Consider the following 72,089-nt stretch of genomic DNA (forward strand, 5'->3'; position numbering starts at 1 on the left):
ATTTTTTAAACAATATTTGTTCAATAAATCGTGGATTTTTTTAAAGAATATTTTTTCAAAAATCGTGGATTTTTTAATGAATATTTTTTTCAAAAATCGTGGATTTTTTAAAGAATATTTTTTCAATAAATCATGGATTTTTTAAAGAATATTTTTTCAAAAATCGTGGATTTTTTAATGAATATTTTTTTCAAAAATCGTGGATTTTTTAAAGAATATTTTTTCAATAAATCATGGATTTTTTAAAGAATATTTTTTCAATAAATCATGGATTTTTTAAAGAATATTTTTTCAAACATCGTGGATTTTTTAAAGCAGATTTTTTTTAAAAATCGTGGATTTTTTAAAGAATTTTTTTTTTCAAAAATCGTGGATTTTTTAAAGAATATTTTTTCAATAAATCGTGGATTTTTTAAAGAATATTTTTTCAATAAATCGTGGATTTTTTAAAGAATATTTTTTCAATAAATCGTGGATTTTTTAAAGAATATTTTTTCAATAAATCGTGGATTTTTTAAAGAATATTTTTCAATAAATCGTGGATTTTTTAAAGAATATTTTTTCATTAAATCGTGGATTTTTTAAAGAATATTTTTTCATTAAATCGTGGATTTTTTAAAGAATATTTTTTCAATAAATCGTGGATTTTTTAAAGAATATTTTTTCAATAAATCGTGGATTTTTTAAAGAATATTTTTTCAATAAATCGGGGATTTTTTAAAGAATATTTTTTCAATAAATCGGGGATTTTTCAAAGAATATTTTTTCAATAAATCGTGGATTTTTTAAAGAATATTCTTTCAATAAATCGTGGATTTTTTAAAGAATATTCTTTCAATAAATCGTGGATTTTTTAAAGAATATTTTTTCAATAAATCGTGGATTTTTTAAAGAATATTTTTTTAATAAGTCGTGGATTTTTTAAAGAATATTTTTTTAATAAATCGTGGATTTTTTAAAGAATATTTTTTCAATAAATCGTGGATTTTTTAAAGAATATTTTTTCAATAAATCGTGGATTTTTTAAAGAATATTTTTTCAATAAATCGTGGATTTTTTAAAGAATATTTTTTCAATAAATCGTGGATTTTTTAAAGAATATTTTTTCAATAAATCGTGGATTTTTTAAAGAATATTTTTTCAATAAATCGTGGATTTTTTAAAGAATATTTTTTCAATAAATCGTGGATTTTTTAAAGAATATTTTTTCAATAAATCGTGGATTTTTTAAAGAATATTTTTTCAATAAATCGTGGATTTTTTAAAGAATATTTTTTCAATAAATCGTGGATTTTTTAAAGAATATTTTTTCAATAAATCGTGGATTTTTTAAAGAATATTTTTTCAATAAATCGTGGATTTTTTAAAGAATATTTTTTCAATAAATCGTGGATTTTTTAAAGAATATTTTTTCAATAAATCGTGGATTTTTTAAAGAATATTTTTTCAATAAATCGTGGATTTTTTAAAGAATATTTTTTCAATAAATCGTGGATTTTTTAAAGAATATTTTTTCAATAAATCGTGGATTTTTTAAAGAATATTTTTTCAATAAATCGTGGATTTTTTAAAGAATATTTTTTCAATAAATCGTGGATTTTTTAAAGAATATTTTTTCAATAAATCGTGGATTTTTTAAAGAATATTTTTTCAATAAATCGTGGATTTTTTAAAGAATATTTTTTCAATAAATCATGGATTTTTTAAACAATATTTTTTCAATAAATCGTGGATTTTTTAAAGAATATTTTTTCAATAAATCGTGGATTTTTTAAACAATATTTTTTCAATAAATCGTGGATTTTTTAAAGAATATTTTTCAATAAATCGTGGATTTTTTAAACAATATTTTTTCAATAAATCGTGGATTTTTTAAACAATATTTTTTCAATAAATCGTGGATTTTTTAAAGAATATTTTTTCAATAAATCGTGGATTTTTTAAACAATATTTTTTCAATAAATCGTGGATTTTTTAAAGAATATTTTTTCAATAAATCGTGGATTTTTTAAAGAATATTTTTTCAATAAATCGTGGATTTTTTAAAGAATATTTTTTCAATAAATCGTGGATTTTTTAAAGAATATTTTTTCAATAAATCGTGGATTTTTTAAAGAATATTTTTTCAATAAATCGTGGATTTTTTAAAGAATATTTTTTCAATAAATCGTGGATTTTTTAAAGAATATTTTTTCAATAAATCGTGGATTTTTTAAAGAATATTTTTTCAATAAATCGTGGATTTTTTAAAGAATATTTTTTCAATAAATCGTGGATTTTTTAAAGAATATTTTTTCAATAAATCGTGGATTTTTTAAAGAATATTTTTTCAATAAATCGTGGATTTTTTAAAGAATATTTTTTCAATAAATCGTGGATTTTTTAAAGAATATTTTTTCAATAAATCGTGGATTTTTTAAAGAATATTTTTTCAATAAATCGTGGATTTTTTAAAGAATATTTTTTCAATAAATCGTGGATTTTTTAAAGAATATTTTTTCAATAAATCGTGGATTTTTTAAAGAATATTTTTTCAATAAATCGTGGATTTTTTAAAGAATATTTTTTCAATAAATCGTGGATTTTTTAAAGAATATTTTTTCAATAAATCGTGGATTTTTTAAAGAATATTTTTTCAATAAATCGTGGATTTTTTAAAGAATATTTTTTCAATAAATCGTGGATTTTTTAAAGAATATTTTTTTCAAAAATCGTGGATTTTTTAAAGAATATTTTTCAAAGATCGTGGATTTTTTAAAGAATATTTTTCAAAAATCGCGGATTTTTTAAAGAATATTTTTTCAAACATCGGGCATTTTTTAAAGCAGATTTTTTAAAAATCGTGGATTTTTTAAAGAATATTTTTTCAATAAATCATGGATTTTTTAAAGAATATTTTTTCAATAAATCGTGGATTTTTTAAAGAATATTTTTTCAATAAATCGTGGATTTTTTTAAGAATATTTTTTCAATAAATCGTGGATTTTTTAAAGAATATTTTTTCAATAAATCGTGGATTTTTTAAAGAATATTTTTTCAATAAATCGTGGATTTTTTAAAGAATATTTTTTCAATAAATCGTGGATTTTTTAAAGAATATTTTTTCAATAAATCGTGGATTTTTTAACGAATATTTTTTCAATAAATCGTGGATTTTTTAACGAATATTTTTTCAATAAATCGTGGATTTTTTAACGAATATTTTTTCAATAAATCGTGGATTTTTTAAATAATATTTTTTCAATAAATCGTGGATTTTTTAAAGAATATTTTTTCAATAAATCGTGGATTTTTTAACGAATATTTTTTTAATAAATCGTGGATTTTTTAAAGAATATTTTTTCAATAAATCGTGGATTTTTTAAAGAATATTTTTTCAATAAATCGTGGATTTTTTAAAGAATATTTTTTCAATAAATCGTGGATTTTTTAAAGAATATTTTTTCAATAAATCGTGGATTTTTTAAAGAATATTTTTTCAATAAATCGTGGATTTTTTAAAGAATATTTTTTCAATAAATCGTGGATTTTTTAAAGAATATTTTTTCAATAAATCGTGGATTTTTTAAAGAATATTTTTTCAATAAATCGTGGATTTTTTAAAGAATATTTTTTCAATAAATCGTGGATTTTTTAACGAATATTTTTTCAATAAATCGTGGATTTTTTAACGAATATTTTTTCAATAAATCGTGGATTTTTTAAATAATATTTTTTCAATAAATCGTGGATTTTTTAAATAATATTTTTTCAATAAATCGTGGATTTTTTAAAGAATATTTTTTCAATAAATCGTGGATTTTTTAAATAATATTTTTTCAATAAATCGTGGATTTTTTAAATAATATTTTTTCAATAAATCGTGGATTTTTTAAAGAATATTTTTTCAATAAATCGTGGATTTTTTAAAGAATATTTTTTCAATAAATCGTGGATTTTTTAAAGAATATTTTTTCAATAAATCGTGGATTTTTTAAAGAATATTTTTTCAATAAATCGTGGATTTTTTAAAGAATATTTTTTCAATAAATCGTGGATTTTTTAAAGAATATTTTTTCAATAAATCGTGGATTTTTTAAAGAATATTTTTTCAATAAATCGTGGATTTTTTAAAGAATATTTTTTCAATAAATCGTGGATTTTTTAAAGAATATTTTTTCAATAAATCGTGGATTTTTTAAAGAATATTTTTTCAATAAATCGTGGATTTTTTAAAGAATATTTTTTCAATAAATCGTGGATTTTTTAAAGAATATTTTTTCAATAAATCGTGGATTTTTTAAAGAATATTTTTTCAATAAATCGTGGATTTTTTAAAGAATATTTTTTCAATAAATCGTGGATTTTTTAAAGAATATTTTTTCAATAAATCGTGGATTTTTTAAAGAATATTTTTTCAATAAATCGTGGATTTTTTAAAGAATATTTTTTCAATAAATCGTGGATTTTTTAAAGAATATTTTTTCAATAAATCGTGGATTTTTTAAAGAATATTTTTTCAATAAATCGTGGATTTTTTAAAGAATATTTTTTCAATAAATCGTGGATTTTTTAAAGAATATTTTTTCAATAAATCGTGGATTTTTTAAAGAATATTTTTTCAATAAATCGTGGATTTTTTAAAGAATATTTTTTCAATAAATCGTGGATTTTTTAAAGAATATTTTTTCAATAAATCGTGGATTTTTTAAAGAATATTTTTTCAATAAATCGTGGATTTTTTAAAGAATATTTTTTCAATAAATCGTGGATTTTTTAAAGAATATTTTTTCAATAAATCGTGGATTTTTTAAAGAATATTTTTTCAATAAATCGTGGATTTTTTAAAGAATATTTTTTCAATAAATCGTGGATTTTTTAAAGAATATTTTTTCAATAAATCGTGGATTTTTTAAAGAATATTTTTTCAATAAATCGTGGATTTTTTAAAGAATATTTTTTCAATAAATCGTGGATTTTTTAAAGAATATTTTTTCAATAAATCGTGGATTTTTTAAAGAATATTTTTTCAATAAATCGTGGATTTTTTAAAGAATATTTTTTCAATAAATCGTGGATTTTTTAAAGAATATTTTTTCAATAAATCGTGGATTTTTTAAAGAATATTTTTTCAATAAATCGTGGATTTTTTAAAGAATATTTTTTCAATAAATCGTGGATTTTTTAAAGAATATTTTTTCAATAAATCGTGGATTTTTTAAAGAATATTTTTTCAATAAATCGTGGATTTTTTAAAGAATATTTTTTCAATAAATCGTGGATTTTTTAAAGAATATTTTTTCAATAAATCGTGGATTTTTTAAAGAATATTTTTTCAATAAATCGTGGATTTTTTAAAGAATATTTTTTCAATAAATCGTGGATTTTTTAAAGAATATTTTTTCAATAAATCGTGGATTTTTTAAAGAATATTTTTTCAATAAATCGTGGATTTTTTAAAGAATATTTTTTCAATAAATCGTGGATTTTTTAAAGAATATTTTTTCAATAAATCGTGGATTTTTTAAAGAATATTTTTTCAATAAATCGTGGATTTTTTAAAGAATATTTTTTCAATAAATCGTGGATTTTTTAAAGAATATTTTTTCAATAAATCGTGGATTTTTTAAAGAATATTTTTTCAATAAATCGTGGATTTTTTAAAGAATATTTTTTCAATAAATCGTGGATTTTTTAAAGAATATTTTTTCAATAAATCGTGGATTTTTTAAAGAATATTTTTTCAATAAATCGTGGATTTTTTAAAGAATATTTTTTCAATAAATCGTGGATTTTTTAAAGAATATTTTTTCATTAAATCGTGGATTTTTTAAATAATATTTTTTCAATAAATCGTGGATTTTTTAAATAATATTTTTTCAATAAATCGTGGATTTTTTAAAGAATATTTTTTTCAATAAATCGTGGATTTTTTAAAGAATATTTTTTTCAATAAATCGTGGATTTTTTAAAGAATATTTTTTTCAATAAATCGTGGATTTTTTAAAGAATATTTTTTTCAATAAATCGTGGATTTTTTAAAAAATCTTGGATTTTTTAAAGAATATTTTTTCAAAACTTTTGGATTTTTTAAAGAAAGTTTTTTCAAAAATCTTGGATTTTTTAAAGAATATTTTTTAAAAAATCTTGGATTTTTTAAAGAATATTTATTCAAAACTTTTGGATTTTTTAAAGAAAGTTTTTTCAAAAATCTTGGATTTTTTAAAGAATATTTTTTAAAAAATCTTGGATTTTTTAAAGAATATTTTTTCAAAACTTTTGGATTTTTTAAAGAAAGTTTTTTCAAAAATCTTGGATTTTTTAAAGAATATTTTTTCAAGCGTCCACCAAATTTAATTATCATCACCAACACTGTGGACAGGAATGAGTACTTCGTCTCGTTTGTAATAAATGAAAAGATTACCCTACTTTTGGAAGGACATCTCATTAGCCACATAGATACAATGATAAAGATGGTACCCAGTTGGCGCCCAATGTTTGTCATTTGAAATTCATTAGCATTGCCAAGAAGAAGTGGGAGGAGCATTAGGGAATTGGCCAACATTATTAAACTTAAACAAAAAGAATCCCACTTATGTGTGTATGTATATGTGCTTAGCAAAAAGGATATGTAAACATTAAAACAAACAAAAACAAAAAATTAAACGAAGGATAACAAAAACTATTTTAAAAGAAAATTAGCTCAGTCTTAAAGGTTTTGCCTTTGTTGTCCTTCTGTGACAAAAAGAAAAAGGATTCATTATTTTTATCAAAGGAATTCGTTTTTGTTTCTTTGTTAAAGGATATTTGCTTGACGATGATGTAATTTATCATCCTGTCATGGGACCAACACAGAAAAACAATGAGAGGATTAAACAATTGATGAAGTAGAAGAGATTTGAAGAAAACAAAAAAAAAACAATTTTAAGGACACGTATAGGTTCAAGGATAAAAATTGAGAAGTCTTGAAAATATATTTTAAAAAATCCACGCTTTGGTGGGATACTTGAAAAATATATTTTAAAAAATCCACGCTTTGGTGGGATACTTGAAAAATATATTTTAAAAAATCCACGCTTTGGTGGGATACTTGAAAAATATATTTTAAAAAATCCACGCTTTGGTGGGATACTTGAAAAATATATTTTAAAAAATCCACGCTTTGGTGGGATACTTGAAAAATATATTTTAAAAAATCCACGCTTTGGTGGGATACTTGAAAAATATATTTTAAAAAATCCACGCTTTGGTGGGATATTTGAAAAATATATTTTAAAAAATCCACGCTTTGGTGGGATACTTGAAAAATATATTTTAAAAAATCCACGCTTTGGTGGGATACTTGAAAAATATATTTTAAAAAATCCACGCTTTGGTGGGATATTTGAAAAATATATTTTAAAAAATCCACGCTTTGGTGGGATATTTGAAAAATATATTTTAAAAAATCCACGCTTTGGTGGGATATTTGAAAAATATATTTTAAAAAATCCACGCTTTGGTGGGATATTTGAAAAATATATTTTAAAAAATCCACGCTTTGGTGGGATATTTGAAAAATATATTTTAAAAAATCCACGCTTTGGTGGGATATTTGAAAAATATATTTTAAAAAATCCACGCTTTGGTGGGATATTTGAAAAATATATTTTAAAAAATCCACGCTTTGGTGGGATATTTGAAAAATATATTTTAAAAAATCCACGCTTTGGTGGGATATTTGAAAAATATATTTTAAAAAATCCACGCTTTGGTGGGATATTTGAAAAATATATTTTAAAAAATCCACGCTTTGGTGGGATATTTGAAAAATATATTTTAAAAAATCCACGCTTTGGTGGGATATTTGAAAAATATATTTTAAAAAATCCACGCTTTGGTGGGATATTTGAAAAATATATTTTAAAAAATCCACGCTTTGGTGGGATATTTGAAAAATATATTTTAAAAAATCCACGCTTTGGTGGGATATTTGAAAAATATATTTTAAAAAATCCACGCTTTGGTGGGATATTTGAAAAATATATTTTAAAAAATCCACGCTTTGGTGGGATATTTGAAAAATATATTTTAAAAAATCCACGCTTTGGTGGGATATTTGAAAAATATATTTTAAAAAATCCACGCTTTGGTGGGATATTTGAAAATATATTTTAAAAAATCCACGCTTTGGTGGGATATTTGAAAAATATATTTTAAAAAATCCACGCTTTGGTGGGATATTTGAAAAATATATTTTATAAAATCCACGCTTTGGTGGGATATTTGAAAAATATATTTTAAAAAATCCACGCTTTGGTGGGATATTTGAAAAATATATTTTAAAAAATCCACGCTTTGGTGGGATATTTGAAAAATATATTTTAAAAAATCCACGCTTTGGTGGGATATTTGAAAAATATATTTTAAAAAATCCACGCTTTGGTGGGATATTTGAAAAATATATTTTAAAAAATCCACGCTTTGGTGGGATATTTGAAAAATATATTTTAAAAAATCCACGCTTTGGTGGGATATTTGAAAAATATATTTTAAAAAATCCACGCTTTGGTGGGATATTTGAAAAATATATTTTAAAAAATCCACGCTTTGGTGGGATATTTGAAAAAATATATTTTAAAAAATCCACGCTTTGGTGGGATGCTTGAAAAAATATATTTTAAAAAATCCACGCTTCTGTGGGATGCTTGAAAAAATATATTTTAAAAAATCCACGCTTCTGTGGGATGCTTGAAAAAATATATTTTAAAAAATCCACGCTTCTGTGGGATGCTTGAAAAAATATATTTTAAAAAATCCACGCTTCTGTGGGATACTTGAAAAAATATATTTTAAAAAATCCACGCTTCTGTGGGATGCTTGAAAAAATATATTTTAAAAAATCCACGCTTCTGTGGGATGCTTGAAAAAATATATTTTAAAAAATCCACGCTTTGGTGGGATGCTTGAAAAAATATATTTTAAAAAATCCACGCTTTGGTGGGATGCTTGAAAAAATATATTTTAAAAAATCCACGCTTCTGTGGGATGCTTGAAAAAATATATTTTAAAAAATCCACGCTTCTGTGGGATGCTTGAAAAAATATATTTTAAAAAATCCACGCTTCTGTGGGATGCTTGAAAAAATATATTTTAAAAAATCCACGCTTCTGTGGGATGCTTGAAAAAATATATTTTAAAAAATCCACGCTTCTGTGGGATGCTTGAAAAAATATATTTTAAAAAATCCACGCTTCTGTGGGATGCTTGAAAAAATATATTTTAAAAAATCCACGCTTCTGTGGGATGCTTGAAAAAATATATTTTAAAAAATCCACGCTTCTGTGGGATGCTTGAAAAAATATATTTTAAAAAATCCACGCTTCTGTGGGATGCTTGAAAAAATATATTTTAAAAAATCCACGCCTTTGTGGGATGCTTGAAAAAATATATTTTAAAAAATCCACGCCTTTGTGGGATGCTTGAAAAAATATATTTTAAAAAATCCACGCCTTTGTGGGATGCTTGAAAAAATATATTTTAAAAAATCCACGCCTTTGTGGGATGCTTGAAAAAATATATTTTAAAAAATCCACGCCTTTGTGGGATGCTTGAAAAAATATATTTTAAAAAATCCACGCCTTTGTGGGATGCTTGAAAAAATATATTTTAAAAAATCCACGCCTTTGTGGGATGCTTGAAAAAATATATTTTAAAAAATCCACGCCTTTGTGGGATGCTTGAAAAAATATATTTTAAAAAATCCACGCCTTTGTGGGATGCTTGAAAAAATATATTTTAAAAAATCCACGCCTTTGTGGGATGCTTGAAAAAATATATTTTAAAAAATCCACGCTTGTGTGGGATGCTTGAAAAAATATATATTAAAAAATCCACGCTTGTGTGGGATGCTTGAAAAAATATATATTAAAAAATCCACGCTTGTGTGGGATGCTTGAAAAAATATATTTTAAAAAATCCACGCTTCTGTGGGATGCTTGAAAAAATATATTTTAAAAAATCCACGCTTCTGTGGCATGCTTGAAAAAATATATTTTAAAAAATCCACGCTTCTGTGGCATGCTTGAAAAAATATATTCTAAAAAATCCACGCTTCTGTGGCATGCTTGAAAAAATATATTTTAAAAAAATCCACGCTTCTGTGGCATGCTTGAAAAAATATATTTTAAAAAATCCACGCTTCTGTGGGACGCTTGAAAATCCACGTTTTGTGGCCACAATTTTTATTTTTGTGCCTACTTTTTAACAACAGTTTCATGGCCTTCTGTTTCTTCTTCAATATTTTGGCAACGAATTGGATGTCATTTCACAGTCATTTATTATCCCCAATTTATTTCACAGCTCATTTCAATACTTAATAAAGTAATCAAAAAAGTTTTCAAAGTGTAAAAAATGTGATTTAAAATTTTATTATATAACAAAAATATGTATTCAAGCTAAACCATAATTAATCAAAAATCCAATGAATTACAAAGTGTAAAACATAAACTAAGCTTTCAACTCCCGGTTTCTCCCTCCCTCTCTCTTTTTGAAGGCAACCATAAATCTTGTATCCCCAGATTTTTTGTTAGTCGGTAAAAAAAAACAAATAAAAATAAAAACACTAACAACAACAAAGTGTGGCAACAAAAACATTTGTTTGTTGTTACCATAAATGTATCTAAAATTTGTGTCTCTGTGTTTGTTTTTGAGCGCATTATAAATAAAACATATCTCCTCCGTATATAGTATATATGTGCGTGCGTATGTGTCTGTGTTTGTTTATGTAAAAAAGTGTGTGTGTGTTGCTTTGTTGATTATGAATAAAAGCATTGAAAGTCTTATACAACACGATAGCGGCAATATGTCCTCTGAACGTCAATCATCAGAGGATGTACAGGAGTCGACTACCGCCGAGGATGCAGCCTTGGATGGTGATGGCGATTATACCGATGATAATAATTTCGAATCAAATTTACGTCGACGCAAGGGCAAAATTATTTCATGTGCCAAGGAGACAATTGAAAATGGTAAGTAAACAAACACACAGAGAATTATGATTAAGAGTTGAAGAGGAAAAAGGAGGAGGGAAAGTATGTATTAATGTTTAATTAAGAGGTTTATGAAATGAGTTTTGAGGAGATAATTTAAGCGGCTTTGTTATTATTTAATATTTTGGCAAATTTTAGCAACATTACAAGGAGATATCCTGGGACATTTCTAGAAACGTTTGTGGTAGTTTTGCAACAAAATGTTGCAAAGCAATGGTTAATTGTTTCTGTGCAACATTCTGGGTGGTAACGGTTGGTCTTTCTTTGGCAACATTTTGGCTGGCTATGGTGGGACATTTGAAAAGAAGTCGTCAATTTTATGTCCGTAGACTTTTTAGCAAAATTTTATGTTTCTTTAGAGACACTATAAGAAATCATCGTCAACAATATTTTCCAATATATTGACATACATTTTATGCCATTCTATAGCAACATTATAAGAAGATATTCTGGCTTAAGTAAAGAAACAATTGTGGTGTTTCTGCAACAAAATGTTGCGAATGGTTTGTATTGCAACATTTTGAGTAGCACCTGTTGGTCTTTCTTAGGAACATTTTAGCATGTTATGGCGGGTCTTTTGAGATGAAATCAAAATAATTAATATTATTAGAAGTTATCCTAAAAGCATGAGAGGCTGTTGCAAAGCAATCGTTCGATTAGAATTACAACATTTTGAATTTTTGTAGCAACATTTTGAGAAGCTATGGATTTTGACAAACAATACCGGACCATTGGTACAGACCAATATAATGAGAAACAATTGTACATTGACCATTGGTACAGACCAATATAATGAGAAACAATTGTACATTGCACATTGTAAAGGTCTATAAAACACGATGAGTACCATCCATGGATCTTACTTTGGTAACATTTTGAAAATAAATAAATAGCCTATATTTAACCATATTTTAGAAAAAAAAGTAACTACCGACTTCTATAACAACATTTTATAAGCCAATTGTGTTTTTTTTTCAACATTTTAGGAATCAACTTTTTTTGGCATTTATTGGTCTCTTCATAGCTATTTCTAAATCACCAGCAGCTTCGATCATTTTCAGCAGCGATCTTGGATCTTTCTAATGTAATATTGTAACAAAAATGGGAAGAGACCTTTAAGTAGTAATTTTGTATCTTTCCATAGAAACATTTTCAGAAACAATCGTAGGCTTTGTATACCAATATCTTAAAGATCAATTGTGGGTGTAGCAACATGTTGCAAACAATCGTTAGGGTCTAATGCAACAGTTGTCGTAGCAATGGGTTTTCATGTTAAAGATATTCGCGATGGAAATATTTTAGAAGCAATCATGGATTATTTAATAGACCAATTCGAAAAACATATTGAGGAGAAATTCAAATTATTTCTTAGAAAAAATCTAAGGATGACTTACAAAATATCAACAAGGAACTGGATTCATTCACTGCTGTGCATCAGGGAGAGTTGAGCTCAATTAAGAAAGCTATTGAAAACATGGGTACGCAAATGACGTCCTACCTTAATGAAATAAAGAATGATATTGCATGGTGCAATGAGAAAGTTGCTGCTGTTGAAACGTCGGTTAAAGCACTGGAAGATGAGATTAAACTCCTAAAAGCGGAAAATAATGCTTTGCACCGTAGATTGAATCGTGCAGATTTTCTTATTAGTGGACTTCCTGACGGTTTAAATGATTTGGTTGAAATTGTGATTTCTATAGCAGCTTTTTTTAATGTGAATTTGGAACGTCGTGATGTCGGTTTAGCTTGTTAAATTAATACAAAAAGCATATTTTAGTGAAACTTAATTTTGCAGAACTCCGAGATGAAATCATGCGGCAATATTTTAGGAGTCGATCCTTAAAGGTCTCTGATATTCTGCCAGCTGATGGCGGAGATGTTGCGAGATGAGATGGACCACTTTTCCCCTGAGGCTCGTAACTTGAATGCTGTTTGTAATAAGCTTCGTCGGCAGAATATGATCTCGAAGTATAGAATAATTAATGGAGATAAAGCTAAAGCAAAAATTATTCTGCCTGATGGTAAACAAATTGAACGTGATGTTTCCGGTTGTTCCTTACTATTGACGAGTCATAGTTGATTTATCTATTTTTTTATGATTTTTTCCCACAATGTAAAACCTGGATACAACTGTAACTGCTTTTGAATTTCCATTTTGCCTCTATGAGGTTTCTTTTTTTCGTTGGATCCTGGTTCTATTGCTTTATTTGCAGTCGTATAGATAGTTAATATTTTATTGTATGATCTCATTTTTTAGTGTTTGCGATGAGTTGTAGAATCAGAGTGAAATACGTTTATAAAGATCCGTAGTATTTGCATAAATCTCTCGCATTTATGTTTCTTTGTTTTGCTCCCTGGCGGCTATGCCTTTGATGTCTTTTAACGAAAACCTCGGTCCAATAGTGAGTGGTAACTCATATCTAACAAATGTCTTGCATCCATATAGTAACAATTTGTAAATTGCTCATCTAAATTGCAGGAGCGTTAAACCTACTACTAAATTTGATGAAATTAATGGGCCGATTCCGTACAGCGAGGCGAGTCATGTCGCGTCGTCTATCGTCTCTGTGACAAAATTTAAAAAATGCACTACGTACAGCGATAGAAAATAATCGTCGATAACAAGTTATTTTTATTTTTTTTTATTCGTTAGTAAAAATGTATGGCGACAGCTAATTTGTTCATTTTCCGGCGACAAAATTTGACGACGTCAGGCGATATTGCCATACGGAATCGAAAAATTGCATTTGACAACGCGACACGACTCGCCTCGCTGTACGGAATCGGCCCATAAATGTATTTTGAAAGATAATACATTTGATATTTTTGCTATTTCTGAGACATGGCTCTCGTCTGATATATTGGATTCTGTTGTTTCTATTCATGACTTCAACATGTGTCGTAATGACCGTCAGATAATTGGTCCATATGACCAAAACAGGTTAAAGTTGACTTCATTGCTTTCATTGGCAGCCTGTTTTGGTCATATGGACCAATTAAGGTATTTCATAGGGTAAATACCGCCTTGGACCCTAAACACACAATTTCAACAGTAAAGCACAGAGGAGACTCTGTTGTGGTATGGCGTTGTATGAGTGCTTCCGGTGTAGGAAATCGTGTCTTTATCGAAGGAATTAAGGATGATATGTATTATTTAAACATTCTGAAAGGATAATTTGAAATTTAGGCGCTGAAAAAATGGGATTTGGGACAACATTCCAATTTTATCAATATATGAGCCTGAGCACAAATCACATATTTTTCCAAAATGGATGCTATGTAACTGTCCAAAAGTGATTCAAACACCTCCCCGATCCCCGGATTTGAATCCTATAGATAATTTATGGAGTATTTTGGAGACAAATATAAAAAATCGTAACATCTAAAGTATAGGAACCCTGAAATATGCCTTGCAAGAATAATGGGAAAAAATTCCGATATATTGCCCCGAAAACTTAGTTAAATCTTTGCCAAAAAGGCTAAAAGCTGTAAAGGATAACAAAGGATGTCATACCAAGTGCCAAACTCCTAAGAAATCCTTTTTGTTTCTTGAAACTTTTAGAGTGCATACTTTTCACTGTGAGGTAGAAATCGATGTTGTTTAACCATTTTTATTTTTTTTTTTATCTAAATTTACCTGAATGTCGTTAATTTTATTTTATTATATTTAAGTTAAGACACTAATAGAAAAATATAAAAAGGAATGAAATCGCTATCATTAACCAATTCTTAGCAATCGCAGTTTTAATGAAAGAAACTGAAGAGGATACTTTTGACTGTGATTCACGATATATGTTTTTGAGAGCCGTCATAGTGACATTTTTGCTGAATATGTTAATATAATAGCTGTTGGAAATTTCAATTGCAATTTATGTAACCCTTTGTTTCGGACACTTCGTACTGAATTGAATCTAAATATTGCTCACAACTCAATCCCTACACACTTTGACTTAGGTAGTCGGGTTCAGTGTCCTGCGATTCCTGAACATGCTCTTATTTTTGCATCACTCTCTATTAATTATAATCCATTACTAGATTTTGTTGAATTCCGCGATTATAGGAACACTGATTGGGATGGTTTATTTTCATTCCTTGCCTCCTTTGATAACAATTTGACTATAGAGTTTACGGACGTGGATGTTAAATGTTCGTATTTATGTATTCTCTTCGATGAACTTTTTTTCCTTTAGTCCTATTGCTAGGAAAGAAATTCGATACTCGGGTGATCCTTGGATGCAGTCAAGAGGAGTCAGGTTTTCGACTTCGATAAGGGATTTGGCTTTCCTTTCTTTCCAAAGGGATCCATCTCGGCAAAACTGGCGAATCTTTAGCAAGTACAGGAACAAGGCAAAATCTGTTATACGCAAAGAGAGGAGAATTCATTATGCGAGACTTTATGGGAGAATGGATTCCACTAGGCTTTGGAAGGTTCTAAGAAGTCATGGTTGTGTTGGAAACAACAATGAGGCGATAAATATTGATGTAAATACTATCAATGAGTTCTTTGCTAATGCTTCTGATGGATCTAACGATTTATTTTTTTAATGTTGATGATTTGCTAGATGCTGATTCGTCTTTTTCTTTTCACTGTATTAATAAAGAAAAGCTTTGTGAAGCAATAAATAAGGTTACCTCTAAATCTGTCGGTATTGACGGGATACCTATATCCTTCATTAAACTTGTATTTCCATCTGTATCAGGTTTTATACTGAATCTTTTTAACTCTATTTTGACTACATCAGTTTTCCATCTGCGTGGAAGATTCCAAAATCACGGTCTGTTAGGGAATCTGATGACTTGAGGCCAATTTCTATTTTGCCAGCTGTATCTAAGATTATGGAGCATGTCATTAAAAATCAAATGCTTCAGATTTAATGAGTGTCAATTTGCTTTTCTCAAGGGACATAATACTACTCATTTTTTGCTTTAACTAACGGACTCTATTCGTAAAGCCATCAATGATGATATGGTTAGCGTTCTTATACCTATAGATTTGTCCAAAGCCTTCAATTCTATTGATTATACCTCACTTATATTAAAATTGAGAGATGAGTTTGACTTCTCTAAATCTGCCTGTAAACTAATTTTTTCCTACTTGTAAGATAGGAGCCAGTTTGTTGTTCTAAATGGTTGTCAGTCTAGTTGCCTACCCTTGTTCTCTGGTGTTCCACAAAGATCTGTATGACCTGAATGACCTTCCTCGTTACACGAATTCTGCTTTTTTGCTCTACTTTTAATAGTAGACGTGATACTATCAATATTCTTGAAAGTAATATAAATTCAAATCTAAATTATTTTCTTCGTTGGGGGACAAGGAATTCATTAAAAGTCAATCCTTCTAAGATCAAGGCGTTATTTTTTGTAACAATAACCATTTTTTGCCTAATATTGACATCTTCTTTGATCGCACTAAAATCGACTTTGTACAGAAACATAGTGTTTGGGTGTAACTATTGATTGCGATCTTTCATTTGGAAGCCATATTGATGATTTGTCTGGGAGAGTCTGGGGTATATTGCGTAGAGTTTATGGATCAAATTTATATCTTCCTTACAGAATTAAGTTAATGCTGGCGAATTCTCTTTTGTTATCTCAAGTTTTGTATGGGCTTGAGGTATATTCTGCCGACAATATTGACAAAGTGAACCGTATTGTGAATACTATTACACGTTTTTTATTTAATTTTCGACGAAGTAGTCATGTGTCTGGCCATGTCATTCGTTTTCTAGGGTACTCATTCGTTTTGTTTGTCAAATATTGTGGTGTTGATTTTTTACAATCTTATTAAAAATGATATGCCTTTTGCCCTTAGAAGGATATTTACTTTTTTAAACTCTACTAGAAATCCTTAGATTTTTATTCCTAGGATTTGGAAAGATGTGTATTCTAGGCCTTTCTTAGTCAGAGTCGCTCGGTTTTGGAATTTTTTACCAAGGGAACTACGTATTTTTTCTCCCACCAGTAACTCTTTTCATTTGAAAATCCTTAGATACATGCAAAGGCCACTTGTACAATAATCCATTTATATTTATACAAGTCATATATAATACGCCCGTCTTTGAAAAATCAGCACATGTTGAGTTACTACTCTTTGGACTTTCTATTTTTTTTTTGATTGTTTTTCTTCTTTAACTGGTTTTATGGCTGGGGAGCCGAAGAAATATTTATGCATTTAAATAATAATTAATTGTTATATATTAATGTATTTAAGTAAATTGAATTGAATTTATTATTTTATAACTTAGGTTTTTTTGTCTTTAGATACGTTTATTTGGCCATTGAGGCTTTGTATCATGTATGCATTTAGATAGTCAACATTCTTTGACAATATCATGAGAAAAATAATCATTAGGCCTTTGTATAGCAACATTATGAGACGGTATCCTGGGATATGGTTGGTTGGTTTACGTGGTGGCTATAACCTCCATCACTTCAATTAGTATGTAGAGATTAGTATGTTAAATCGGGTAGAGATTGTTATTCCGTTATAGTATGTTGGTAAATTATATCCAGCCTGATTACTTGAGAAACCTCAGAAGGTCTCCCAGACCTAGTTCGGTTGTCTCAGCAAGATCGTGTCGGAATGGTCGTCCTAGAATTTTCAATCTTCTTTGCAATTGTGCAGGGCAGGAACGGTGGAGGTGTTCAACCATTTCCCCCTCTTCTTCGTTTCCACAGCTGCGACAGTAGTCATTGTGTGGAATATACAGGGGCTTTGCATGGTTACCAATGGCCCAGAGACCGATTAGCACCGCAATTAGTCTTGTCAGGTTCCGTCGATTTTGGCTAATCTGGAACTTTGCATGTTTGATGTTGTAATGTGGCCATGTAGATTTTGTTATTTTACAATTTGCAGTCTTGTCCCATCTTATCTCTGCTTGTGAAAAATAGTATTTGAAGATATCCCCTTTAACTACTCACATTGATGTTGCCGACTGACGCCCTTGTAAGGTTCGTTGGAGACAGATCCCGCTCTAGTTAGTTCGTCTGCTTTTTCGTTACCAACAAGACCCTTATGAACTGGGATCCAAATAAGAACTACTTTGGTCAGACGCCCTAGCTTAGCAAGTTCTTCTTTACATTCTTGCACCAGCTTTGATGTGACAATGTTTGAATTCAATGCTTGGAGCGCCGCTTGACTGTCGACAAAAATTCCTATTGAGTTTGGTGAATGGTACTGTAGAAGTCTATTACAAGCTTCCTTTACAGCCAGTATCTCCGCCTGGAAAACACAGCAGTCTTCCGGTAGCTTTATGGATGTGGATATGTTTGCTTCTTCCGAGGAGACACTAGAGCCGACTCCACAATTCATCTTAGAGACGTCCGTGTATACATTGATGTCGTACCCCGTCAGTGGAGTTCTATTTTTCCTTTCTTTCCTGCTTTAACTTTAAAAGGCTGATCAAAAGTTATTTCAGGTATACAGTAATCAGCATTAGTTGCTATTTTTTCCGGTAGTTTGAGAAGCACGCAGGTGTGTCCGTAAGCTCTATCTCTCCACATTTCTAGAGCCCATTGCCTTGTAGCATTGCAGGCCGCAGTTGCTTTGATGTGTATATCTACTGGCAGCTGTGACGGCGAAAATCCCTACGCCAATTTGTGCCTACAGCTCTTGTAAATAGTGTTGTTATTGTGGTAACAAATATCTGGTAAACAAGTTACCGTTACTCCTTCATAGAATCCCAATGCATTATCACAACAGCATCACTGCCATTGGTAGAGACGGTCACTTGGTATGTTGTTGTGATAACCAATACAAGTAAACAAGTTCCCGTTACTCCACCATGAAACACGTGGTGGAGACAGGTATAAAAGGGCGAACAAAACTGGAATTGGGACAGTCAGTACGAGACCACGAACGTGAGCACATCTTTCTGCGGTAAGTAATTTATTCAGCAGAGTAGCCTTGGACATCCTTAGAGTACTTAACCAGGTCTCTAAGTCGGGAATCCTTGCATATCCTTGTGTATCCTTGCATATCCTTCGATCCTTACATATCCTTTGATCCTTGCATATCCTTACGTAACCCTGTACTGCTTGAGTACTTATTAAGGTCTCTTGCAACCGTAGCTTTGAATATCCTTGTAGTGCTTGAGTACTTATTAAGGTCTCTTGCAGACGTAGTCTTGAATATCCTTGTAGTGCTTGAGTACTTATTAAGGCCTCTTGCAGCCGTAGCCTCGAATATCCTTGTAGTGCTTGAGTACTTATTAAGGTCTCTTGCAGCCGTAGCCTCGAATATCCTTGTAGTGCTTGAGTACTTATTAAGGTCTCTTGCAGCCGTAGCTTTGAATATCCTTGTAGTGCTTGAGTACTTATTAAGGTCTCTTGCAGCCGTAGTCTTGAATATCCTTGTAGTGCTTGAGTACTTATTAAAGTCTCTTGCTGCCGTAGCTTTGCATTTCCCTGCAGTGCTTAAGTACTTATTAAGGTCTCTTGCAACCGTAGCTTTGAATATCCTTGTAGTGCTTGAGTACTTATTAAGGTCTCTTGCAGCCGTGGTCTTGAATATCCTAGTAGTGCTTGAGTACTTATTAAGGTCTCTTGAAGCCGTAGCTTTGAATATCCTTGTAGTGCTTGAATACTTATTAAGGTCTCTTGCAGCCGTAGCCTCGAATATTTTTGTAATGCTTGAGTACTTATTAAGGTCTCTTTCAGCCGTAGCTTTGAATATCCTTGTAGTGCTTGAGTACTTATTAAGGTCTCTTGCAGCCGTAGCTTTGATTATCCTTGTAGTGCTTGAGTATTTATTAAGGTCTCTTGCAGCCGTAGCTTTGATTATCCTTGTAGTGCTTGAGTACTTATTAAGGTCTCTTGCAGCCGTAGCTTTGAATATCCTTGTAGTGCTTGAGTACTTATTAAGGTCTCTTGCAGCCGTAGTCTTGAATATCCTTGTAGTGCTTGAGTACTTATGAAGGTATCTTGCAGCCGTAGCTTTGAATATCCTTGTAGTGCTTGAGTACTTATTAAGGTCTCTTGCAGCCGTAGCTTTGAATATCCTTGTAGTGCTTGAGTACTTATTAAGGTCTCCTGCAGCCGTAGCTTCGAATATCCTTGTAGTGCTTGAGTACTTTTTAAGGTCTCTTGCAGCCGTAGTCTTGAATATCCTTGTAGTGCTTGAGTACTTATTAAGGTCTCCTGCAGCCGTAGCTGCGAATATCCTTGTAGTGCTTGAGTACTTATCAAGGTATCTTGCAGCCGTAGCTTTGAATATCCTTGTAGTGCTTGAGTACTTATTAAGGTCTCTTGCAGCCGTAGCTTTGAATATCCTTGTAGTGCTTGAGTACTTATTAAGGTCTCCTGCAGCCGTAGCTTCGAATATCCTTGTAGTGCTTGAGTACTTTTTAAGGTCTCTTGCAGCCGTAGTCTTGAATATCCTTGTAGTGCTTGAGTACTTATTAAGGTCTCCTGCAGCCGTAGCTGCGAATATCCTTGTAGTGCTTGAGTACTTATCAAGGTCTCTTGCAGCCGTAGCCTTGAATATCCTTGTAGTGCTTGAGTACTTATTAAGGTCTCTTGCAACCGTAGCTTTGAATATCCTTGTAGTGCTTGAGTACTTATTAAGGTCTCTTGCAGCCGTAGCCTCGAATATCCTTGTAGTGCTTGAGTACTTATTAAAGTCTCTTGCAGCCGTAGCTTTGAATATCCTTGTAGTGCTTGAGTACTTATTAAGGTCTCTTGCTTTAAATATCCTTGTAGTGTTTTAGTACTTATTGAGGTCTCTTGCAGCCGTAGCCTTGAATATCCTTGTAGTGCTTGAGTACTCATTAAGGTCTCTTGCAGCCGTAGCTTTGCATTTCCCTGTAGGTCCTGCTTGAGTACATATCCAGGTCTCTCGCATATCAACCGATCTTGTAGCCTGAGAAGATCCATCCCATATCCTGAGGATTCAGAGTACTTATCCAGGTCTCTGGTCTACCAATCACCGACTTTCCTGACTTATCGAGTACTTATCCAGGTCTCGAAGTGAAGAACCCTTTTGGCTTAAAATTCTAGTGCGGACCGAAGACTGAAATACCTGTTTCCTTAGGCTAAGTAGATTAAGTGAACTGTAAAGAGTAATTTACCATTTACAAAAAGAAAAATAAAAAGTGCGTAGATCTATATATAACCGCTGTCTTCTCCTTTCTGCCTCCAATCAATAAAATTTCTGTAACGACTAGCTACTCCAGCAACAGGGGAAAAACCCGTCGTTACACAGCATATGCATAATTGTATTGAGGGCTTTACTAGGACAAGTTCTCATTGCCCCTGTCACCCCGATGCATCCGGATCTTTGTATGCTGTATAGTTTTATCTGAATTGTTTTCTTTCCCACTGTTGGCCACCAAACTAGTTCTGCAAATGTGAGTATTGGTCTTGGTGGCCCCAGCGGCTCCCAAACATTTTGCGACATGTGTAGTATGAACGGTTGCTTTATGAGCACGATGTTCCACGTTACGTTTCCACGACATTTTTGAATCTAGGATAACGCCTAGGTATTTGGCGTGATCTGATAGGGGTATTTCTTGACCTCGTCAAAGATTGGTGATTGCATATTTGGTTTTTGTAGTAAATAGCACAATCTCAGTTTTCCCGGGATTCACCCCCAGACCACTTCTTGTGGCCCAAGTATCCCGTGACGGACGGAAATAAACCACAGACGAGTATTACCACATCGTCCGCATAAGCAACCACCTTAATCCCCATATGGTAAAGTTTGCTTAGCATTTCGTTAATCACAAGTAGCCAAAGCAGTGGCGAGATCACCCCACCCTGTGGAGTTCCTCGATTTACGTGCTTTGACAGCATGCTATTTCCCAGTGTGGCATATATGACTCTACTCTGCACGCCGAAGTTATATAGAGCTTGTTCTTTGCCAAGATGCTAACGTTGTTGAAAGTGCATTTGTCGAGGTTTGGAGCCTATATGACATTACTTCCGATGACTGTCAAAAACCTCGACAATTTGTATTTATTGGCGCCATATAAAATGTCATCAACGTCAAATCAAGGAGAATGAATCATCTGTTAACCTTTGAAGCAGAAGCAGCAACTTTGCCGCAAAAGAATAATTTATAAAATAAATAAAACCAAAGTTCAGACCGCCTGCGTCTACTAAACTAAGTGTTTCATTTAACCTACACCACCAGTTTCCTAATAGCAACACGTAAGTATCGCCTGAATACTTGTTGTGTTGTCTATATTCATTGAAGTGCTGTTGTTGTTCGTCTTTGGACAACAATTAATTTCGGCTCTAAAACTACTCTGTAGATTTAGAACCCCTACAAGTCCATACGCCTGTATCGGAACTTGTACATGGTCCTTCGAAGCCTTTAAAAACGAATCGGCTGATTTGCCAAGAACACAAAATTTTTTTAAATTTGTATGAAAAAAATCTAAAATTTTCTGTCCATATTCAGTGTTTGAATGTGGCGGCCCTTTGCATTATTGTTGTACACAATACACTATCAAGAAATACCGAGTGGAAATTAGAATAGAAAGAGAGAATTAGAGATTTTGCGTGTATTTATCAAATAAAACACATACACTAACATCATTTTTTCTAATAAAACAATTATCATTTTCACTCATCACTTTTTCATATCATTTTGTTTCATTTGTTTTTTGTTTGCTTTCATTTGTCATTTACAACATATAAACGAATATTGCCATCTGTTTATTGTTGTGCTTGATCGATTTGTCAATAGTCAACTGTTGCCATATCGACTATTGATCATTTAGTGTGGACACAAACCTTGGTGAATTAGTGTAACGTAACGTAAGGTTGCAGACCGTAACGTATAAAACGTAGCATAAATTATTGAATTCGAAATAATAATAAAAACGATAATAATTTCAATAAAAAATAATAATAATTTAATAAAATACAATAAATAAATTAATAAATAACATAAAATTGACAAATAATTAAAAAATATAATATAATTTTTTCATAAAAATTTATAATTTAAATTTTTATTGAGAACACGAAAATTATACTGCAAACACAAAACAATTTTCGAAATAATTACATTTTATTTATTTACAAGTAAATAAAGTGGTAGTTATAGTTTGATAGTATAATATAAATAAAAAAAATTATAAAATAATAAGAAATAAATTTTAAAAAGATAAATAATAACGATAAATAATTTACATAAAAATAATAACATAAAAAACTCATAAATTTATAATATCAATATGGATTCAATAACTTGTGCTAAATTTGAATACGAAACCGACAGCCTTATGCAAACGTGCAGAAAACTAGGAAATACTACAGAGAAAGATCTTTCGGATTCTTTAATAGAAACTAAAATAGAATCGATTGATGAAGATTGGCACAATGTACGTAGTGCATTTGAATGTGTCTTTTTTACTGCAAATGAAGATGAGAATGAGAAAAAATATAAATTGAAAGCCAAACAAATGTTTGAATCCGTCAGAGACATTTATCAAACGACAAAGGCCAATTTATTAGAAATTTTAAAGAATAGAAAAGATAAAAATCAAAGTAATACCGCTAGAGGCGATGTTACAAATCCGTCACTATTTCACAGCTCAGCTGCTTTTGATATGTCGGAAATGTGTATAAAAGTGCCACCTTGTGACACTCAAGACTTCTACGGAAGTTATGAAGAATGGCCAACATTTAGAGATATGTTTACGGCCATATATGGTAATCATCCCAGACTCACTTCTGCCCAAAAACTATATTATTTGAAAAATAAAACCAAGGGCGAAGCTGGAAGAATTGTAGATCGTTACCCTTTATGTGATCAAAATTTTTCGTTAGCGTGGGAAGCATTATCATTGCGGTACGAAAATCTAAGAGTATTAGTGGATAACCAATTGAAAATTTTATTCAATCTTTCGCCAGCAAAGGTTGAATCCAGCGAAAATATCAAGAGAATACAATCAACAGTTAGCGACTGTCTAGCTATTTTGAAAGCACACAATGTAAAAGTGGATCAATGGGATCCGATATTAATATATTTGTGTTCAACCAAACTTCCAGTTGAAACATTGACCCTTTGGGAACAGTCTCTTGAATCACATTCAGAGCTACCCAAATGGTCTCAAATGGAAGAGTTTCTAAGAAACAGACATCGAGTTCTAGAGCGAATCGATAGTCTTAGAAGTGAAGAAGCATCAAGCAATTTTGAATCGGGCTTTACCGCGCATCGAAATGCGCAATCGACACCATCTAATGGATGTGTCATGTGTGGTAAAAACCACATACTAAAGAACTGTGGGAGATTTAATAATATGTCAGTGAATGAAAGAGTTGATTTTTCACGTGAGAATTGTTTGTGTAATAATTGTCTTAAAAGTGGACATGTCACACAAGAATGTTTCAGTATGCATAGATGCTTATATTGCAAGAAGAAGCATCATACAAAGTTGCATATTGGGAATGTGCCACAATTTCCAACGAGTACGAACTCACCAACATGTGGTTCTCAAAGTCCTCGATCGGAGGCAAGTAGGCAAACAATATCACATGTTACGACAAATGACATGCCTTGTACTTCCAATAATGCCGCCCAAAGCTCTAATGTAGAAACGCATTTATCAATGAGTGAAGATGACGTTTTGTTACCAACGGCAATTGTACAAATCAAACATGCCGGAAAAACGTTCTCTGCAAGGGCATTAATAGATACAGGATCCAAACGATCATTTATAACAAATAGAATGGTGAAGAAAATAGATATTAAAACAAAAGGAACCGAAGATGTTACTATAAGTGGACTTAGTGGGTCAGTGGTTGCACATAGTAATGAAATGTGTAACATAACTTTGAGTGGAGGCAATTCCGATATAAAAGCAAATGTCATGGTTATTCAAAATCTGACTAGTTCAATCCCAACTAAGTCGCATCATATTTCAGATTTTAAAGAAATTAATGACCTTAATCTTGCCGATCCTGGATTCTTACAGACGGACCAGGTTGATATGTTAATCGGCAGTGACTTACTACCATCCATTATATTAAATGGTACTAGAAGAAATATACTTGGGAGCATGATAGCTCAAAATTCCATCTTCGGATGGTATATTTATGGTCCATTAATTAACAATGACAACAAAATTAAAAACAATGTAAAAGCAAACAAGAGAAAATGTAACAGTATGTTATTACGGAAAAGATAGACACGATGTGAAATTAATATGAAATCATTTTCAAAGTACAAGGCTTAGACTGTATTGATACTTGTACTTGGAAAAGTGATGTTGAAAATGATGTAGTGTATTGAAGACCAAATATTGTATGTTCATTAACGATTGTATCAGTATGTGTACAAATGATGAAGAATAAAGAAAAAGTTGTAGTTTGTATATGAAAGATTTTATGAAGAATATAAAATATATTTTATTTTGTCCCTTGTGGCAACAATGATTCCAAACGGGTCTAGTGTCGTTGACACATTAACTGGTGGTTAGGTATTGGCGAATCACCCGTGTAATGAGAAGAGATTTGAAGAGTGAATGTTACTTGAGGTGAAAATTGATACTCTTATATCAATGTTATACTGGTTCTACAATAAAGATGCAAGTACTAGAGGTGCCTGCAAAGTAACAAAAACATAATATCCACTAGAGGTGGCTATTAAATATAACAAAACAAAAACAAATAAAAAGTCAAGATTAAATACACAGATGATAATAAGGATGGGTAACATAAAAAATCTTAAAGGTGAAATAAAATGAATTATCCACTTGAGGTGGTAATTTTAAAGAACTTTTCTATAAAACAATGTATTCGTGAGCCACTAGAGGTGACTCATAAACAAATGTCACTCGAAATAAAATTAATATTCAGAGAATGTTACATTCATATTTTACTTCCCTTTATGGAATAAATTTTAAATATTGTTTTACAAATGTATGTAACCACTAGAGGTGGTAAGATGGAAAGATTGAGCTGATTCCTTCAGCAAGAACTTGGTTACGCTTTAGCCAGAAAAGCTTAAAAATACAAAATATGACCATTAGAGGCGAAAATTGAACTGAAAGAAATACTTTCAAGAGCCTATTTTTTAAAAAGGTTTCACTTTAGCCAAAAAAGTGAATCTAAAGCTTGAATTTTACTTATATTAATATACCATATGGAGTATGGTCTGCTTCAAAGTCTTTTCAGAGTCTAAAAATAAATTGGATTAAGAACTGCTTACGAAAAAATAAATCTGCACAAATGCGCACATTTGGCTACAATATGCTGGGTTTCAAACTCTGGAGAAGGCGAAGAAGATGAACAAGTGGACGTTGAGAAGCTTGCTGAAAATTGTTTTGTTTATCAAACTTGAGGCAAATCAACTTTAACAATGTTCTATAAAATACTGCACCAGAAGCCGACATAACCTATTGTTTCACATCCATCAGCCATTACTAAATTTTGCACCAGTGCAAGGGGCCCGGCATGTCGAGGTTTGGAGCCTATATGACATTACTTCCGATGACTGTCAAAAACCTCGACAATTTGTATTTATTGGCGCCATATAAAATGTCATCAACGTCAAATCAAGGAGAATGAATCATCTGTTAACCTTTGAAGCAGAAGCAGCAACTTTGCCGCAAAAGAATAATTTATAAAATAAATAAAACCAAAGTTCAGACCGCCTGCGTCTACTAAACTAAGTGTTTCATTTAACCTACACCACCAGTTTCCTAATAGCAACACGTAAGTATCGCCTGAATACTTGTTGTGTTGTCTATATTCATTGAAGTGCTGTTGTTGTTCGTCTTTGGACAACAATTAATTTCGGCTCTAAAACTACTCTGTAGATTTAGAACCCCTACAAGTCCATACGCCTGTATCGGAACTTGTACAGCATTCTATATTCAAAAAGGCGGCTAAGGTTTATTTTTTGTGCTCCCACGATATCTCAATGGTTCTAACAACTTCGTCTAGGGCTGTGTGTGTCGAGCGTCTTTAAGGTAAGCGTGTTGACTCGAAGATATGTTGTTTGAGTTATCCACCTTTTCTCGAATATAAACGTCGGTTAGTCTTTCGAGTATTTTTAGCAGAAATGATGAGAGACTTATGTCTAAAGTCTTTAGCATTTTCGTGACTACGTTTTCCGGCTTTGGGTATGAAAACAACCTTTACCTGTCTCCAACTCGTTGCGACGTAGTTTAGGGATAGACATCTACTGTAGATGTGTGCTAACCAAGGGTTGATTATGCTCTCCGCGCTTTGTAGCATTTTTGGTATAATACCATCAGGTACCGTTATTTCTCTTTATGTAGGTGAGATTTGATTGAATCTTGCCATAACTTTGCTTAGTCTGCCTGTATCTTTGGTGCTATCTAGAGATCCACAGAATTCAATCCAGGATTGCTTTTTTGTATTCCTTAAGCTTATCCTTATATGGCTGCGAAGATCCGTTTTGGTAGCTGACGTTGAATGCTTTTCGTGATTGTTTCTTAGCTTTGAGATCTCGGACCATGGTGAATAATGTTTCTTTGAGCGCGTCAAAGGGCATGAGACTTTAAAAACTGTATCTAAGAATTTCTCTAGAATGGATACAGCCTTTTCTATATCTGCTGTGGTTTCATCTGCATGTGGAATATTTGGAAGTTTGTCTTTCAGGACCCTTTTGAACTTTTCCCAGTTCGTTCTTTTAGGATTGCGAAAACATTTAGTGGGCGTTGCCTTTTCAGATATGTTGAATATATCCAATTGTGATCTGAGAAGGACCTCTTATCGGATACTATCCAGTTATCTATTTTAATTTGTCGTCTGTCTGATACAAGCGTGAGTTCGATGACCTCCAGCCAACCCCTAAAGTTCTCCGAGCTTGGAAATACAAAAGTTGGGTTAGTACCTCTGTTGCATATTGTGAGGTTGTTAGTATTTTTGAAATCTAAAACCGACTCACCTCTGTCGTTTGTTTCAGAGCTGCCCCACATGGTATGTCTTGCGTTAGCGTCGCAGCCAATGATTATAGTGTCGTGTGGTAGAATGGCCCCCATGAAGCTCGAGACCTCGCTTGGTGGAGCTTCTCTTGAGTGGGCAATAAGGAACTGCTTACCGTTTTCCAGTTCCACTCTTGCAACGGTGAAGTCCGCTGTGCTAAACTGGGGACATAAGAAAGTGTTTTTGGTGTTTTTAACAATTAAACATGATCTAGGCTTACCATTATACTTCATGTATATGGTCTTGTAACCTCTGTTATCCAAGCCTTTTACTTCGTTTTTGTAAACGTAGGGCTCCTAATGATGTCTATGTCTAGATCCTCCTCAACCAGAAGGATCCGCAGGTTATCTGAAGCGATTCTCGAGTGCTTCAGATTGATCTGCACGACCTTAAACATCATTTTTATTGGGTGAAGATGTAGATGGCCCCTCTAGCAGCATATTGTCAAGTAGCTTACCGGCATCGTCGATGTCAACCTCATCGTCTTGTCCATTCGGGCATGTGGGCGTAGTATTTTGACTTTGGCTTCCCCTATGCCAAAGAACAACTTGTTCCCCAATCTTTCGAGAGCCTCTACTCCGGCCTCAGTAATTGTTAGGTGGCTCAGTGGCGATTACGGACCACTCGGCCATCGGAACATCTTTGTTCATTTTCGCCAGACATTTCAGCAGCTTGGTTCCGTCGCACTCTATCTTGGGCAACGAAACTCTTGCACGAGGTCTCATCGGGATTTCTTGGGCCGGTATCAGCCTCTGGCCGATGTCGTCCCAAGCATCGCTAATCATAGCTATGCTTTTTTTAGAAATTCCTTTGAGCACTCATCCATATATTTGATCACCCTGTAACCACGATGTACCTCGCTAGAGTCGAAATGGGGTACAGAAGAATCCTCGTTTGCTAGAACGTATCCGTGTTCCGACAATTTAGTTTCTACAGTACCCCATTCCGCCGTGGTGATAGGGGACAGCTTACCCTCCTTTTCGTTAGCTACAGCAACCAACATGTTGTCCTTAACAACTTCATTGAAGGGTCGTTTTGTTGTAAATCAGGTTGTGGTGTTGTGTTTTAACTTTTTTCGCTTTGCGGGCTTTGTGTCCTACGTCCGGGAACGCTCTCGCTTGGAAGAAGATGGTGTATTTGAGCTTGTCCGCCTCATCCCGTTCGTGCACTGTACCGTTAGCAGCATTCTTGGCTATCTTGCCGAGAATAAACTTTGCCTTTTTGTACAGGGCCTTCCGAACGTCGGACGGACTTTTCTTTTTTTTTGGTTGGAGTCAATGGATTGTCCATCTTTCGTGACGGTCAGAGTCGTTGTTTTTATTTTGTTGCTGAAGTGAGTCAGAGCTGTTTGCAGAGCTGACTACACTTAGTTGGCTGGCTACCAGCTCCTGGCTGGAGGCTAAGAGTTCATCCTCGAAAGAGTTGCCAGACTGCAACCGAGGAGTTTTGTTTTTGTTTTTGTGAGTTCTAATAGCGTTTTTCTCCATGTATTGTTCCCAAGAGTGTGCCGTAAGGGGATGGACCATCGTACGTAGTGTCGGCGTGTGCAGACTAGGCTATTAATAAGTACAACACAACCCGTGCCCTGGTGTCTAAAAACTCTTTAAAAAATCTACGCTTATTGGCCTCGAAAAATTCTTTAAAAAATCTACGCTTATTGGCCTCGAAAAATTCTTTAAAAAATCTACGCTTATTGGCCTCGAAAAATTCTTTAAAAAATCTACGCTTATTGGCCTCGAAAAATTCTTTAAAAAATCTACGCTTATTGGCCTCGAAAAATTCTTTAAAAAATCTACGCTTATTGGCCTCGAAAAATTCTTTAAAAAATCTACGCTTATTGGCCTCGAAAAATTCTTTAAAAAATCTACGCTTATTGGCCTCGAAAAATTCTTTAAAAAATCTACGCTTATTGGCCTCGAAAAATTCTTTAAAAAATCTACGCTTATTGGCCTCGAAAAATTCTTTAAAAAATCTACGCTTATTGGCCTCGAAAAATTCTTTAAAAAATCTACGCTTATTGGCCTCGAAAAATTCTTTAAAAAATCTACGCTTATTGGCCTCGAAAAATTCTTTAAAAAATCTACGCTTATTGGCCTCGAAAAATTCTTTAAAAAATCTACGCTTATTGGCCTCGAAAAATTCTTTAAAAAATCTACGCTTATTGGCCTCGAAAAATTATTTAAAAAATCTACTCTTATTGGCCTCGAAAAATTCTTTAAAAAATCTACGCTTATTGGTCTCCAAAAATTCCTTAAAAATCTACGTTTATTGGTCTCCAAAAATTCTTTAAAAATCTACGTTTATTGGCCTCCAAATATTCTTTAAAAAATCTACGCTTTATGGTCTCCAAAAATTCTTTAAAAATCTACGTTTATTGGCCTCCAAATATTCTTTAAAAAATCTACGCTTATTGGCATCGAAAAATTCTTTAAAAAATCTACGCTTATTGGCCTCGAAAAATTCTTTAAAAAATCTACGCTTATTGGCCTCGAAAAATTCTTTAAAAAATCTACGCTTATTGGCCTCGAAAAATTCTTTAAAAAATCTACGCTTATTGGCCTCGAAAAATTCTTTAAAAAATCTACGCTTATTGGCCTCGAAAAATTCTTTAAAAAATCTACGTTTATTGTTACCTTTGAGGCTTCCAAAAATTCTTTAAAAAATCCACGTTTATTGTTTCCTTTGTGGCCTTCAAAAATTCTTTAAAAAATTCACGCTTATAGTTGCCTTGGAGGCTTCCAAAAATTCTTTAAAAATTCCACGTTTATTGTTACCTTTGTGGCCTCCAAAAATTCTTTAAAAAATCCAGTTTTATACTGCCTTTGAGGCCTCCAAAAATTCTCTAAAAAATCCACGTTTAATACTGCCTTTGAGGCCTCCAAAAATTCTTTAAAAAATCCACTTTTAATATTGCTGCTGAGGCCTCTAAAAATTCTTTAAAAAATCCACATTTAATACTGCCTTTGTGACCTCCAAAAATTCTTTAAAAATCCACGCATATTGTTGCCTTTGAGGCCTCCATTTTTTTTTAAATCCACGCTATTATATAAGCTCTGTGCAAGGTTTCCTTTATAAAAACACGCCTGGGGAGCTCTGTGATTTGTGCAAGATTTTCTTTATAAAGCCACGCTTAGGAAGCTCTATGACTTATGGCTCGTTAAGGGCCCTTAATTTTGCCATGAATTTATTTTGAAGAGATGTAAACTTTGATTTTCCAAGAAATTAAATATTTTCTGTGTCTGAACCTTTCTGTAATAAACTGTGTTTTCCTTACCTACAATGAAATTGGAAAAGCACTTGCTATCCCTACTCACTCTCTCCCTAAATTTCTCTCTCCCTTTTGCCCCTCTAATTTGCATTATATTACGCACTCGTGTTTCGTTTGGCCCCTTAAGTGCTCCATTGAATTACATATATGTGTGTTACTTTAAGTGTAAGTATGTAAATTTTCAACACACTCACACAAAGCTTCTTTAAGTTTCAATGCCGCCTCGAGTGTAACGATTTATATGAGTTTGTGGGTTAAAAATTGAAAACCATATTCCATTTTATGTGTCTGGGACAAAGGACCGTCTTGGTTATATTCTACAATGACGTCTTCTTCCTTCTCTTCACCTACGTCAGATTCTCTGTCGGTTTAATGTGTTTGGATATTGTGTGTGTGTGTTTGTGTTTAAAAAATCATTTGTTTTTGTATATCTTTCAAGGGAATTGTTTGTTTGGCTGCATGAATTACTCGCCTTGTTGTTTTTGTTTAGCCGAAAATAAAAACATTGTAGGGGCTTCTTTGTGAACTCCACTTCCATACCTCTTATCTTTCTGAGAATACCTTATATATTTCCATCATTGAAATGGCACTTCGGTAGCTCTTCAACAACAACAAGAAATTGTTGAAGTATTTCCTTAGAAGCTTTGATCGAAACCCCACTAAACCCCACTATAGAGGGGGTTACATTTTACATTTGGCACATCAAGCCCTTCTCCCCCTTTTTTCCTCAGGTTACTTATTACACTCTCATGTGAAGAACAAGTAAAGGCAAGGATATTGAAGTGAAACAAAATATTTGGAAATTTTAACACGCAAATTAAATTGATCGAAATTACATAAACACTGTGCACCGAAGGGATATAAGTTTACTGAAAAAACCACACACACTCATACATACATACACATACAAGTCAATCAAGAGCAAAAAAAGGTTAACCAAATGACGTGCTAAAATATTTGTACCCACAAAAGTTAGTTTCGAAAATCATACCAGCTCAACTATGGCTTATGGCATGGATAGGTGCGGTAAAGTTTTTGGAAATAAAAATTTAAATGTCAGTCTGATTAAAGTAACCCATATTGCACACACACACCCACACACAAACACTAACAGCAATGTTTGAAAATTCAAAGTGTGAACATATTGAGGTTATGTTAACTCCTGCATTTCCTAATAAAATTGGTATTTGGTTGGAAATTTTAATTAAAAAATATTTTCCGATGCCACAAAGGCAACAATAAGCGTGGATTTTTTAAAGAATTTTTGCAAGCCAGAAATTTAACAATAAGCGTGGATTTTTTAAAGAATTTTTCGAGGCCATAAAGGCAACAATAAGCGTGGGTTTTTTAAAGAATTCTTGCAAGCCACAAATTCAACAATAAGCGTGGATTTTTTAAAGACTTTTTGGAGGCTTCAAAGGCAGTATTAAACGTGGATTTTTTAAAGAATTTTTGGAGGCCTCAAAGGCAGTATTAAACGTGGATTTTTTAAAGAATTTTTGGAGGCCTCAAAGGCAGTAATAAACGTAGATTTTTTAAAGAATTTTTGGAGGCCTCAAAGGCAGTATTAAACGTGGATTTTTTAAAGAATTTTTGGAGGCCTCAAAGGAAGTATTAAACGTGGATTTTTTAAAGAATTTTTGGAGGCCTCAAAGGCGGTATTAAACGTGGATTTTTTAATGAATTTTTGGAGGCCTCAAAGGCAGCATTAAACGTGGATTTTTTAAAGAATTTTTGGAGGCCTCAAAGGCAGTATTAAACGTGGATTTTTTTAAAGAATTTTTGGAGGCCTCAAAGGCAGTATTAAACGTGGATTTTTTAAAGAATTTTTGGAGGCCTCAAAGGCAGTATTAAACGCGGATTTTTTAAAGAATTTTAGGACAACTCAAAGGCAGTATTAAACGTGGATTTTTTAAAGAATTTTAGGACAACTCAAAGGCAGTATTAAACGTGGATTTTTTTAAAGAATTTTTGGAGGCCTCAAAGGCAGTATTAAACGTGGATTTTTTTAAAGAATTTTAGGACAACTCAAAGGCAGTATTAAACGTGGATTTTTTAAAGAATTTTTGGAGACTTAAAGGCATTTTTAAACGTGGATTTTTTAAAGAATTTTTGGAGACTTAAAGGCATTTTTAGACGTGGATTTTCTAAAGAATTTTTGGAGACTTAAAGGCAGTATTAAACGTGGATTTTTTAAAGAATTTTTGGAGGCCTCAAAGGCAGTATTAAACGTGGATTTTTTAAAGAATTTTTGGAGGCCTCAATGGCAGTATTAAACGTGGATTTTTTAAAGAATTTTTAGAGGACGCAAAGGCAGAAATAAACGTAGATTTTTTAAATAATTTTTGGAGGCCTCAAAGGCAGTATTAAACGTGGATTTTTTAAAGAATTTTTGGAGGCCTCAAAGGCAGTATTAAACGTGGATTTTTTAAAGAATTTTTGGAGGCCTCAAAGGCAGTATTAAACGTGGATTTTTTAAAGAATTTTTGGAGGCCTCAAAGGCAGTATTAAACGTGGATTTTTTAAAGAATTTTTGGAGGCCTCAAAGGCAGTATTAAACGTGGATTTTTTAAAGAATTTTTGGAGGCCTCAAAGGCAGAATTAAACGTGGATTTTTTAAAGAGTTATTGGAGGCCTCAAAGGCAGTATTAAACGTGGATTTTTAAAGAATTTTTACAGGCCTTAAAGGCAGTATTAAACGTGGATTTTTTAAAGAATTTTTGGAGGCTTTAAAGGCAGTATTAAACGTGGATTTTTAAAGAATTTTTGGAGGCCTCAAAGGCAGTATTAAACATGGATTTTTTAAAGAATTTTTGGAGGCCTTAAAGGCAGTATTAAACGTGGATTTTTAAGGAATTATTGGCGGCCTTAAAGGCAGTGTTAAACGCGGTTTTTTAAAAAATTTTTGGAGGGCTCAAAGGCAGTGTTAAACGCGGTTTTTTAAAGAATTATTGGAGGCCTCAAAGGCAGTATTAAACGTGGATTTTTTAAAGACTTTTTGGAGACCTCAAAGGCAGTATGAAACGAAGATTTATAAAGGAAACCTTGCATAAATAAAGTCCTCCTTAGCCTTGGTTTTAATAATAACTATTAATATTACTTATGCGCACCAACTTCTCCTCCAACATCCATTGCCGATACTCATACGCACCATTGCTTCAATTAATTATTAGCACTCATACGCCAAATGCGCCACAACTGTCATTTGTTTTCCATCAATCCACAGCGCATTACTAATACCAATCCATAAATTTCCCTTCATATTTCATGACATTCAACAGCACTCCTCCTCCTCTGGCAATTTCATAACAAAACTTATGTTTGCAATTAATTGCAGCCATTACTTCATCACAAGTTTTATACATTTCTAAATTTGCCATTGTTGGCATTCTTCCTTATCAGCCGTCATCATCATCATCATCCACAGCAGAATTATCATCATTGCTTTGCGGACAACCATTATTCTCATTTGTATGACCCTAAACCGGCAGGAGTAGCATCAGTTGTTACTTGGAAAAAAGTGCAATTGTTTGACATTGTCATTTTTTATGGTGAACGATTATGCATTTGTTCTGTTTTCCTGACAACTTTTGTCCCCATGCTTATTGTTTTTTGTAAAGGAGAAATGGAGAAGAAGAAGGAGGAGGATTTTGCCTGGAATATTATTTGTGACAGGATAAAGGAAACAATATGTATGCATTGCCATAACTTTGAGAAGTAGTATTTGTGAGTGATAGAGGATATAAAGCTAGCAGAGGGACCTTTTCAGAAATTCTTTAAAAAATCCACGTTTAATACTGCTTTTGAGGCGTCCGAAGATTCTTTAAAAAATCCAGGTATAATACTGCCTTTGAGGCGTCCGAAGATTCTTTAAAAAATCCAGGTATAATACTGCCTTTGAGGCCCCAAAAATTATTTAAACATTTCACGTTTAATGCTGCCTTTGAGTCGTCCAAAAGTTATTTAAAAAACCGCGTTTAAAACTGCCTTTGAGATGTCCAAAAATTCTTTAAAAATCCACGTTTAATACTGTCTTTGAGTTGTCCTAAAATTCTTTAAAAAATCCACGTTTAATACTGGCTTTGAGTTGTCCTAAAATTCTTTAAAAAATCCACGTTTAATACTGCCTTTGAGTTGTCCTAAAATTCTTTAAAAAATCCACGTTTAATACTGCCTTTGAGTTGTCCTAAAATTCTTTAAAAAATCCACGTTTAATACTGCCTTTGAGTTGTCCTAAAATTCTTTAAAAAATCCACGTTTAATACTGCCTTTGAGTTGTCCTAAAATTTTTTAAAAAATCCACGTTTAATACTGCCTTTGAGTTGTCCTAAAATTCTTTGAAAAATCCACGTTTAATACTGCCTTTGAGTTGTCCTAAAATTCTTTAAAAAATTTACGTTAAATACTGCCTTTGAGTTGTCCTAAAATTCTTTAAAAAGTCCACGTTTAATACTGCCTTTGAGTTGTCCTAAAATTCTTTAAAAAATCCACGTTTAATACTGCCTTTGAGTTGTCCTAAAATTCTTTAAAAAATCCACGTTTAATACTGCCTTTGAGTTGTCCTAAAATTCTTTAAAAAATCCACGTTTAATACTGCCTTTGAGTTGTCCTAAAATTCTTTAAAAAATCCACGTTAAATTCTGCCTTTGAGTCGTCCAAAAATTCTTTGAAAAATCCACGTTAAATTCTGGCTTTGAGTCGTCCAAAAATTCTTTAAAAAATCCACGTCAAATTCTGCCTTTGAGTCGTCCAAAAATTCTTTAAAAAATCCACGTTAAATTCTGCCTTTGAGTCGTCCAAAAATTCTTTGAAAAATCCACGTTAAATTCTGGCTTTGAGTCGTCCAAAAATTCTTTAAAAAATCCACGTCAAATTCTGCCTTTGAGTCGTCCAAAAATTCTTTAAAAAATCCACGTTAAATTCTGCCTTTGAGTCGTCCAAAAATTCTTTGAAAAATCCACGTTAAATTCTGGCTTTGAGTCGTCCAAAAATTCTTTAAAAAATCCACGTCAAATTCTGCCTTTGAGTCGTCCAAAAATTCTTTAAAAAATCCACGGTTAAAACTGCCTTCGAGTTGTCCTAAAATTCTTTAAAAAATCCACTTTTAATACTGCCTTTGAGTTGTCCTAAAATTCTTTAAAAAATCCACGTTTAATACTGCCTTTGTGGCCTCGAAAAATTCTTTAAAAAATCCACGTTTAATACTGCCTTTGAGTTGTCCTAAAATTCTTTAAAAAATCCACGTTTAATACTGCCTTTGAGTTGTCCTAAAATTCTTTAAAAAATCCACGTTTAATACTGCCTTTGAGTTGTCCTAAAATTCTTTAAAAAATCCACGTTTAATACTGCCTTTGAGTTGTCCTAAATTCTTTAAAAAATCCACGTTTAATACTGCCTTTGAGTCGTCCAACATTTCTTTAAAAAATCCACTTTTAAAACTGCCTTTGAGTCGTCCAAAAATTCTTTAAAAAAACCACGTTTAAAACTGCCTTTGAGTTGTCCTAAAATTCTTTAAAAAATCCACGTTTAATACTGCTTTTGAGTTGTCCAAAATCTCTTTAAAAGTTCCACGTTAAATTCTGCCTTTGAGTCGTCCAAAATTTCTTTAAAAATCGACGTTAAATTCTGCCTTTGAGTCGTCCAAAATTTCTTTAAAAAATCCACGTTTAATATTGCCTTTGAGGCCTCCAAAAATTCTTTAAAAAATCCACGTTTAATACTTCCTTTGAGTCCTCTAAAAATTCTTTAAAAGATCCACGTTTAATACTGCCTTTGAGGCCTCCAAAAATTCTTTAAAAAATCCACGTTTAATACTGTCTTTGGGGCCTCCAAAAATTCTTTAAAAAATGCACGGTTAATATTGCCTTTGTGGTCTCCAAAAATTCTTTAAAAATCCACGTTTAATAATGCTTTTGAGTCATCCAAAAATTCTTTAAAAAATCCACGTTTAATAATGCCTTTGAGTCGTCCAAAAATTCTTTAAAAAATCCACGTTTGATACTGCCTTTGAGTCCTCGAAAATTTCTTTAAAAAAACCTCATTTTTTCTTGTCTTTAAGGTCTCAAAAATTGTTTCAAAATCTTCTGTGCTTTGAGGCGTATAACAATCCTCTAGTACAGATGTCACATTCATACGCTCCCCTGATATCTAATGGCCCTCGTGCATCTATTAATATTAGTCATACGCCAAGTGGCATCTAATCCATGTGTAGTTCAGCCATAAAGTGTTATTAACAAGTAGCATTATTATAACCAACGACGTGAGGGGGAAAGGAAATGTGTTGGTAAGATTTCAAATGAAAACATTTGTAATTGACAACACAAAGAAAAATGAAAACATGTGGTGTAGAAAATGTGAATGGGAAAAATACTAAATGTGGAGACATAAATTATACACTTTAGTGATTATAGACGTAGTAGACGGAGATAGGATAACAGAAAACATAGAAAATAAGGGATTGTCATAGAAAATAAGCGTGATGAAAGAGGAAAAAAAACATAGAAAATATCTTGTATTTTGAACATTTATGCATCACAAATTTTGTATAGAAACATTTTAGATACTTTCTAAACGTGTTTTAATGCACTTTAAAAAATGATAAAATTCAAATGGAACCCCTTGCGTATTAGTGTTATTAATTAATTAAAGCCAAGTTGTCGTATGATTGATTTTAAATAAAATATGCAAATAAATTCGAAATTAAAGTATACTCTCAGGCGCAGAATTTAATTTCCTTCCTTTAATAATGGCCCCAATTAGCAATAATGATGACCACAATTATGGCAATTTTCAAAGTAAATACAACGTGACTAAAATTATTATTTTTTGATAGATAGGAGAGCTTCTAACTATTGACATTCAGGAAGAGAAAAAAACCGATTAATAGCTCCCCTGTACTACTTACTAGCCATTAAGCAGACAGACAATTGATTGACAGCTTATTACGGCATGTCTGTGTAAACAATATTTATGCATTGTTATTAAACATGAGAGCAACTTAATGGAACCAATAAACTATTGGCGGGCGGGTAGAGATACAGGTTCTTTATAGTTGTCCCATTAAATATTAAACATTAATCGTCATTTGGCAAGGCCAAAAATGGGGTAATGTAAATAAATAAAAAAAAAAACTGAGTTAGTTATGACTATTAATTCTTTGCCCTCTTTTTTCTTATTTTCTTTTTCGTTCCTGTTTTCATTTCTAGCTGTATAGATTTATTGACAGACTTATAGGCAGACAGACATCATGAATTTTTTATTTGTATTTTGAAACAAAATCAGAAAATAATAATGAGGAGTAGCTTAGTCATTGACCCTTAATGTTTTTTTTTTGGGACAATTGATGTGTATGGAAAGGAGAATCCATTATTGTTTTTAAAACAATTTAAGTTGTTGTTGGAAAAATAATTATAGAAAGCTGTAAGTTGTTTGGAATTTTTTTTTTTCTCTAGACAAACCATAATTAAAAACTCATTAAAGTACCTTTGGAATTTTAAGACCGTTCGTCGTATAATTGATTTTAATTATTTTCTATATTGGACTAAGGGACGTATGACTGATGTTCATTAGCCGTTCAGGGAACAATAAACGGGAATTTTTTAAAGAAGTTTTAGAGGCCTCAAAAGCACTGGAATTTTTTAAAATATTTTTGGAAGTCTCAAAGGCACTATTTAACGTGGATTTTTAAAGAATTTTTGGACTCCTCAAAGGCAGTATTAAACGTGGATTTTTTAAAGAATTTTCCGAGGCCTCAAAGGAAGTATTAAACGCGGATTTTTTAACAAATTTTTGGAGACCTAAAAGCCAGTATTAAATGTGATTTTTTTAAAGAATTTTCCGACGCCTCAAAGGAAGTATTAAACGCGGATTTTTTAACAAATTTTTGGAGACCTCAAAGCCAGTATAAAACGTGATTTTTTTAACGAATTTTTGGAGGCCTCTAAGGCAAAAATAAGAGTGGATTTTTTAAAGAATTTTTGCAGACCTCAAAGGCAGGATTTCTCAATAATTTTCGAAGACCTCGAAGGCAGTATTAAAAGTGGATTTGTTAAGAGTTTTTAAGGCCCAAAGGCAGTATTACACGTGGATTTTTAAAAGTATTTTCCGAGACCTCAAAGGCTGTATTAAAAGTGGATTTAAAAAAAAATTATAAGACTTCAAAGGCTCTATTAAACGTGGATTTTTTAAAGAATTTTTGGAGGCCTCAAAGGCCGTGTTAAACTTGGATTTTTTAAGGAGTTTTGTAGAGGTTCAAAAGCAGTATTAAACCTGGATTTTTAAAGAATTTTGAAGATCTCAAACGTATTATAAAACCCGGATTTTTTAAAGAATTTTTGGAGGCCTCAAAGGCAGTATTAAACGTGGATTTTTTAAAGAATTTTTGGAGGCCTCAAAGGCAGTATTAAACGTGGATTTTTTAAAGAATTTTTGGAGGCCTCAAAGGCAGTATAAAACGTGGATTTTTTAAAGAATTTTTGGAGGCCTCAAAGGCAGTATTAAACGTGGATTTTTTAAAGAATTTTTGGAGGCCTCAAAGGCAGTATTAAACGTGGATTTTTTAAAGAATTTTTGGAGGCCTCAAAGGCAGTATTAAACGTGGATTTTTTAAAGAATTTTTGGAGGCCTCAAAGGCAGTATTAAACGTGGATTTTTTAAAGAATTTTTGGAGGCCTCAAAGGCAGTATTAAACGTGGATTTTTTAAAGAATTTTTGGAGGCCTCAAAGGCAGTATTAAACATGGATTTTTTAAAGAATTTTTGGAGGCCTCAAAGGCAGTATTAAACGTGGATTTTTTAAAGAATTTTTGGAGGCCTCAAATGCAGTATTAAACGTGGATTTTTTAAAGAATTTTTGGAGGCCTCAAAGGCAGTATTAAACGTGGATTTTTTAAAGAATTTTTGGAGGCCTCAAAGGCAGTATTAAACGTGGATTTTTTAAAGAATTTTTGGAGGCCTCAAAGGCAGTATTAAACGTGGACTTTTTAAAGAATTTTTGGAGGCCTCAAAGGCAGTATTAAACGTGGATTTTTTAAAGAATTTTCCGAGGCCTCAAAGGCAGTATTAAACGTGGATTTTTTAAAGAATTTTCCGAGGCCTCAAAGGCAGTATTAAACGTGGATTTTTTCAAGAATTTTTGGAGGCCTCAAAGGCAGTATTAAACGTGGATTTTTTAAAGAATTTTTGGAGGCCTCAAAGGCAGTATTAAACGTGGATTTTTTAAAGAATTTTTGGGGGCCTCAAAGGCAGTATTAAACGTGGATTTTGTAAAGAATTTTTGGAGGCCTCAAAGGCAGTATTAAACGTGGATTTTTTTAAAGATTTTTTGGAGGCCTCAAAGGCAGTATTAAACGTGGATTTTTTAAAGAATTTTTGGAGGCCTCAAAGGCAGTATTAAACGTGGATTTTTTAAAGAATTTTTGGAGGCCTCAAAGGCAGTATTAAACGTGGATTTTTTAAAGAATTTTTGGAGGCCTCAAAGGCAGTATTAAAAGTGAATTTTTTAAAGAATTTTGGAGGCCTCAAAGTCAACAAATAGCATAGATTTTTTAAAGAATTTTTTGAGGTCTCAAAAGCAACAATTTGCGTGGATTTTTTAAAGTATTTTGGAGGCCTAAAATATAATATATTAAATATTAAATATAAATTATAAAATATAAAATACATATAAAAAATATAAAATACAAAATATAGAATCTAAAATATAACTTATAAAATATAAACTATAAAATTTAAATATAAAATGTAAAATATAAAAGTTAAAATATTAAATATAAAATATAATGTATAAAAAATAAAATATATAACATAAAATATTAAATATAAAATACAAGATATAAAATATAAAATATGAAATATAAAATGTAAAATATATAAATATAAAATATAAAACATAAAATATTAAAAGAAATAAAAATATAAAATATAAAAAAGATAAATTTTAAAATATAAAATATGAAAAATATAAGATATAAAAATATAAAATTTTAAATATAAAATATAAAGTTCTTTAAAGAAATGACTTTTTCAAGTTCTTCCCTTAGAAAAAATTTTTGATGACTGTGGCTCCTTCTTCTTGTGCCTTTTTGTACCTGTTCTTAATTTACTTTTAGATTTAATGTTTTCGTTTCTTCCCGCAATTCAGATTCTTCCAACACGCAATAGTTCAATGAAATGCAATCTTAAGTTCATGTTTTCAATTAAAAATTGTTGACGTTTTTTTTGTGTTAATTAAACTTTCTGTTGAAATGCCATTAAAGTTTGTTTGGAAATGGTGACGAAGTGAAAGATGTCATTGTACCCGAAATTGCAATTATTTTCTTAATAAGAAAATGTCTAAATTCAAAATCAAGGGATGTACATGTGTGCGTGTAAGTAATAGCAAAGAAAAAGAAAAAATCATTTGCACCACTTTATCTTAACTTAAGAGTACTTAATATCAATCATACACTCTCTGAATATAAAAAGTTATTTTCCATTAAATCTTTAATTTCTGTTGATTAAAATTCCACTTTAATTTCTTTTTATATTGAAATTCTTTTGAAAACATATATTTTTTCTTACAAATAGTTTATCCTTCAGATTCCTATCATGTTGTCGTCCGTTCTTTCATCTTCGATATCAAATATTAAAGTTGTTTGAAACATAAACAATTTTATTATTCTTAAAATTCCCTTATCGGTAGTTTTACTGAGGCGGTGGCTGCTACTGCCAATTCAAGCCCTCAAATGGCCTTTGACATACAATGAAAGCATGACGGGAAATGTCCATATTCCAGTCGGCAATTGAAGATTGTGGCAGCGTAACATCATGCTTGTCATCGTTGCCGTCGTCATTTTATTTCTCGATTTTTTTTTTGTGACAGAATATTTTTTTTTTATTTTTTCTCCCTAGATGATCTCTTCTTCATCTTTGTCCATTTGAAATGCTGGGTCACTTTTTTCAATTTGTTCATCGTCATTTCATGGAAACGGTCCCCTCTTCATTTAATAACCATCCTCCAGACTTCACACAAATAATAAAAATGGGAATGGTATTGCTTGAATGATGATGGCAATGATTTTCCACTGCAATTTTTTTCGTTGAAGAGGGGTAAAGAGCTCTAAATGTTGTCATCAGATGCTTCATATTTTACAGTTCACAAGAATATATATTTTTTTAAAGAAATAATTTGATTTAATAAAGCCAATAAAGTATAAAATATGGATTTTGTCTTTCCTTAACGAAGTATGGCAAATTACTATTAATTTTATAAGGATATTTAATAAGTGTAAACACTCATACGCACAATATACGAAACGACAGAAATAAAAATTAAAAATACTTATACGCCCCAATAAAGGGATTTTTGAAGCCCTCAAGAAGGACAATAGGAGTGGAGTTTTTTAAAAAATTTTGGAGGCCTCAAAAAGGACAGTAGACGTGGTTTTTAAAGAATTTTTGGAGGCCTCAAAAAGGACAATAGACGTGAATTTTGTAAAAAATTTTTGGAAACCTCAAAAAGGACAATAAACGTGGATTTTTTAAAGTATTTTTGGATGCCTCAAACAGGACAATAGACGTGGATTTTTTTAAGAATTTTCGGAACCCTCAGTAAGGACAAAATACATGAATTTTTTAATTAATTTTTGGAGGCCTCAAAGCGGTCAATAGACGTGTTTTTTTTAAAAAAATGTTGGACGCCTCGAAGCGGACAATAGACGTGGATTTTTTAAAGAATTTTTGGAGGCCTCGAAGCGGACAATAGACGTGGATTTTTTAAAGAATGTTTGGAGGCCTCGAAGCGGACAATAGACGTGGATTTTTTTAAAGATATTTTGGAGACATAAAAGGCTCAATATACGAGGATTTTTAAAGAATTTTTGGAGGGCTCAATGTCAATGGATTTTTTAAAGAACTTTTGGAGGCCTCAAAAAGGACAATAGACGTGGATTTTTTAAATAATTTTTGGAGGCCTTATAAAGGACAATAGACGTGATTTTTTAAAGAATTGTTGGATGCCTCAAAAGGGGCAATAGACGTGTATTTTTAAAGAATTTTTAGAAGCCTCAAAAAGGACAACAGACGTAAAAGTTTTGGAGGCCTCAAAAAGGACATTGACCTGGATTTTTTAAAGAATTTTTGGAGGCCTCAAAAAGGACAATAGACTTGTATTTTTCAAAGAATTTTTTGAGGCCTCAGAAAGGACAATAGACGTGGAAGTTTTGAAGGCCTCAAAAAGGACAATAGTCCTGTATTTTTTAAAGAATTTTTGGAGGCTTCAAAAAGGACAATAGATGGTGATTTTTAAAGAATTTTTGGAGGCCTCAGAAAGGACAATAGACGTGGAATTTTTAAAATATTTTTGGAGGCCTTAAAATGGATAATGGACGTGATTTTTTAAAGAATTTTTGGAGGCCTCAAAATGGACAATAGATCTGGATTTTTTAACCATTTTTGGAGGCTTCAAAAAGGACAACAGATGGTGATTTTTGAAATTTTTTGGAGTCCTCAAAAAGGACAATATACTTATATTTTTTTAAGAATTTTAGGAGGCCTCTTAAAGAACAATAGACGTGGATTTTTTAAAGATTTTTTGGAGGCCTTAAAAAGGACAATAGACGTGGATTTTTTAAAGAATGTTTGGAGGCCTCGAAGCGGACAATAGACGTGGATTTTTTTAAAGATATTTTGGAGACATAAAAGGCTCAATATACGAGGATTTTTAAAGAATTTTTGGAGGGCTCAATGTCAATGGATTTTTTAAACAATTTTTGGAGGCCTCAAAAAGGACAATAGACCTGGATTTTTAAAGAATTTTTGGAGGCTTTATAAAGGACAATAGACATTATTTTTTTAAAAATTTTTGGAGGCCTCAAAATGGACAATAGTCGTGGATTTTTAAAGAATTTTTGGAGGTCTCAAAAAGGACAACAGACGTGGAAGTTTTGGAGGCCTCAAAAAGGACAATAGACCTGCATTTTTTAAAGAATTTTTGGAGGCTTCAAAAAGGACAATAGATAGTGATTTTTTAAAGAATTTTTGGAGGCCTTTAAAATGACAATAGACGTGGCCTTTTTAAAGAATTTTTGGAGGCCTCAAATCTGACAAGAGACGTGGATTTGTTAAAGAATTTTGGGAGGCCTCAAAAAGGACAATATACCTGGATTTTTTAAAGAAATTTTGGAGGCCTCAAAAAGGACAATAGACCTGGAGTTTTTAAAAAATTGTTGGAGGCCTCAAAAAGGATAATAGACGTGGCAGTTTTGGAGGCCTCAAGAAGGACAATAGACCTGGAGTTTTTAAAGAATTTTTGGAGGCCTCAAAAAGGATAATAGACGTGGCAGTTTTGGAGGCCTCAAGAAGGACAATAGACCTAAATTTTTTTTAAAGAATTTTTGGAGGCTTCAAAATGGACAATAGATGGTGATTTTTTAAAGAATTTTTGGAGGACTCAAAAAGGACAATAGACGTGTCCTTTTTAAAGAATTCTTGGAGGCCTAAAAGCGACAATAGACTTGTATTTTATAAAGATTTTTTTGAGGCCTCGAAAAGGACAATAGACGTGGGTTTTTAAAGAATTTTTGGAGGCCCCAAAAAGGACAATAGACGTGATTTTTTTTAAATAATTTTTGGAGGCCTCAAAAAGGGCAATAGACCTGGATTTGTTAAAGAATTTTTGAAGGCCTCAAAAAAAGACAATAGACATGGATTTTTTAAAGAATTTTTGGAGGCCTCAAAGCGGACAATAAACTTGGATTTTTTTCAGAATTTTTGGACTCCTCAAAACGGACAATAAACGTGGATTTTTAATGAATTTTTGGAGGCCCCAAAAAGGACAATAGTCGTCGCCTTTTTAAAGAGTTCTTGGAGGACTCAAAGCGGACAATAGACTTGTATTTTTTAAAGAATTTTTGGATGCCACAAAAAGGACAATAGACGTGGATTTTTAAAGAGTTTTTGGAGGTCTCAAAAAAGACAATAGACGTGGATTTTTTAAAGAAATTTTGGAGGCCTCAAAAAGACAATAGACGTGGATTTTTAAAGAAATTTTGGAGGCCTCAAAAAGGCTCAATAGACGTGGATTTTTAAAGAAATTTTGGAGGCCTCAAAAAGGCTCAATAGACGTGGATTTTTAAAGAAATTTTGGAGGCCTCAAAAAGGCTCAATAGACGTGGATTTTTAAAGAAATTTTGGAGGCCTCAAAAAGGCTCAATAGAAGTGGATTTTTAAAGAATTTTTGGAGGCCTCAATGTTAACAATTAGCTTAGATTTGTTAAAGAATTTTTGGAGGCCTCAAAAGCAACAATTAGCGTGGATTTTTAAAGAATTTTTGGAGGTTTCAAAAAGGACTATTGACGTGGATTTTTTGGAGGCCTCAAAAAGGGCAATAAACGTGGAATTTTTGGAGACCTCAAAAAGACTATAGACGTCGATTTTTTAAAGAATTGTTGGATGCTTCAAAAACTAGTATAGGCTTGGATTTTTTATAGAATTTTTGGAGACCTTTGAAAGTACGATACGTATGATTTTTTAAATAATTTTTAGAGACCTCAAAAATTAAGATACGCGTGGATTATTTAAACAATTTTTGGAGGCCTCAGAAAGTATGATATGTATGATTTTTTAAAAAATTGTTAAGAGACCATTAGAAGAACAATAGACCTGGACGTGGATTTTTTAACGAATTTTTGGGGGCCTCAAGAATTTCATTTACTCTTTAATAATGGCCCCAATTGGCAATAACGATGGACACCATTATGGCAATTTTAAAAGTAAATACAACGTGACTAAAATTATTATTTTTTTGATAGATAGGAGAGCTTCTAACTATTGACATTCAGGAAGAGAAAAAACGATTAATAGCTCCCCTGTACTACTTACTAGCCATTAAGCAGACAGACAATTGATTGACAGCTTATTACGGCATGTCTGTGTAAACAATATTTATGCATTGTTATTAAACATGAGAGCAACTTAATGGAACCAATAAACTATTGGTGGGCGGTTAGAGGCACAGGTACTTTATAGTTGTCCCATTAAATATTAAACATTAATCGTCATTTGGCAAGGCTAAAAAATGGGGTAATGTCCTCTTTTTTCTTCTTTTCTTTGTAGTTCCAGTTTTCATTTCTAAACGCATTAGCTGTATAGATTTGCTGACAGACTTATAGGCAGACAGACATCATGAATTTTTTATTTGTATTTTGAAATAAAAAAGCAAATAATAATGAGCTGTAGCATAGTCATTGGCCCTTAATGGTTTTTGGGGCAATTGATGTGTATGAAAAGGATAATGCATTATTGTTTTTAAAACAATATAAGTTGTTGATGGAAAAATAATTATAGAACGCTTTAAGATGTTTGTAGGTTTTTTTTTCTCTGGACAAACCATAATTTAAAACTCATTAATAGACATCGGATTTTGCATATTTGCATATTTTTTAATAATAAAGATACGAAGATTCTGATTGGACCAAAATTCGTTTCAAAGAAATCTAAATTCAATGGCAGGGTCATATTTTGTATTTATTTTGCATATTTCATATTTTGCATATGCACAAAATATGCAAAAAATATGCAAATTATGCAAAAATATGCAAAAAATATGCAAAATATGCAAAAAATATGCAAAATATGCAAAAAATATGCAAAATATGCAAAAAATATGCAAAATATGCAAAAAATATGCAAAATATGCAAAAAACAGTTTTTGGCCGAAAATTGTCATAAAAGTCTTTACGACTTGATTGATAATTAAAGTTGGGAAAAATCATCAAAGTGTCCTAAATTAAAACTGTTGGCCGTTTAACGTCGCTTTTTTAGCAGATTATTATGCTATTGAGACCCCTTTCCACAGTGTGGATATAAAAATATGGTCATATGTATATTGTAATACCATTTTTTTTATTATTAACCTATTAATAAATATAAAATGTGTTAAATTGTCAAATATTTTATTTAAAATTCAATATTTTCTTTGCCTTAATTTGTTGCATTAGTCTGGTTTTAACTCAAAGGGAAAACATCGATGTCGGATTTTTTTATGCGGCACTCCCCTAAAGTGTTTAGTTTGGTTAGATTTTAAGATTGTTAAAGTTTGAGCACATTGGAATATGTTAACACATGCCACTGGGGCCTCGTAGTTATGAAAATCTCGATTTTTTGGCTATTTGATGACTTCAGCTACCCATATATATGAAAAGGTTAAAACTATGCATTAAATTAAATGCCATACTATTCTTAGTATTTCTTGCCGAACAACAAAATACGTAAGTAGTACTGAATAGAAGATAATAAAGCCAAAGTCCCAAAAACGCCTTAGGGTGAAAATGGAGTCTATTGTGAAAAAACCCTTTTTACAGCCTTTTATTTAACTTGATTTGGTGTCTGTTTAGTTCAAATCTAGTAACTTATTTTCCACACAGTTGTAGTTGACCAATCGAACTAAAACTTTGCACACTATTCAGATTTGGATGACAATACATGAATATGAAACCAAAACCAATATGGGCCCATTTTTTCTTAGAGCCCCCATATAGCGGTACCACCCAATTTAAAGTGTTTTAAGGATTCTGTTTAAATTTTTAGGCCGAATTGGCTATAACTTGGCATGTGGGGTTCCCAATGGTACAGAAACTTCCTCACTAAAAATTTTGGACTCAGGTCAAGGTTTTGGTACAGCCCCTATATAACGGTACAACACGATTTCAGGTATTTAAAGTTTTTATCTACATTTTTGGCCTAAATTGGCTATAATTTTGTTATGAGGTTCCCAGTGGTCAAAAAAATTAAATGCTGAAAAGTTAAAAATAAAAAATAGCTAAAAAAATAAGTTACAGTGTTTTATTTACAAATGCACTTAAAACTAGAAAATAATTTTTAATGATTAAATCTCTCAAATAAAACGCTTGCATTTGAATTAAAAATTGTGGCAATATTAAACGGCAAGCGTTTTATTTGAGAGAATCCATCATTAAGAATTATGTTCTAGTTCTAAGTGCTTTTATAAATAAAACATTGTAACTTACTTTTTTTAATTGTTTTTTATTTCTCTCAATTTTTGGGAATGAAAACAAATGTCTTTTACATTTTGTTAATATTTACATTTATTTAAAGGACTGACATAATGTGATTTTGGCGACATCTGGGTTAAGATGACTACTTGGTGAAGAACTCGACTCCTTGCTCTGCTATGTCGTTCACAACTTTCAAGTTGTTTAACATCCTTTACCCTTCCTGGTAATTAATGTTCTGCGGTCAAGTTGCAGGATCTTTTTCTAGAAATTCGGAGTTAATGCTTAATCTCTTGAACAACAAGTAAGTATACCCTGTAATTACGCTTGGTAGACTTTTTCTGGTAATTTCGGAAGTTGTTCTTTTGTTAGTTTGGTTTTATCCATCTTCTTCTGCTAGCTTTGTTAAGATTTTTGTCGCATTTGGCTCTTTATGGTGGTTTGAACTATTAGATCAGGCCAACAAGTTCAGGACTAAGATACCACAGATGATTTATCATTTTGTTATTTCCTTTATCTGATATTTGTTTCGTATTTCAATAAATCTTCAATGCTGTTTAGGTCGTTTTTTTACCTAAAAAATATTTCTGAATTTCGTCTCTAATCCTTTTCAACTTATTGATTACACTGGTCAACAGGACTTTTGTTTCAACCGAAGTTGCAGTTGTTTCTAGATGAAATCGGCGAGTTTTTTTTCAAATCCGGCCCCGGTTTTTCTCCATCAGCTCTTGTTTTTGAGATATAGCTCAAAATCGGTTTTTACGAGTTTAACCCAGACTTTCGTTATTTTCGGATACAAACAAATATTTTTTGTGGGTTTTTCCACATTATTATATTAAGGAGATGTTGTACGCTCGATACAAATCGTTTTTGACATAGTTATGGTGAGTATATATCAAAAAAATATAGAAAATATACGACGGACCTTGTAAAAATTGCATATTTTGAGTACTTTAAGCTGTAATTACGTCATCGGGGGAAGTCATAGGATCTTTATATGGTACCCCGGATATGCTTAGGGTGTCTACTATATAATCCAGTATTCAAATGTATAATATAAAGTTCATAGCCCCCATGATTGGGTCCTAACCTAAAAATCGCCATGAAGACTGCTAAAGGGAAATCATTAACCAGTGATATCATTACCACATAAGCCATTTACTTTTCAATGGCAGTCTTCATGATGAATTTTAGATTATGGCCGAATCATGGGCGCTATGAACTTTATATTAAATATTTGAATACTGGACTATATAGTAGACACCCTAAGCATATCCGCATTGCCATATGAAGATCCTATGACTTCCCCCGATGACGTAATTACAACTTAAAGTACTCAAAATAAGCAATTTTTACAAGGTCCGTCTTATATTTTCTATATTTTTTTGATATATACTCACCATAACTATTTCAAAACCGATTTGTATCGAGCGTACAACATCTCCTTAATATATTAATGTCGAAAAACTCACAAAAAAATATTTGTTTGTATCCGAAAATAACGAAAGTCTGGGTTAAACTCGTAAAAACCGATTTTGAGCTATATCTCAAAAACAAGAGCTGATGGAGAAAAACCGGGACCGGATTTGAAAATAACTCGCCGATTTCATCTAGAAACAACTGCAACTTCGTCTGAAACATTCAACTTTTTCAATTTTGTTGAGCAGTGTTATGTTTACCCAATCCATCCAATATTATATCTACATAAATATTATTTTGTTCATTATACGTTTTGTAAAATCAATAACCCACAATCTCATTTATAACACTCAGTTGTTGTCGTTTGATACAAAATAAATAAACAAAATAAAAAACGTTCTGGGCACGTTAAAACAGGCTCGAACGATGAAAACACAAAGTGCTTCTACGACCTCTTGTTCATGGGAAGTCAGCTGGGAAGTAGTTTTAAAACATTCTCGCCTACATTGAACTTGGATTTGACAATCGCAGACTATTCCTATAGAAATCGCGTGAATATGTTTGGTTGATGTCCGGATGTGCTGCCAAACTTGCAGTAAAAAATCCCTCTCAACAATACTTCTAATAAGTCTGTACGCTGGTACAGAAGCTCTCGACCTAACATCTGCTTAAGCTGGTAAGACCCCATTATTCTAGGCATTCGTACACTGCTAAGTCTTGTTTCTCCCCTGAGCTACTGTCAGTTTCAGGAACGCCCAGGAGTTGTTCTTTCCCACCATACCAGATGATACCAGAACAGCAATCCGTTCTTTCTGCACTGTTTTGGGAATACCTGGTAATAGTTTTCCATGCCAGTGCACGCAAATAGCCTTGTATTGGGGTATCTTCCTTGAAGTTGTTGCGAGTATTTTTCACTGTTTATTCTCCGGAATAAACGGATAAAGCTTCTAAAGATCTTATATTTGTTGGGGTCCTCTCCGAGAGCTTCTACTGTAGATAAAATGATACGACTAACGTTCATATAGGATCCCTGAGCAGCAATGACAATTTCATGGTTAGGAGTTTTTGTTGAAGCCGCGCTTGACTATTTTTCGGACAGATGGTTCTTCAGATTCTACGAAACGTTTAGCATCAAAAGAAGACCTAGACCTCATTGAAAGTCTATTTAAATGCGAAAACATAGACAGAAAAAGCAAACAAAAAAATGATAAATCACCTGTGGTATCTTAGTCCTGAACTTGTTGGCTTGGCATTGTTTGATCCGACAGTGCAAAACACCGTAAAGAGTCAAATGGCGACAAAAATCTTAACAAAGCGAAGATGCAAACTTCTCCGGAAATATTCGACCCAAACTTACAAAAGAACAACTGTTCGAAATTCATAAAAAATTCATATTAACTCCGAGTCGAGCTCACCACAGATTACAACCAATAAATTACAAAGGACGAACAACTAAAACAATGTGTTCTCCAAGTAGTCGGCTATACCCAGATAGGCTCTATTTTCGCCCTAAGGCGTACGTAGTCACGTTAATCGGGACACTGGCTTTCTATCTCGAATTCAGTAATACCTACGAATTTTGTTTTTGAATATAAAATAAACAGAATGGCCTTTAATTTAATGCATAATACGGGCAAATAGCTTTAACCGTTCCACAGATATGGGTCGCCGAGAGAGACGAGATTTTCATAACTTCGAGGCTCCAGTAGCACGTGTTACCTTATTCCAATGGCGCTCAATTGGCAATCTTAATCTTATATCTATCTTAAATCAAATCTAAGTAAACAGTTTAGGCGGCACTCCCGCCTGAAAACATCGATTTCTTCCCTTTGAGTTAAAACCAGCATAAAGCTACAAATTAAGACAAAGAAAATATTGAATTTACATAAAATGATTGATATTTTATCAAATTTTATATTTTTGAATAGTTTAACAATAAAAAATAGTATTACAATACCTTATATCATACAACACACAGTCGTAAGAGGTATCAATAACATAATAATCTGCTAAAAATTCGACGTTAAATGGCCAATAGTCTTAATTTAGGACACTTTAAAGTTTTTTTGATGCTTTTTTCCAACTTTAATTGTAAATTTTACGACTTTTATGACGATTTTCGCCCAAAAACTGTTTGCATATTTTGCATATTTTTTGCATATTTTTTTTGCATATTTTGCATATTTTTTTTGCATATTTTGCATATTTTTTGGCATATTTTTTGCATATTTTTTGCATATTTTTTGCATATTTTTGATATGACCCCAAATATCGAAAAATTTACCCTTAAAACGCCTAGATCCAAAATTTGAGTCCAATCGGATGAGAAATAAAAAACATGCAAAAATTCGATGTCTACTCATTAAAGTACCCTTGGAATTTTAGGATCGTTCGTCGTATAATTGATTTCAATTATTTTTTATATTGGACTAAGGGACGTATGACTGATATTCCTTAGCCGTTCAGGGAACAATAAACGTGGATGTTTTAGAGTCCTCAAAGACAGCATTGAATTTTTTGAAGAATTTTTCGAGGCCTTAAAGCCATTATTAAAACTTTATTTTTAAAGAATTTTTCGATGCCTCAAAGGCAGTCTTAAACGTGGATTTTTTAAAGAATTTTTGGAGGCCTCAAACGTGCATTTTTAAAGAACTTTTGGAGACTTCAACGTCACTATTAAACGTTGATTTTTTAAAGAATTTTTGGAGGCCTCAAACATGCATTTTTAAAGAACTTTTGGAGACTTCAACGGCACTATTAAAAGTGGATTTTTTAAAGAATTTTTGGAGGCCTCAAAGGCAGTATTAAACATGATTTTGTTGAAGGCTCAAAGCCAAAAATAATCGTGGGCCTTTAAAAGAATTTTTTAAGGCTGCAATGGCAAAAATGAGCGTGGATTTTCTTATAAAAGGACAATATTCGTGGATTTTTAAAGAATTTTGGGGGCCTCAAAAGGATAATTTTTTAAGACATTTTAAAGGTTTTCTTTTAATTTATTAAAGAATGTTTGAGAATTATTTAAAACTACAAGTTTTTGATTGCTTTTGAGGACTCCTAAAATTATTTAAAAAATCCACGCTTTTGATTGCCTTTGAGGACTCCTAAAATTATTTAAAAAATCCACGCTTTTGATTGCCTTTGAGGACTCCTAAAATTATTTAAAAAATTCACGCTTTGGATTGTCTTTGAGGACTCCTGAAATTATTAAAAAAATCCACGCTTTTGATTGCCTTTAAGGACTCCTAAAATTATTTAAAAAATCCACGCTTTTGATTGTCTTTGAGGACTCCTGAAATTATTTAAAAAATCCACGCTTTTGATTGCATTTGAGGACTCCTAAAATTATTTAAAAAATCCACGTTTATTACTGCGTTTACTTACTTACTTACTTAGATGGCTTTTATACTAAACAGAACGTCTTGTTCCATAAGCCGAACTAAGAATAGATTTCCGAACGCACCGATCTTTTGCCTTACTTCTCCAATTTTGGACGCCATGTTTTGTGATATCTTCTTCAACTTGGTCTTTCCATCGGAGTTTTGGCCTTCCCTTGGAGCGTATACCGTCGAGTGGCTCGTATTCAAATGCCCTTTTGGCGGGGACATCTTTATCCATCCTGCTGACATGACCAAGCCAACGCAATCGTTGTAGTTCGATACGTTTTACTATATCGATGTCGGTCGGCTGGTATAGCTCGTGGTTCATACGACGTCGGTATTCACCGTCAACGCATATTGGTCCATAAATCTTTCGAAGAATTTTTCTCTCAAACACACCAAGTTCTGCCTCATCTGCTTTCGCAAGTACCCATGCTTCAGATCCATACAAAAGAACGGGTAGTATCAGTGTCCGGTAAAGTGTAAGTTTTGTTTGACGAGAGGTGGTTTTGCTTTTAAACTGTTTATTTAGACCAAAGTAGCATCTGTTGGCCAATATTATTCTTCTCTTTATTTCAAGGCTTATACTGTTGGTTTTATTTATGGCGGTGCCGAGGTAGATAAAATCATTTACTATCTCAAATTTATAATTATCAACATCCACAGTTGGTCCGAGTCTACTGGACAACTTGCTTGTTGATAGCATAAACTTCGTCTTATCGCCGTTGACTGTCAGACCCACTTTGGCAGACTCTTTTTCAATTTTTGCAAAGGTGGCTGTTACGGCTCGCGCTGATCTACCTATTATGTCTATGTCATCTGCGTATGTAAGCAACATTACATCTTTATTGTATATCGTGCAGTTTTTGTCTATGGCCGAATATATATTCGCATCTCGTATGACCTTTTCCAGTAGGATATTAAATAGGTCACACGATAGACTGTCACCTTTTCTGAAATCTCGTTTTGTGTTGAAAGGCTCGGAGAGGTTCTTTCCTATTTTAACCGCTGATCTTGTGTCAGCCAATGTCATCCTGCATAGTCGAATTAGATTTGCAGTGATGTCAAACTCAGACATGGCTTGAAACACCTTTGCTCTAATTGGGCTGTCGAACGCGACCTTATAGTCGACGAATAGGTGGTATGTGTCGATCTGTCTTTCGTGGGTCTTCTCCAATATTTGGCGCAGTGTGAAGATTTGGTCAATTGTCGACTTACCAGGTCTAAAACCGCATTGGTATGACCCGATTATTTCATTGACCATGGGTTTTAACCGTTCACACAGTATGCTCGACAACACTTTTATATGCGATGGGAAGGAGACTTATACCTCGGTAATTTGCACAAACCGTTTTGTCTCCTTTCTTATGTACGGGACATAGTAGGCTGAGGTTCCAATCGTTGGGTATGCTTTCTTCCTGCCAAATTTCGCAAATTAGCTGATGCATACCCCTTACCAGCATTTCGCCACCGGTCTTGAATAATTCGGCGGGAAGTCCATCAGCTCCTGCTGCCTTATTGTTTTTCAGCCGATTAATGACTGTCGTAACCTCGCTTTGGCTAGGTGGTAGACATTCAACATTGTCATTTACGATTGGTTCTGGGGTATCTTCATCGCCATCCATATTCGATACCAAAAGCTTCATAAAGTGCTCCTTCCAGATCCTCAGTACGCTATCTGTATCAGTTACCAGATTCCCTTGGTCATCTTTGCAGGAGAATGTGCCTGCACCATATCCTTCAGTCTGATGTTTTACACTCTGGTAAAATTTTCGGACTTCATTCTGACTCCTGAACATCTCGAGTTTCTCACGCTCACGTTTTTCTTGCTCCTTCTTTTTTTCCTGAAAATACGCTTTTCCTCTCTCCTCTTCTCCCGATAAGTTTCTTTCGTTCTTCGTGTTGCTATTGAATGCAGTGTTGCTCTATATGCCGCGTTCTTTTCTTCTGTAGCTTTACGACACTCCTGATCGTACCATAAATTTTTAGGTGGAGGTTTTTGGTACCCAAGTATGGTTTTTGCGGCAGTCTGAAGGGAGTGGGCTATTCATTGCCAACGTGCTTCTACATTATCGGGACAAGGAGTGCTGTTTTCCAGCCTGCGAGTCAGTTGAGCGGAGTAGGCTTGTGCTGTCTGTTGTGTTTACAGCTTCTCGACATCCAGCTTCCGTCCTGTGTTAGATCGCACTTTTGCCGCAACATCAAGACGAGTGCGTACCTTGGCTGCTACAAGGAAATGGTCCGAATCGATGTTCGCATCTCGAATCGATCGGACATCTAACACACTGGATGAGTGTCTTCCATCTATCACAACATGATCAATCTGATTTTATGTTTTTCCATTCGGGATATCCACGTAGCCTTGTGTATGTCGAGGTGTGGGAATCTGGTGCTGCTCACTACCATGTTCTGTGCAGTTGCAAAATCAATCAGCCTCATTCCGTTGTCGGATGTTACCTCATGAAGACTGAATTTGCCGACCGTGGGAACGAATATATTTTCCCTTCCAATTTTAGCATTAAAATCTCCTAGAACAATCTTAATGTCGTGGCCCGGGCAGCGGTCATATACTCTCTCTAGGCGCTCGTAGAATATATCCTTGGTCTGTTCGTCTTTCTCTTCGGTCAGAGCATGGACGCAGATGAGACTGATGTTAAAAAACTTTGCTTTTACACGGATTGTGGCAATTCTCTCATCAACCGGAGTAAAACTGGATACAAGATTTTTAAGCCTCCGGTTTACCATGAATCCAACACCTAGCTGATGCTTCGTTTCATGGCAGCTATAATACATTGCGTAATCGTTTGTGATCTTTACGTCTGCCCGATTCCATCGCACTTCCTGTAAGGCGATAATATCAGCATTGTACTTGTCAAGTATAAACGCCAATGCGCAAACTGCACCTAATCTGTAAAGAGTCCTGACATTCCAGGTGCAGATTCGCAGATCATGGTTTTTTCTTCTTTTTCTTTGTTTTTTCATAGTAAGCTGTTTTGACGGGGTGAGTTACTAGCCTAATGCCCAACCCAAGTTTGTATCGTTCTTATGGGTGAACTCGCGGCACATGTTAGCTCACTACCTGTAACGGGCGTTAAAGGCAGCTCCCCAGGTGATTACTGCGTTTGAGGCATCCAAAATTTCTAAAAAAATCCACGCTTATTGTTGCCTTTGAGGCCTCGAAAAATTCTTTAAAAAATCCACGTTTAATACTGCCTTTGAAGCTTCGAGAAATTCGTTAAAAGTACAAGTTTAATACTGCCTTTGAGGCCTCGAAGAATTCTTTAAAAAAAATCCACATGTAATTCTGCTGTTGATGCTTCGAGAAATTCCTTAAAAAATCCACGTTTAATACTGCCTTTGAATCTTCCAAAAATTCTTTAAAAAAAATCACGTTTAATACTGCCTTTGAATCGTCCAAAAATTCTTTTAAAAATCCACGTTCAATACTGCCTTTGAATCGTCCAAAAATTCTTTAAAACATCCACGATTAATACTGCCTTTGAATCGTCCAAAAATTCTTTAAAAAATCCGCGTTTAATACTGCCTTTGAATCGTCAAAAAATTCTTCAAAAAATCCACGTTTAATACTGCCTTTGAATCGTCCAAAAATTCTTTAAAAAAATCCACGTTTAATACCGCCTTTGAATCGTCCAAAAATTCTTTAAAAAATCCGCGTTTAATACTGCCTTTGAATCGTACAAAAATTCTTTAAAAAATCCTCGTTTAATACCGCCTTTGAATCGTCCAAAACTTCTTTAAAAAATCCACGTTTAATACTGCCTTTGAATCGTCCAAAAATTCTTTAAAAAATCCACGTTTAATACTGCCTTTGAATCGTCCAAAAATTCTTTAAAAAATCCACGTTAAATAATGCTTTTGAATCGTCCAAAAATTCTTTAAAAAATCCACGTTTAATACTGCCTTTGAATCGTCCAAAAATTCTTTAAAAAATCCGCGTTTAATACTGCCTTTGAATTGTCCAAAAATTCTTTAAAAAATCCACGTTTAATACTGCCTTTGAATCGTCGAAAAATTCTTTAAAAAATCCACGTTTAATACTGCCTTTGAATCGTCGAAAAATTCTTTAAAAAATCCACGTTTAATACTGCCTTTGAATCGTCCAAAAATTGTTTAAAAAATCCACGCTTAATACTGCCTTTGAGGCCTCCAAAAATTGTTTAAAAAATCCACGCTTAATACTGCCTTTGAGGCCTCCAAAAATTGTTTAAAAAATCCACGCTTAATACTGCCTTTGAGGCCTCCAAAAATTGTTTAAAAAATCCACGCTTAATACTGCCTTTGAGGCCTCCAAAAATTGTTTAAAAAATCCACGCTTAATACTGCCTTTGAGGCCTCCAAAAATTGTTTAAAAAATCCAAGCTTAATACTGCCTTTGAGGCCTCCAAAAATTGTTTAAAAAATCCACGCTTAATACTGCCTTTGAGGCCTCCAAAAATTGTTTAAAAAATCCACGCTTAATACTGCCTTTGAGGCCTCCAAAAATTGTTTAAAAAATCCACGCTTAATACTGCCTTTGAGGCCTCCAAAAATTGTTTAAAAAATCCACGCTTAATACTGCCTTTGAGGCCTCCAAAAATTGTTTAAAAAATCCACGCTTAATACTGCCTTTGAGGCCTCCAAAAATTGTTTAAAAAATCCACGCTTAATACTGCCTTTGAGGCCTCCAAAAATTGTTTAAAAAATCCACGCTTAATACTGCCTTTGAGGCCTCCAAAAATTGTTTAAAAAATCCACGCTTAATACTGCCTTTGAGGCCTCCAAAAATTGTTTAAAAAATCCACGCTTAATACTGCCTTTGAGGCCTCCAAAAATTGTTTAAAAAATCCACGCTTAATACTGCCTTTGAGGCCTCCAAAAATTGTTTAAAAAATCCACGCTTAATACTGCCTTTGAGGCCTCCAAAAATTGTTTAAAAAATCCACGCTTAATACTGCCTTTGAGGCCTCCAAAAATTGTTTAAAAAATCCACGCTTAATACTGCCTTTGAGGCCTCCAAAAATTGTTTAAAAAATCCACGCTTAATACTGCCTTTGAGGCCTCCAAAAATTGTTTAAAAAATCCACGCTTAATACTGCCTTTGAGGCCTCCAAAAATTGTTTAAAAAATCCACGCTTAATACTGCCTTTGAGGCCTCCAAAAATTGTTTAAAAAATCCACGCTTAATACTGCCTTTGAGGCCTCCAAAAATTGTTTAAAAAATCCACGCTTAATACTGCCTTTGAGGCCTCCAAAAATTGTTTAAAAAATCCACGCTTAATACTGCCTTTGAGGCCTCCAAAAATTGTTTAAAAAATCCACGCTTAATACTGCCTTTGAGGCCTCCAAAAATTGTTTAAAAAATCCACGCTTAATACTGCCTTTGAGGCCTCCAAAAATTGTTTAAAAAATCCACGCTTAATACTGCCTTTGAGGCCTCCAAAAATTGTTTAAAAAATCCACGCTTAATACTGCCTTTGAGGCCTCCAAAAATTGTTTAAAAAATCCACGCTTAATACTGCCTTTGAGGCCTCCAAAAATTGTTTAAAAAATCCACGCTTAATACTGCCTTTGAGGACTCCAAAAATTGTTTAAAAAATCCACGCTTAATACTGCCTTTGAGGCCTCCAAAAATTCTTTGCAAATCCATGCATATTGTTGCCTTCGAGGCCTCCAAAAATTGTTTTAAAAATCCACGTTTATTCTTGCCTTTGAAGCCTCCAAAAATTCTTTAAAAATCCACGTTTAATACTGCATTTGAGGCCTTGAAAAATTCTTTAAAAATCCATATTAAATACTGCCTTTGAGGCCCCCAAAAATTCTTAAAAAAATCCACGTTTTGTTGACTTTGTAGACTCCTAATATTTTCAAAATAAATTGTTTTTGTCTTTGTTGTTTACCCAATTAACATATTTTTTTCTACATTCATCTTGTCAGAATTGTCCTAAAAACTAAAATTATAGTCCAACCCCATAAGTAAACAACCATTAGAGTTCAATGCCTAAGTTATTGTTCAACGTTTTGTGGTTGCTTTCAAAATACCCATAAATAATAAATGATGACTGTCTGCCTATCAGTCTGTCAATAAAGTCATTCTAATGCAGGTAGAAGTAACACAAAAACCGAAAAAGAAGATGGAACTGGAAAAAGAAACAGGCACAAGGGACTACAATAACTACCTTACTTATTTTTATTTCTCATTCCATTGTTGGAAAAATGACGATTAATTTTTAATATTTAATCGATGTGTTGGGGGTTAACCACCCCCCAAAGTTTCTTGCCCCATTAATTTCCACACATATTTAATAACAATGAATAAATATTATTAACTCAAACATGCCATGAAAAGCTGTCAATCAATTTTATGTCTTCCTAATGGGTAGTTTATATGAGCTTTTAATGGGTATTTTTCTGCTGCTGAATATCAAAAATTGGTAGCACCCATATTCGGTAAAATAATAATTTGTGTCACGTTATATTTACTTTGAAAATTGTCCTAATGATGGCAGTAATTTTTTCAAATTGTGGTTCTGAGTGATAATGAATTTTAGCAGGCCTCAAATGCAACAATAAGCGTGGATTTTTAAATAATCTTTCGATGACTCAGTAGCAACAAAAGCGTGGATTTTTTTAAAGAATTTTTGGGCGACTCAAAGGCAACATGAGAGTGGATTTTTTAAAAAATTTTTCGATTTCTCAAAGGCAACAATAAGCGTGGAATTTTTAAAAACGGCAACAGCTAACTTCGGATTTTTTTAAATAACATCCTTCGTCTGTCTTTCCATTCGTCTCTGCAAGGATTTTCGTTTTACTCCCAATTACATCCTTTTTTCGCACGCCCTTACCATTAATTTTGAATTGTAAAACCATAAAAAAATATTTAGCCTTTTTCTCGCTGTCCTTTATTGTCCTTTTTTATATTTTGCAATGAAAATACAATCATCTCCTTTCTTCTTTGGCGTAAAATTATTGTTTGTTTGACTGTTTTTCTGTGGAGCTCAATGATTTATTGTTTGCAGCATAATGCGGCGGTTGTTGAAGGATCTCCATTGGAAATTTTGTATTGGTCTTCTCCTACTACTTTCCTCTTTCCCTATAGTCATCGTAGTTGTTTTGTTATGTTAGTTGAAATTATGGCAAAGAAATGAATTTATTCGGCGTATAGAACAATAACCAATTCTGGGTCAGGTGTTGTTTTTTTTTTTTTTTTTTTTTTTTTTTTTTGTAAGAAACGGTGGATTATAAGAAAAATCGGAAAACAAAACACACTCGTACAATATTTTTGTTATTGAAGTCGTAAATCATTGTGGATCGTTTTTATTAGGATTTGTTTTCACATTTAAATCTGATTTAATTTCATATTTTTGGGGGCCTCAGAACAGACAATGGTCCTGAGTTTTTTAAACAAAAATTTGGACGCCTCAAAAAGTATGATAGGCGTGGATTATTTAATGAATTTTTTGAGTATAGAAGACCTCCGTAGGAGGTTTCTATAGTATAGAAGACCTCCGTAATAGGTTTCTATAGTATAGAAGACCTCCGTAGGAGGTTTCTATAGTATAGAAGACCTTCGTAGGAGGTTTCTATAGTATATAAGACCTCCGTAGGAGGTTTCTATAGTATAGAAGAGCTCCGTAGGAGGTTTCTCTAGTATAGAAGACCTCCGTAGGAGGTTTCTATAGTATAGAAGAGCTCCGTAGGAGGTTTCTATAGTATAGAAGAGCTCCGTAGGAGGTTTCTATAGTATAGAAGAGCTCCGTAGGAGGTTTCTATAGTATAGAAGACCTCCGTAGGAGGTTTCTATAGTATAGAAGACCTCCGTAGGATGTTTCTATAGTATAGAAGACCTCCGTAGGAAGTTTCTATAGTATAGAAGAGCTCCGTAGAATGTTTCTATAGTATAGAAGAGCTCCGTAGGAGGTTTCTATAGTATAGAAGAGCTCCGTAGGAGGTTTCTATAGTATAGAAGAGCTTCGTAGGAGGTTTCTATAGTATAGAAGAGCTCCGTAGGAGGTTTCTATAGTATAGAAGACCTCCGTAGGAGGTTTCTATAGTATAGAAGAGCTCCGTAGGAGGTTTCTATAGTATAGATGACCTCCGTAGGAGGTTTCTATAGTATAGATGACCTCCGTAGGAGGTTTCTATAGTATAGAAGACCTCCGAAGGAGGTTTCTATAGTATAGAAGAGCTCCGTAGGAGGTTTCTATAGTATAGAAGACCTCCGAAGGAGGTTTCTATAGTATAGAAGAGCTCCGTAGGAGGTTTCTATAGTATAAAAGAGCTCCGTAGGAGGTTTCTATAGTATAGAAGACCTCCGTAGGAGGTTTCTATAGTATAGAAGAGCTCCGTAGGAGGTTTCTATAGTATAGAAGACCTCCGTAGGAGATTTCTATAATATAGAAGACCTCTGTAGGAGGTTTCTATAGTAAAGAAGACCTCCGTAGGAGGTTTCTATAGTAAAGAAGACCTACGTAGGAAGTTTCTATAGTAAAGAAGACCTCCGTAGAAGGTTTCTATAGTATAGAAGACCTCCGTAGGAGGTTTCTATAGTATAGAAGACCTTCGTAGGAGGTTTCTATAGTATATAAGACCTCCGTAGGAGGTTTCTATAGTATAGAAGAGCTCCGTAGGAGGTTTCTCTAGTATAGAAGACCTCCGTAGGAGGTTTCTATAGTATAGAAGAGCTCCGTAGGAGGTTTCTATAGTATAGAAGAGCTCCGTAGGAGGTTTCTATAGTATAGAAGAGCTCCGTAGGAGGTTTCTATAGTATAGAAGACCTCCGTAGGAAGTTTCTATAGTATAGAAGAGCTCCGTAGGATGTTTCTATAGTATAGAAGACCTCCGTAGGAGAATTCCATAGTATAGAAGGCCTCCGTAAAAGGTTTCTATTGAATAGAAACCTTATATGGAATAGAAGGCCAACAAAACTTTCTGGGAACCTTTAAAACCATTCATTGTATGCAAAATTTCGTTATTGTAACAAACATTCATAAATCACAGACAACAACAACTCAGACAATAACAACATAAATATACATGAAATGAAAAAAGAAAATATTTATTTATTTCTGATTATTTATAATGCCGGTCAAGAGCAGACAATAAATAATAAAGCTGTCGATTGTTTTGTATACAAACTGCAACAACAATAATAATAAAGACTATTAAAGCAATACAAAAAAATAACCTAACAATACAACTACAAGAACAACAACAAAACAACACAAAAAAACATAATTCTCTTCTCGAGAAGCAAAAAAAAAAAAAAAAACACCGCAAGATTATTAACATTGAACAGCATTCCATTAGCTATGTTTATACTACCCCCAAAGCCTCTTTATATTTCACTCTCCTCTGCTCTCTTTCTCTTTTTATAGAGAAAACTTTTAAATTATTTTTCCACTACTCGTAGTATTTATAATGCCATGGGGATATCGTTACTGCAGCTATTTGAGGATGCGGGAGAGAAGTAAACAGGCAGAGAGAAAGCCACCTATTTGCCGATTCCTTCTCCTGGTCATGCTTTTTTTCAGGTTCACAACTGTGTTTGGTTTTTGTTGTGCAATAAAATAATAAATTTTCCTTCTCTTTATCGGTCATGCATAACTAAATGCTTAGTTTATATCATCGGGATTATGTGGCCAGACAGACATTTTGTTTCCCACAGGTTATCGAACAAAATTGGATTTTCAGTAGACGAGATAGCAAAGGCCGCTTTGTGGGGGCTGAGTTGGATATGATACATTTATTAAAATAAGCCAAGTTTGAAGGTCATCTAGGGATTTTTTCAGGATAACAATTTTTCGAATTCATCAAGAGATTAAGGCACATTTTAAATTGAGCAATTTTGAGAATATATTACCTTTCAGGTTCATTGGAGCGTATGATTGTTGTAGTAATGCATACGTCACATGGTAATGGAGTATTGAATACAACAAACGTATAAGTGTTGCCATATCTTATACGCCACGATGACTCCATACTTAATATCGAATTAGTCGTTAATTAAAGCAAATATAACAAAAATTATTCTCCTCCCCGCACCATTCAAGGTCGAGTGCAAACAAACTTACCCCCCCCCCCCCATAAACTATAATGAAGCCTTAATTAAATCACAAACTCCACAACTTAACTAGAACGAAGGATAATTAGGAACAAAATTCTCCCATATAAGATCATACCTATACGTACGGAACTGGCGGCACCTGTCGTTTATGCGTTAGGCACGAAATCACGTAATCAGCAGCAATTTTTGGTGACTATTGTCAGATAGACAGAGAAAATAAATTTAGCTACGAATCATAAAAAATTCTTTAAAAAATCCACGCCTATTATAGATACTTTTTGAGGCCTCCAAAAATTCTTTAAAAAATCCACGCCTATTATAGATACTTTTTGAGGCCTCCAAAAATTCTTTAAAAAATCCACGCCTATTATAGATACTTTTTGAGGCCTCCAAAAATTCTTTAAAAAATCCACGCCTATTATAGATACTTTTTGAGGCCTCCAAAAATTCTTTAAAAAATCCACGCCTATTATAGATACTTTTTGAGGCCTCCAAAAATTCTTTAAAAAATCCACGCCTATTATAGATACTTTTTGAGGCCTCCAAAAATTCTTTAAAAAATCCACGCCTATTATAGATACTTTTTGAGGCCTCCAAAAATTCTTTAAAAAATCCACGCCTATTATAGATACTTTTTGAGGCCTCCAAAAATTCTTTAAAAAATCCACGCCTATTATAGATACTTTTTGAGGCCTCCAAAAATTCTTTAAAAAATCCACGCCTATTATATATACTTTTTGAGGCCTCCAAAAATTCTTTAAAAAATCCACGCCTATTATAGATACTTTTTGAGGCCTCCAAAAATTCTTTAAAAAATCCACGCCTATTATAGATACTTTTTGAGGCCTCCAAAAATTCTTTAAAAAATCCACGCCTATTATAGATACTTTTTGAGGCCTCCAAAAATTCTTTAAAAAATCCACGCCTATTATAGATACTTTTTGAGGCCTCCAAAAATTCTTTAAAAAATCCACGCCTATTATAGATACTTTTTGAGGGCTCCAAAAATTCTTTAAAAAATCCACGCCTATTATAGATACTTTTTGAGGCCTCCAAAAATTCTTTAAAAAATCCACGCCTATTATAGATACTTTTTGAGGCCTCCAAAAATTCTTTAAAAAATCCACGCCTATTATAGATACTTTTTGAGGCCTCCAAAAATTCTTTAAAAAATCCACGCCTATTATAGATACTTTTTGAGGCCTCCAAAAATTCTTTAAAAAATCCACGCCTATTATAGATACTTTTTGAGGCCTCCAAAAATTCTTTAAAAAATCCACGCCTATTATAGATACTTTTTGAGGCCTCCAAAAATTCTTTAAAAAATCCACGCCTATTATAGATACTTTTTGAGGCCTCCAAAAATTCTTTAAAAAATCCACGCCTATTATAGATACTTTTTGAGGCCTCCAAAAATTCTTTAAAAAATCCACGCCTATTATAGATACTTTTTGAGGCCTCCAAAAATTCTTTAAAAAATCCACGCCTATTATAGATACTTTTTGGTGGCTCCAAAAATTCTTTAAAAAATCCACGCCTATTATAGATACTTTTTGAGGGCTCCAAAAATTCTTTAAAAAATCCACGCCTATTATAGATACTTTTTGAGGCCTCCAAAAATTCTTTAAAAAATCCACGCCTATTATAGATACTTTTTGAGGCCTCCAAAAATTCTTTAAAAAATCCACGCCTATTATAGATACTTTTTGGTGGCTCCAAAAATTCTTTAAAAAATCCACGCCTATTATAGATACTTTTTGAGGGCTCCAAAAATTCTTTAAAAAATCCACGCCTATTATAGATACTTTTTGGTGGCTCCAAAAATTCTTTAAAAAATCCACGCCTATTATAGATACTTTTTGGTGGCTCCAAAAATTCTTTAAAAAATCCACGCCTATTATAGATACTTTTTTAGGGCTCCAAAAATTCTTTAAAAAATCCACGCCTATTATAGATACTTTTTTAGGGCTCCAAAAATTCTTTAAAAAATCCACGCCTATTATAGATACTTTTTGAGGGCTCCAAAAATTCTTTAAAAAATCCACGCCTATTATAGATACTTTTTGAGGGCTCCAAAATTTCTTTACAAAATCCACGCCTATTATAGATACTTTTTGAGGGCTCCAAAATTTCTTTACAAAATCCACGCCTATTATAGATACTTTTTGAGGGCTCCAAAAATTCTTTAAAAAATCCACGCCTATTATAGATACTTTTTGAGGGCTCCAAAAATTCTTTACAAAATCCACGCCTATTATAGATACTTTTTGAGGGCTCCAAAATTTCTTTACAAAATCCACGCCTATTATAGATACTTTTTGAGGGCTCCAAAAATTCTTTAAAAAATCCACGCCTATTATAGATACTTTTTGAGGGCTCCAAAAATTCTTTACAAAATCCACGCCTATTATAGATACTTTTTGAGGGCTCCAAAATTTCTTTACAAAATCCACGCCTATTATAGATACTTTTTGAGGGCTCCAAATATTCTTTAAAAAATCCACGCCTATTATAGATACTTTTTGAGGGCTCCAAAAATTCTTTAAAAAATCCACGCCTATTATAGATACTTTTTGAGGGCTCCAAAAATTCTTTAAAAAATCCACGCCTATTATAGATACTTTTTGAGGGCTCCAAAAATTCTTTAAAAAATCCACGCCTATTATAGATACTTTTTGAGGGCTCCAAAAATTCTTTAAAAAATCCACGCCTATTATAGATACTTTTTGAGGGTTCCAAAAATTCTTTAAAAAATCCACGCCTATTATAGATACTTTTTGAGGCCTCCAAAAATTCTTTAAAAAATCCACGCCTATTATAGATACTTTTTAAGGCCTTCAAAAATTCTTTAAAAAATCCACGCCTATTATAGATACTTTTTGAGGCCTCCAAAAATTCTTTAAAAAATCCACGCCTATTATAGATACTTTTTGAGGCCTCCAAAAATTCTTTAAAAAATCCACGCCTATTATAGATACTTTTTGAGGCCTCCAAAAATTCTTTAAAAAATCCACGCCTATTATAGATACTTTTTGAGGCCTCCAAAAATTCTTTAAAAAATCTACGCCTATTATAGATACTTTTTGAGGCCTCCAAAAATTCTTTAAAAAATCTACGCCTATTATAGATACTTTTTGAGGCCTCCAAAAATTCTTTAAAAAATCTACGCCTATTATAGATACTTTTTGAGGCCTCCAAAAATTCTTTAAAAAATCTACGCCTATTATAGATACTTTTTGAGGCCTCCAAAAATTCTTTAAAAAATCTACGCCTATTATAGATACTTTTTGAGGCCTCCAAAAATTCTTTAAAAAATCTACGCCTATTATAGATACTTTTTGAGGCCTCCAAAAATTCTTTAAAAAATCTACGCCTATTATAGATACTTTTTGAGGCCTCCAAAAATTCTTTAAAAAATCCACGCCTATTATAGATACTTTTTTAAGGGCTCCAAAAATTCTTTAAAAAATCCACGCCTATTATAGATACTTTTTGAGGCCTCCAAAAATTCTTTAAAAAATCCACGCCTATTATAGATACTTTTTGAGGCCTCCAAAAATTCTTTAAAAAATCCACGCCTATTATAGATACTTTTTGAGGCCTCCAAAAATTCTTTAAAAAATCCACGCCTATTATAGATACTTTTTGAGGCCTCCAAAAATTCTTTAAAAAATCCACGCCTATTATAGATACTTTTTGAGGCCTCCAAAAATTCTTTAAAAAATCCACGCCTATTATAGATACTTTTTGAGGCCTCCAAAAATTCTTTAAAAAATCCACGCCTATTATAGATACTTTTTGAGGCCTCCAAAAATTCTTTAAAAAATCCACGCCTATTATAGATACTTTTTGAGGCCTCCAAAAATTCTTTAAAAAATCCACGCCTATTATAGATACTTTTTGAGGCCTCCAAAAATTCTTTAAAAAATCCACGCCTATTATAGATACTTTTTGAGGCCTCCAAAAATTCTTTAAAAAATCCACGCCTATTATAGATACTTTTTGAGGCCTCCAAAAATTCTTTAAAAAATCCACGCCTATTATAGATACTTTTTGAGACCTCCAAAAATTCTTTAAAAAATCCACGCCTATTATAGATACTTTTTGAGGGCTCCAAAAATTCTTTAAAAAATCCACGCCTATTATAGATACTTTTTGAGGGCTCCAAAAATTCTTTAAAAAATCCACGCCTATTATAGATACTTTTTGAGGGCTCCAAAAATTCTTTAAAAAATCCACGCCTATTATAGATACTTTTTGAGGGCTCCAAAAATTCTTTAAAAAATCCACGCCTATTATAGATACTTTTTGAGGGCTCCAAAAATTCTTTAAAAAATCCACGCCTATTATAGATACTTTTTGAGGGCTCCAAAAATTCTTTAAAAAATCCACGCCTTTTATAGCTACTTTTTGAGGGCTCCAAAAATTCTTTAAAAAATCCACGCCTTTTATAGATACTTTTTGAGGGCTCCAAAAATTCTTTAAAAAATCCACGCCTATTATAGATACTTTTTGAGGGCTCCAAAAATTCTTTAAAAAATCCACGCCTTTTATAGATACTTTTTGAGGGCTCCAAAAATTCTTTAAAAAATCCACGCCTTTTATAGATACTTTTTGAGGGCTCCAAAAATTCTTTAAAAAATCCACGCCTTTTATAGATACTTTTTGAGGGCTCCAAAAATTCTTTAAAAAATCCACGCCTTTTATAGATACTTTTTGAGGGCTCCAAAAATTCTTTAAAAAATCCACGCCTATTATAGATACTTTTTGAGGGCTCCAAAAATTCTTTAAAAAATCCACGCCTTTTATAGATACTTTTTGAGGGCTCCAAAAATTCTTTAAAAAATCCACGCCTATTATAGATACTTTTTTAAGGGCTCCAAAAATTCTTTAAAAAATCCACGCCTATTATAGATACTTTTTGAGGCCTCCAAAAATTCTTTAAAAAATCTACGCCTATTATACATACTTTTTGAGGCCTCCAAAAATTCTTTAAAAAATCCACGCCTATTATAGATACTTTTTGAGGCCTCCAAAAATTCTTTAAAAAATCCACGCCTATTATAGATACTTTTTGAGGCCTCCAAAAATTCTTTAAAAATCCACGCCTATTATACTTCTTGAGGCCTTCAAAAATTCGAGGTCTTCTATACTATAGAAACCTCCTACGGAGGTCTTCTATACTATAGAAACCTCCTACGGATGTCTTCTATACTATAGAAACCTCCTACGGAGGTCTTCTATACTATAGAAACCTCCTACGGAGGTCTTCTATACTATAGAAACCTCCTACGGATGTCTTCTATACTATAGAAACCTCCTACGGAGGTCTTCTATACTATAGAAACCTCCTACGGAGGTCTTCTATACTATAGAAACCTCCTACGGAGGTCTTCTATACTATAGAAACCTCCTACGGAGGTCTTCTATACTATAGAAACCTCCTACGGAGGTCTTCTATACTATAGAAACCTCCTACGGAGGTCTTCTATACTATAGAAACCTCCTACGGAGGTCTTCTATACTATAGAAACCTCCTACGGAGGTCTTTTATTCTATAGAAACCTCCTACGGAGGTCTTCTATACTATAGAAACCTCCTACGGAGGTCTTCTATACTATAGAAACCTCCTACGGAGGTCTTCTATACTATAGAAACCTCCTACGGAGGTCTTCTATACTATAGAAACCTCCTACGGATGTCTTCTATACTATAGAAACCTCCTACGGAGGTCTTCTATACTATAGAAACCTCCTACGGATGTCTTCTATACTATAGAAACCTCCTACGGAGGTCTTCTATACTATAGAAACCTCCTACGGATGTCTTCTATACTATAGAAACCTCCTACGGAGGTCTTCTATACTATAGAAACCTCCTACGGATGTCTTCTATACTATAGAAACCTCCTACGGAGGTCTTCTATACTATAGAAACCTCCTACGGAGGTCTTCTATACTATAGAAACCTCCTACGGAGGTCTTCTATACTATAGAAACCTCCTACGGAGGTCTTCTATACTATAGAAACCTCCTACGGAGGTCTTCTATACTATAGAAACCTCCTACGGAGGTCTTCTATACTATAGAAACCTCCTACGGAGGTCTTCTATACTATAGAAACCTCCTACGGAGGTCTTCTATACTATAGAAACCTCCTACGGAGGTCTTCTATACTATAGAAACCTCCTACGGAGGACTTCTATACTATAGAAACCTCCTACGGATGTCTTCTATACTATAGAAACCTCCTACGGAGGTCTTCTATACTATAGAAACCTCCTACGGATGTCTTCTATACTATAGAAACCTCCTACGGAGGTCTTCTATACTATAGAAACCTCCTACGGAGGTCTTCCATACTATATAAACCTCCTACGGAGGTCTTCTATACTATGGAAACTTCCTACGGAGGTCTTCTATACTATAGAAATTACTTACTATATTACTATAGAAATTACCAGTTTCTTGGTGAATAAAGATAAGGCTACGGGGGTTGCCTTCTTCTTCTTTATCTGCTTATTAAAAAAACATTTGAAATATGTTACAATTAGAACGTGCTCCTGGTACGGATGCTACGAGACATAAAGCAAAACAGTTCTATATTTGTCGTTTTCTCATTTAACAGGAAATTTTCGTGACAAAACGGTTTCGTCAGCCTATCTTATGTGAAAATCAAATTTATGTTTTAATAATGAGAATGCTAATACATTAGGCTGTATTGTAAAATTGCCTTTGTTGTGCTTCCAAAAACATTCTTAAAAAATCCACGCTTAAGGCCATGGTTATAATAATAATATACAAAGAAAAACATTTATTTATTTATTTATTTTATTTTTCTACACAACAAGATAATATCTTATAATTACAGTGTAGAATTATTAATTGACATGAGATATCCATCTTAACTAAGGGAAAGATCTTTGAGAAAGGTTTTGTAGTAAAAAAATCATTACATATAGAAAAATATTAAAGTGGGTTTAGGTGAAATGATCAGTTATTCAAGAAGAAATGTAAAATTCGTTTTTTAAAGGTAAAAACATTGCTGATGCTTTGGATTTCGTGGGGTAATGTGTTCCAGAGACGTGTGGTGCAAATGAAAAATTGCCATTCAGAAACGAGGCTTCTCCTTCTAAAAGGTTTTAATATTTTTCCTCTAGGTGAACGCGAGAAAATTAATTGGTCATATAAGCATTTTGGTTTTCGATTCACAATGATTTTATGCAAGAGAAATAAAGCTCTGGTATTGAGGAGGGTATTAAAAGTAAAACCGTAAAGGGATAACACATGGTGTCTGACACTCTGCATTTTATTTAAGCCGTATACATAGCGGTTGATGTTATTAAAGGCAACATTTAACTTTCGCATACTTAAGGAGTCGCAGTTAGCAAATAGTTCGCAACCATATATCAAGCCAGGCACAAGGCAAGTTTTCGCTAACATGATGCGGATGTTAATAGGTGTGTAGGAGTGCGAAATCCATAAGACTCGAAGTTTCCCATAAGTTTGACCAACAACAGAGTTTACATGATCAGTCCAGCGAAGAGAGCTATTAAAGATAACTCCTAGGTTCTTTGCCTTAGGTACTACCTCAATTTTCTGATTATTAATATAAATATTGACATTTTGTAGTTTAAAATTTTTGTTTTTGTGAATGATTAAACTTTTAGATTTTTTTGGGTTTAGCAGCAAACCGTTTGCGGTAGCCCAGTTGAAAACACGCGAGAGATCCGCATTGAGTTTGTCAATTGTTTCATTAGCATTATTAACGGGTCCACTTAGAAATAGTTGCACATCATCTGCATACATTTTTATTTTGCTATGCAATAATTGTTGAGGTAGATCGTTTGCATAAAGAGAGAACAATAAAGGACCAATAACTGAACCCTGAGGAACACCTTTGGAAACAGATAGTGGTTTTGATAGCTTCGTGCCTGTACACACCGATTGTGACCTTTTGCTGAGATATGACTGAATTAAGTTCACAGCAGTTATTGAGAAATTAAAGAAACGCTGTAGTTTCATGCATAAATTGGCGTGATCGACAGAGTCGAAGGCTTTAGAATGGTCTAAAAGAACAAGGAAAGCAATCTTATTTTCATCAATATCCTTACGTATCGATTCTGAAACCTCTACTAACGCAGTAATACAACTGTGATTAGGTCGAAACCCTGACTGATTTTCTGTGAGTAGTGACTCTCGGTGAAGATATTCAGACATTTGTGAGTGAAGAATTTTTTCAAATACTTTTGACGTGTAACAAAGAATTGAGATTGGCCGAAAATCTTGATTGGACTTTGGAACTGGAATGACTTTTGCGTATTTCCATATGGTGGGATATACACTCGTGGTCAAAATAGTATTAAATAAATGTGTAAAGTAAGGCAGAAGTTTTGGAAGTATTATCCTTAAAAATTTTGGATCAATACCATCCAGTCCAATAGCATTCGACTTCACTTGTAGAAAACTTTTGAGAACCTCATCTATGGTTACACATCGAAATTCAAAAGAGGAGCTAGTATTAGTATTCTCCAGTGTCCCATTGTTATTACCATAAAATGATGTATTTATTGGTATGGTAGGAATGTCCACAAAGTTTTTATTGAGATCATCAATATCTCCGGGGTATTGATGAAAGGTTTTTGATTTTCCAATGCCAATATCACGTACGACTTTCCAAGTGCTTTTAGTACCCATAGCATTGTAAAATTTATCGGCATAATATGCAGTTTTAGCAGCTTTTATGAGGTTGTTCACACTATTTCTTGCTAAGCGATATTCTTCGTGGAGTTCGGTTGTTTTAAACCTTTTCCATCTGGAATATGCCAATTCTCTGTCATTTATGTTCTGCTTAATCGTGGAATTAAACCATGGTTTGATGCAAGATGTGCTTTTTTTATTTTTGATGGGGATAGTTTGGTTGTAAATGCAAACAATATTTTGTTGAAGAAATTCGAGTTTCTGGTCCACAGAGGTGAGGTTGAAAATCATACTCCAGTCGACGTCGCAGATCTTTACATTTAACTCTGTATAATTCAGATTTTTGTAGTCGCGATAAG

The sequence above is a fragment of the Musca autumnalis genome, unplaced genomic scaffold (genome assembly GCF_047663935.1).
Source record: "Musca autumnalis isolate F117 unplaced genomic scaffold, ASM4766393v1 scaffold_2, whole genome shotgun sequence".
In the NCBI taxonomy this organism is placed as follows: domain Eukaryota; kingdom Metazoa; phylum Arthropoda; class Insecta; order Diptera; family Muscidae; genus Musca; species Musca autumnalis.